Below are 70,610 nucleotides of genomic sequence, written 5' to 3'. Positions count from 1 at the left end.
TGATGAACCCATTTGATTAGAAGAAAATTCAATGACAGTGCCCTGCATAAATTACCAGGCTGTATCCCCTGATACAAAGCTTATTAAAGTCAATGGAGGTCGGGTTTTTTTGTGTTTGTGGGTTTTTTTCTCTTCAGTGATTTCTAGTTGAATTAGAAATGTCTTGGAGGGAGAAGAAAGGAAGGAAGGAAAGAAGGAAGGAAGGAAAGAAGGAAGGAAGAAAGAAGGAAGGAAGGAAAGAAGGAAGGAAGGAAAGACGGAAGGAAGGAAAGAAGGAAGGAAGGAAAGAAGGAAGGAAGGAAAGAAGGAAGGAAGGAAAGAAGGAGGGAAAGAAAGAAGGAGGGAAAGAAGGAAGGAGGGAAAGAAGGAAGGAAAGAAAGAAAGAGAGAAAGGAAAAAAATGAAAGAAAGAAAGAAAAAGAGAGAAAGAAAGAGAAAGAGAAAGGAAAGAGAAAGAGAGAAAAGAGAGAGAGAAAAGGGAGAGAAAAGAGAAAGAGAGGGAGAAAAGAGAAAAGAGAAAAGACAAAGAAAGAGGGAGAAGAAAGACAGAAAAGAGAAAGAGAAAGAGAGAAGAGAAAAAGAAAGAAGAGAGAGAAAAGAGAGAGAAGAGAAAAAGAAAGAAGAGAGAGAAAAGAGAGAGAAGAGAAAAAGAAAGAAGAGAGAGAAAAGAGAAAGAGAGAAGAGAAAAAGAAAGAGAGAAAAGAGAAAGAGAAAGAGAGAAGAGAAAAAGAAAGAAGAGAGAGAAAAGATAAAGAGAAAGAGAAAAGAGAAAAAGAAAGAAGAGAGAGAAAAGAAAGAGAAAAAGAAAGAAGAGAGAGAAAAGAGAGAGAAGAGAAAAAGAAAGAAGAGAGAGAAAAGAGAAAGAGAGAGAAGAGAAAAAGAAAGAAGAGAGAAGAGAAAGAGAGAGAAGAGAAAAAGAAAGGAGAGAAAAGAGAAAGAGAGCAAAGAGAGAAAAGAGAGAGACAAAAGAGAGAGAAAAAGAAAAAGGGAAAAAGAAAGAGAAAAGAGAAAAGAGAGAAAGAGAAAGAAATAAAGAGAGAAAGAAGGAAAGAAAGGAGAAAAGAGAAGACTTTAACAACAACAACTTTTGCCAATTCTGTCTAACAATAGATGACACAAAGGATTATTTGCAGAGACTGTGACAGGAGGCTCAGGCATAGCTTCATTTATCTATCCTTTTGGTTTGCCTTTTTATTTGCAGTTTTCTTTGTGGGGGGAAAAAAAGGCTACCAGCTTCAATAGCGGCTCGGGGCAATTAAGAATTTAGAATCAGGAGGGTTTGGGTTTTGTGCTTTGCTTTGCTTTGCTTTTTTTGCCCTTTTTTTTTTTTTGCTTTGCTTCACTTTTTTTGCTTTGCTTTGGGTTTTTTTGGGGGGTTATTTTTTGTTGGGTTTGCTTTGCTTTGCTTTGTTGTTTTTATGTGAGGTTTTGGTGGTGGTGGTTTGTTTTTTATGTTGTTTGGGGGGTTTTTTTTGAGGGGCGATTTTTGCTGTTTGTTTTTTTTTTTGTGGGGAGGTTTTCCTCGGGTTTTTGTTTAGTGTGGGTTGTTTGGTTTGGTTTGGGGATTTTATGTGGGTTTTGGGGGGGGGGGGTTTGTGTGTAGTTGGGGGGGGGGGAGGGTTGTGGGGTTTTTTTGTGGTGGGTTTTTGTTTGCTTGCATTCCCCCTCCCCCTCCTCCCACCCCCATCCTTTTACTTCAAATGTTTTCAGCTCAAAGAGGAGCTGATTCTCTCATTAAGCTTTTTGCACGCTGCTACCTTCTAGTAATGCCAGAGTCAGAAGGCAGCAAATTCACTAAATCCTCCAGTTAGGTTATTCTTCCCTCCCCCCCCCCCCCCCCCCCCCCCCCCCCCCCCCCCCATCTGCTCCTCTTTGCTAGGATCACTTTTGAAATCTCCCTCTCAGATTCCCACCGAGCAGGCTGAAGGATTTTCATTGCCTCTGAGTTACATATTTCGTTTGTGAAGAGCTGATGAATCCTTGCACGATTCTATTTCACACAGGGCTTGGCTCTTGGTTGTTTTGGTGGTGGTGGGGTTTTTTCCCTTCATAAGAATATGGAATTTCCTTAGAAACCAGGATCCCTTCTTAGTTTAGATCTTTTCTTGAGCTTTGGATGATGCAAGGCATAGGCATAAACAGCCACACAAAGGAAACTGGGATTTTATTGTGCATTCCTGGTGCCCCTTGAAGAGCTTATTTTTGTGGACAATGGTTTTCCTTCGTGTCACCACCCTTTTGATTTCCCAGTGGTCACAGGGTTCCAGGGTCGTGAAAAGTGCATCCTTTTGTTCCTCCCAGCCTAAAATTCCATATAAAAAGGCACTCAAAGGGCCCTAAAGTTGGTTAAGGCAGGGAGAGGATTTTGTGCAGCAGCACTTCAGCTGAATACTTTGTTCAACTGCAGTTAAAATTGCAGCTCAAGAGGGAAGATAAAATTAAACCAAGGGCTAAACCACAGTTGAAACAGCAGCTCGAGAGAGAGCATGAAACACTTGGTCAGAATATCCAACTGTTCATAAATATCCATTCATAAACTCACTGAATTAATCCTCAGCATTCAAGCAATGATCACCAAAACAACCAAACTCCAACAGTGTTTTTAAATGTCTGGCTGTAATTAGAATTGCTTTCATTTCTTTGCTGGTGTCTTTTCAAAAGGGCTTTGCTCTGCACCTGGGGTTTTGTTGAGAAGCTCTAACAAATTCTACTCTACTAACTCTAAGCAACTAACTATCAACTCCTCTGGCAACGCCAGCAACTCAAATCAGTTAAATCATGGTTCTGAAGGACCCTCCTTTTAAAAGATTAAGGAAACCTGAGCCTGTGTCAGGAGATTTAACTGCTGCTCTCTGAAAACTTCCAAGAAAGCAGCACATTTCTCAAAGGTGTGTGCTCCACTCCTAAAGCAAAATTACTAGTTCTCAATAAATGTTATCTCCAACAGTAGAGCTCTTCAATCCCCCCCCCCCCCCCCCCCCCCCCCCCCCCCCCCAGCTGCAGTTTTTACACCATGCTTCTAAAACAAGACAGTTCTTTCAGCAGAGATGTAGCCCAGCACCCAGTTGATGGAATCTGAGGCTTGACAGTGTCATGCCCTGGATAAAGTCAGTGCTGTGAAAGAAGGTGGCTGCCAGTGGCTCTCCCCTCCTACATGCACATTTAAGTAGTCTAAAGCAGTGTTCAAAGCCCTAGCAAGAGCAATAGCAGCTACTGGGTAGAGAACAGTGGAATCATAGAATTGTTAGGGTTGGAAGGGACCTCAAGGCTCAGCCAGTTCCAACCCCCCTGCCATGGGCAGGGACACCTCACACTACAGCAGGTTGCTCACAGCCACATCCAGCCTGGCTGCAAAAACCTCCAGGCAGGAGGCTTCCACCACCTCCCTGTGCCAGTGTCTCACCACCCCCATGGGGAACAACTTCTTCCTAACAGGAAGCTTGAGAAGTGCTGGAGTAGGGCTGTAAAGGCTGAAGAAGGAACACATGGTTGCATCCTGGGTGGGGAGAAGGGCTGGGAAAGAGAAGAGTTACTGATGCTGGAGGCTGAGATAAGGCACCCGATTTATTGATTGATGCTCTGGGCTGGAGCCTGCACTGTCAGACTCCCCTCTGCTTTCAGAGTTAGGCTGAGCACATCCTTCAGAGATGGAAAATCAGTTCATTCCCAAAGTAAAATGTTCCATGGAAACTGTTTGATCTCTGAGGAAGTGTTGCCCTCTTTAGTTTCATCATGAAAGAAGAAAATTATAGGTGTGACAGCTGAAATAGTCCAATTTAGAGCACTTGTGAGTTGACTGCTGAATGTTCTCATCTTTCAGCCAAATTCCTGGGAGGCAGGCAGAGGTTTCTGGGATCCATTCTTTTCTTTCTCTATTTTATTCTTTTTTAACTTCCCTTCTGGAGGAGACTCAGTCAAGATAAAGATATTTTGCTTACAAGAGAGAGCAGGATGCGTTTCCCAACACAAACACTGCAGTTTGTAAATGAATGGGGTCTGTACTGAAATGGATCTCAAAGCCATCGCAATTTGCCCTGAAAAAACAAGATAAGACTCTTTGGAAAGGTATTTTATGGCTCCCTTATACTCTTCACCCACACTCACACCCCCCCTTCCCTCCTCCCCTTCCAAACAATTCAATCCTGTACTCTCAAGATGCAGTGCTGACTTTTCTAAGGGCAAAAGGAGAGCACCTGGAAGTACAAAGAGCAAAGTCTAGGAAGCATTCCATGTCCAGAAGACATTTTCCTTCTTATTGTTCAGGTATCTTGTTATCCTGGAAATGGAAGGTGTTTCTAATTTACCAATTTATCTATTGGGCATTGGGAATGCCCAAATATAGGCTAGACCTAGTGCCAGCCTGGTGAGCGCTGGTAAATGAGCAGACCAGATTCACTGATCCTTAATACCAGGTGTATTTTCTCTGCTTCAATATATGGAGCACACTCCTTTATCATAGAATCATAGAATTGCCAGGCTTGGAAAGGACCTCAAGGATCAGCCAGTTCCAACCCCCCTGCCATGGCCAGGGACACCTCACACTACAGCAGGTTGCTCACAGCCACATCCAGCCTGGCTGCAAACACCTCCAGGCAGGAGGCTTCCACCACCTCCCTGGGCAACCTGTGCCAGGCTCTCACCACCCTCATGGGGAACAACTTCTTCCTCACATCCAATCTCAATCTACCCATTTCTAGTTTTGTTCCATTCCCCTCAGTCCTATCACTCCCTGACACCCTCAAAAGTCCCTCCCCAGCTTTCTTGGAGCCCCCTGCAGATCCTGGAAGGCCACAAGAAGGTCTCCTGGGAGCCTTCTCTTCTCCAGACTGAACAGCCCCAACTCCCTCAGTCTGTCCTCATAGCAGAGCAGCTCCAGCCCTCTGCTCATCCTCGTGGCCCTTCTCTGGACACCTTCCAGCACCTCCAGATCCTTCCTGGCACAGAGGCTCCAGAACTGGCCCCAGAGCTGCAGCTGTGGTCTCAGCAGAGTGGAGCAGAGGGGGAGAATCACCCCCCTCACCCTGCTGGCTCTGCTTCTCTTGCTGCAGCCCAGGCTGTGGTTGGCTCTCTGGGCTGCAAGTGCTCCCTGCTGGCTCCTGTTGAGCTTCTCCTACCCCAGCACCCCCAAGTCCTTTTCTTCAGGGCTGCTCTCAAGCCAGTCCCTGCCCAGCCTGTATCAGTGCTTGGGATTGCTCCAACCCAGATGCAGGACCTTGCATGCTGTGACAAGATCATTTGCAGTTGGTGGCTGTGACATTTAGTGAGCAAAGCAGTAGTTAATGGCTGCTACCAAACTTCCCTGTCTTGTGACACCACTTGTTTTTCCTAAACTCATCTTGCCATTTCCATCTGCATGTCTCAGCACAGAATCTCCAGCAGCCTGAAGGATAATTTAAGGTAGGTAGAATAACAGAGTGGTAGAAGTTGGAAGAGACCTCTGGAGATTGAGTCCAACCCCCTTGCCAAAGCAGGATCACCTAGGGCAGGTCACACAGGAATGAAGCTAGATGGGTCTTGAATGACTACTGTGAAGGAGACTCCACAACCTCTCTGGACAGCCTACTCCAGGGCTCCAGCACCCTCACAGCAAAGAAGTTTTTCCTCATGCTGAGGTAGACCTCCCTGGGTTGCCCTTTGCACCCCTTGCCCCTTGTCCCATCACAGGGCACCACTGAAAGGAGCCTGGCCCCTTCTTCCTGACACCCACCTTGTGGATATTTGTAAACATTGATCAGATCCCCTCTCAGGCTTTTCTTCTGCAGGCTAAACAGCCCCAGGTCTCTTAGCCTTTCTTCATCAGGGAGATGTTCCAGTCTCTTCATCGTCCTCACAGCCTCCCTTGGACTCTCTCTGGGATACCCCTGTCTGTGATCTCATAAACCAGACAAGAACAGAACAAAAAGTAGATCTGGGGGCTAAGAATGGACAATTCCTGGCTTGTTCATTTAATGCAAGGGAATAAGCTGGTAGAATGGAGAGGGAAGGATTATTCCATAAATGTTTGGAGGCTTGGCCCTTTTTCAACACAGACCAATCACCATTGGATAGACATTAGAGGTGCTTTATGCTATCAAGGTGTTAACTGTCATAGAATCATAGGATGGGTTGGGTTGGAAGGGACCTTCAAGATCATTCAGTTTCAATTCCCCCTGCCATGGGCAGGGACACCTCCCACTAGCCCAGGTTACTCAAGGTCTCATCCTACCTGGCCTTGAATACCTCCAGGGAGGGAACATCCACAGCCTCCCTGGGCAACCTGTGCCAGTGTCTCCCCACCCTCACTCTAAAGAATTCCTTCCTAATCTCCAGTCTCGATCTTCCTTCTTCCAGCTCAAAGCCATTATCCCTTGTCCTGTCACTCCCAGCCCTCATCAAAAGTCCCTCCCCAGGTCTCCTGGAGCCCCCTTCAGGTAGTGGAAGGCTGCTTTAAGGTCTTCCTAGAGCCTTCTCTTCTCCAGGCTGAACAACCTCCAACCCTTTTAGCCTTTCCCCATAGGAGAGGTTCTTCATCCCTCTGATCATCTTCATGGGTTTCTCTGGACCCTCTTCAACAATTCCATGTCCTTCTTGTGCTGGGGGCTCCAGAACTGGACACAGTACTGCAGGTGGGGTCTCACTAGAGCAGAGGGGCAGAATCCCCTTCCTGTCCTGCAGGTCATGTAGTGGCAGTTTGCTCAATGTGCACCTTTCTCTCCAGCAGAACAAGCTTCTGACCTGCTCTGTTTTCAGACCATGAAACCATCAGGCTGGGTATTGCCTGATTCTTTCTGACTGGAGGAATGAGAACCAAGCTCCTTCTGCAGGAGCTGGTGGCTTGATTCTCTAAGGTCAGTTAGGCTGGCTGACCTCATTGCCATCTTTTACCAGGTCACTTGGAAACGGAGCTGTTACCCTCCTTAAATTGTAACAGGAGATATTTCTTTTCACTGGGTGTGTAGAAATCTTGGGCTGGTACAAATACTCCCTTCCCACATCCAGTAAGGGCAGCAAAGTTGCTGCAGGCTCCAGCTTGTCACCTCAGTCCTCTGCCAAAGATTACTGACCCTGGCCCATCTAAGGACAGACTCATGTTGTACACTCTCCAGTTCTCATTAAGAGTCATAGAATCATAGAATGCACTGGGTTGGAAGGGACATTTAAAGGTCATCCAGTCCAACCCCAGTGCAGTCAGCAGGGACATCCCCAGCTACATCAGATCGCTCAGAGCCCCATCGAGCCTGACATTGCACCTCCTGCGCTCCACCTTGTACCTGATGTTCTTTGTCTTACCACTGGGCACCACCAGAAAGAGCCTGGCACCTTCCTCTTGACACCCACCCCTCAGATATTTGTAGACCTTCATAAGATCTCCTCTCAGGATTATTCTGTACAAGGTCTGACTGTGGATGCAGCACGTTGTGGTAAAGCGATGATGGTCCTGATAGCATACATGGAAATACCACTACAGAGCAGTGGCAGAGCTGCTGGCTTCTGATTCTTTTGGGCAGGGCTGGTGATGTTCCTTCCAGCCTTGTTCAGCACCTCCCTTTGCTTGTTCCTGCCCAGCTTTTGCCTTCTCTAAACAGAATCATACAATGGTAGGGGTCGGAAGAGACTTTTAGAGATCATCTAGTCCAGCCCCACTGTCCAAGCAGGATCACCCAGGGCAGGTCACACAGGAACACATCCAGATGGGATTTGAATGTCTCCAGAGAAGGAGACTCCACAACCTCCCCGGGCAGCCTGCTCCAGGGCTCCAGCACCCTCACAGCAAAGGAGTTTTTCCTCATGTTGAAATGGAAATAGACCTTTCTTGAAGTAAATATCCATCTGCCTTGTATGGCTCCCCTACCCAAGCTGCAGGAAACTGGAACTTCCTCTGAGATCCTGCTGCAGCAGGAAATCTGATGAATTTCTCCTTCCCTCCTCTCCTGTGCCCCTTAGCTACCAGCTTAGCTCAGCACCATGGCACGTATCATGGAAGAAAGCCCATCTTTAGGCCAAGCCTGAGGGGACAGGCTGCCACCCCAGAGACTAAGTTTGTGACCAAAAATTGTTGCAATTAAGAGCATCATCAAGCTGTTGCAGAGTTGCTGCTCTCAGTGTGAGCAGTTCCCAAGGTAAGTTACAACTCCGTCTGGTTGCTTACAACTCATAGCATTAATCTCTCCAGTAGCTAAGCTGCACCAAGTACCTGTACCCCTCTAAAACAAGGCTGTGGATAGCTCTTTTTTATAGTTGTTTTGTCTGGAAAAGGCCTCTAAGAGCATTGAAGCCACCCCATCATCCTAACACCACCATGGCCACTAAACCATGTCCCCAAGTGCCATGGCCACAGGTTGGTTGAATACCTCCAGGGATGGGGACTCCACCACCTCCCTGGGCAGCCTGTGCCAATCCCTCACCACTCTTTTTTCCATATTTTTCCTAATATTCAACTTAAACCTCCCCTGGTGCAGCTTGAGGCCATTTCCTCTTGTTCTATCACTTGTTAGTAGGGAGAAGAGCCCAACCCCCACCTCACTGCAACCTCCTCTCAGGGAGCTGTAGAGAGCAATGAGGTCTCCCCTCAGCCTCCTCTTCACCACACTCAACACCCCCAGCTCCCTCAGCTGCTCCTCCCCAGCCCTGTTCTCCAGACCCTTCCCCAGCTTCATTGCCCTTCTCTGGACCTGCTCCAGCACCTCAATGTCCTTCTTGAAGTGGGGGGGCCCAAAACTGAACCCATACCCACAGTGTGACCTCAGCAGTGCTGAGTACAGGGGGACAATCCCTTCCCTGGTCCTGCTGGCCACACTATTGCTCATCCAGGCCAGGATGCTGGTGGCCTTCTTGGTCAACTGAATACTCTGCTGGGTCATGTTCAGATGGCTGTCAAAGAGTACCACCAGGTCCTTTTCTGCCAGGCAACTTTCCAGCTGTTTTTGTAACTAATTAACAAAGTAATGATACTGGCACAAAACATTGTTGTAGATGATGCTGTACACTCTTGACTCACATATACATAGGCATAAGAATGATTTATGTGACAGGTAGCCAAAGGTCTGAGGACCAGGTTGCTGAAGACCCTATCCAGCCTGGCCTTGAACACCTCCAGGGAGGGAGCATCCACAATCTCCTTGGGCAACCTATGCCAGTGTCTCACCACCCTCACTCTCAAGAATTTCTTCCTCATCTCCAGTCTCAGTTTCCTCTCTTCCAGCTCAAAGCCATTGTCACTCCCAGCTCTCCTGTACCCCCTTCAGATACTGGAAGGCTGCTCTAAGGTCTCCCTGGAGTCTTCTCTTCTGCAGGCTGAACAGCCCCAACTCTTTCAGCCTATGCCCATAAGGAGGTGCTCCAGCCTCCTTCATGGCTTCCTCTGGACCCTTTCCAACAGTTCCTTCTTGTGTTGAGGGCCCCAGAACTGGACACCAGACCCTCCAGGTGGGGTCTCACGAGAGCAGAGTAGATTTTCTTTTTCTTTCTTCCTTCCTTGCCTGCTTCCTCTTCTGTCTTTTCTCTTTTTTTTTTTTGCCTTCTTTCCCCTTGTCCTGTTTCTTCTCTTCCCACTCTTGCAAACTGCCTTACAGGAGCCCTGATCTCTTATTAATGTCTATAAATATCTGAGGGGTGGACACCAAGAAGCACAGCCCTGTGAGGAGAGGCTGAGGGAGCTGGGGTTGTTAGCCTGGAGAAGAGGAGGCTCAGGGGAGACCTCATTGCTCTCTACAACTCCCTGAAGGGAGGTTGTAGCCAGGTGGGGGTTGAGAGTTGTTAGCCATTGGAATGTGCTGCCCAGGGAGGTGGTGCAGTCCCCATCCCTGGAGGTGTTCAAGAGGGGATTGGATGTGGCACTTGGAGCCATGGTTTAGTAGTCATGAGGTGTTGGGTGACAGGTTGGACTTGATGATCTTTAAGGTCTTTTCCAACTCTGTTGATTCTGTGATTCTATTCTATGAGACAGAAAACCAGGACTTCAAACTGCCTTCAATTTATACTGACCCTCCTGTAATATGAAGGAGGTCTTTACATGAGCTCCCTGTGAGGAGAGGCTGAGGGAGCTGGTGTTGCTTAGCCTGGAGAAGAGGAGGCTCAGGGGAGACCTTCTTGCTCTCTACAGCTACCTGAAGGGAGGTTGTAGGCAGGTGGGGGTTGGTCTCTTCTCCCAGGCAACCAGCACCAGAACAAGAGTACACAGTCTCAAGCTGTGCCAGGGGAGGTTTGGGCTGGATGTTGGGAAGAAATTCTTCCCAGCAAGAGAGATTGGCCACTGGAATGTGCTGCCCAGGGAGGTGGTGGAGTCTCCATCAGTGGAATTGTTTAAAAAGAGCCTGGCTGAGGCACTTGGTGCCATGGTTTAGCTGATCAGATGGTGTTGGGTGATAGGTTGGACTCAATGATTTCAAAGGTCTTTTCCAGCCTGGTTAATTCTGCATTCTGTATTCTGTGTATGGAACCCAAAGTAGGAGAAATCATTTCTGCAGCATTTCTGTTTCAATTTATTCATCCTCAGACCACACAGGAGTGCCCTGACATAAAATAAAGCATCTCTGAACTTACTGCTGTCCAAGTGTTTGATTTAGGTTAAGTGAAATATTGCTGCTGCTCTTTGGTTATGACCTTCCCTTAGCCACAGCCCCTACCAGAAACCTTGCTCACATCTATGTTCTGCTGCTTCTGCTGCTCATGCAGATCACCCAAGTCTGAGAAGAGGCAAACACTTACCACCACCTTTTGTCAGTATATTTCACCTCATGCAGTTGTTCTTAGGGGATTTTAGTGGAAACCCAGACCAAACTTGCTACTCTTGCCAGCAAGTTAAACTGCTGTTTCATCTCCTCTCTTCAGCAATTACCATGCAATGAGACATACCTGAATAAAGAACTCTGAGTAAACAAGACCATAATGTACTCCACAGTTTTAATGTTTTATATTTGAAATGATTGTTTTCACTCTGGAGGTTTTGATTCACCTCCTGAGCTAGTTTTAAATTCTATGGCATTGGAGCTAGCCTTGAAGTTCCCACAGCAGCCTCTTTGCCTAGCAAAAACTTCTGTCATTCCTGCATAATCCTGGCTCTGCTAGGTTTGTATGCAAAGAATGGACTATGACTGGAATATCAGGAATCTTGTAGGTCAGGATTAAAGGGCAATTGTCAAGGTTACCAGAGGCAGCATACACTGCCTGTCTCTACCATGTATAGCTTTCTAGTGATTCAGCATAATCAGGTCTGACACCTCCACAGCTCTTAAATAGCACTTTGAGCCTGGATCCCAGCAGCCTTTCATATATTCAGGGCCCAATGCAAAGGGTAAAACAAAATAACTGCCTGTGAAGTGCTCTGAGTGGTGCTGCAATCAAATGAAGAAGGGAGGTTCCCAACAAATATGGTTTGCAAGTGAAGGTTTCAAGCACAGGTTCTATAAAACTTGCTTTATTTCAAACGTGAAGTGCACCAACTACACACATTTGAGCTGGTTGAGTAAAAAGGGCAGCTCTGAAATCTTTCCTCCAACAAATACCACACCAACAGCTTACCCATCACGCCAGCAGCTAGCTCAGTGCTGTGATGTGGCTAAGATCATTACATGGAATAAAACCACCTCAGTCTGCAAGTTTCTCACCACAGCCTCACATCAGAACTACTTATGGAATCATAGAATTGTCAGGGTTGGAAGGGACCTCAAGGCTCAGCCAGTTCCAACTCCTCTGCCATGGGCAGGGACACCTCACACTACAGCAGACTGCTCACAGCCACATCCAGCCTGGATGCAAACACCTCCAGGCATGAGGCTTCCACCACCTCCCTGGGCAACCTGTGCCAGTCTCTCACTGCCCTCATGGGGAACAATTTCTTCCTAACATCCAATCTGAATCTACCCTCCTCTAACTTGGATCCATTCCCCCCAGTCTTATCACTCCCTGACACCCTCAAAACTCCCTCCCCAGCTTTCTTGGAGCCCCTTTCAGATACTGGAAGGCTACAATTAGGTCTCCTCAGAGCCTTCTCCAGCCTGCACAACCCCAACTCCCTCAGTCTGTCCTCAGAGCAGAGCAGCTCCAGCCCTCTGCTCATCCTCATGGCCCTTCTGTGGACACCTTCCAGCACCTCCAGATCCTTCCTGGCACAGAGGCTCCAGAACTGGACCCAGAGCTCCAGCTGTGGTCTCAGCAGAGTGGAGTAGAGGGGGAGAATCATCTCCCTCGACCTGCTGGCTGTGCTTCTCTTGATCTTCCAGATCCTGCTTTATTTCAAACATGAAGTGCACCAACTATGCACATTTGAGTTGGTTGAGTAAAAGGGTAGCTCTGAAATGTTTCCTCCAACCAACTAACATCACACCAACAGCTTTCCTGTCACGCCAGCAGCTAAAATCCAGCTGAGCTCCTCTCTAGCTCAGTGCTGTGACGCTGCCAAGACCCTCACATGGAATAAAACCACCGTGGTGTGCAAGTTTCTCACCACAGCTTTACATCAGAACTCCTGCAGAAAGGTGTTCAAAGTTTTTAACCTTTCCACAAGATTCATCATCATCAAAGTGCAGTTATATTGTTCTGACTTTTGGGGTTTGTTTTTTCCCCCTTCCCTCTGTGTGGTGGGAAGCAAACCTAGAGAGAAAACACTGGGAGGAGCTATTTTCTCTTCATTTCAGCACAGAGGACCTTTTAAGTCAAGCCAGTCACTCTGAATCACTGATGTTTGACAAAAATGGCTTTAGAGGGAGCAGAGGGAGTGAAAAAAGTCCTCTACAATACAGCAATTGCAAAAATTGTAGATGAAAAAGGGTTGAAAAGGAAAAAGAATGGGTCCCCAAAACACCTTGTTCAAGCACATGAACTTAAAGAGAGTAGGGGCAAAGACTAATATTGCCAGGGAGGAAACAGGAGGGGATTCTGCCTGCTGTGGGGCTGCTGATTTAGAGCTGAAGAAAGCTTAGGGGGAACAGAGGGGCATTGTGCCTGGAATGCAGAGGCATTCCCAGCTTCTGGTGGAAACCCAGGCAGGTGGGAGATCTGGGCAGGAATGGTGAACTGCAGAAGGGAAAAGCAGAGCCACCAGGTCTGGTACAAACCCCTCTGGTGCAGCAGTTGGGGAAGATCTGGAAGCTGGTGGTTTAAAACCAGGCTTAGGGTGAAAAGCCAGCAAACTGGAGATTAAATGAAGAGTTGCTCCAGGCAGGAGAAGCAGCTTGGAACTCACATTGAAACAGCAAGGATTTACTGTGAGTGGAGTGTAAGAAGTGGCTGAGGCTTGGGAAGCAGGGAGGATGCAGCAGCACTTGGGAAAACCAGGAGTGAATTGGAAGCTGTGAAAAGTGAAGTCCATGTTGAAAACCTCTGGTTTGCCTGGAATGTCAAAGCTTTAGAAACACCTAACCCCATGCTTGGGCCCAACCATGAAGCAATGAACTTGGTGACTGCAGGGTAAATATTTTCTAACACACCCAAGAGAAGAAATCCCTGTTAGCTGCTGGGGGAGGGAAAGAGGGAGAAAGAAGAAAATCCATCACCATGCCTGCTGCTGGGCTTCGTTTTGTACATCCAGGAACCCTTCAGCTCTGACCCGGGCATGGTGGTGTTGGGTGAAAGAGGTCCTGGATGCTGCCTGTAGTGACCTGTGCTGGGCTTGGGGCTGAGGAACTGACTCAGTATATAGAATCAAGAGAATCATAGAATCTATAAGGTTGGAAAAGACCTCAAAGATCATCAAGTCCAACCTGTCACCCAAGACCTCATGACTACTAAACCACAGCTCCAAGTGCCACATCCAATCACCTCTTGAACACCTCCAGGGATGGTGACTCCACCACCTCCCTGGGCAGCACATTCCAATGGCCAACAACTCTCTCTGTGAAGAACTTTCTCCTCACCTCCAGCCTAAACTTCCCCTGGTGCAGTTTGAGACTGTGTTCCCTTGTTCTGCTCATCAGTTTTTGCAAAGGGTTTGTGGAAATGTTTTAAAACCAGAAGAAAAGTCATGGCTGAGGACAACGTGGTGCCTGTCAAAGGCAGGTGGCTCTCACACCCAGTTTGCTCTTCCTGCTGGAGAAGAAACATCCTGGGCAGGAGCTCTGGGCTCATCTGTGCTTGGGGCAACAGCTTAGCTTCTCCCTGGAGGTGTTCCAGGCCAGGTTGGATGAGTCCTTGAGCAAGCTGGTCTAGTGGGAGGTGTCCCTGCCCATGGCAGAGTGGTTGGAACTGGATGATCTTTAATGTCCCTTCTACCCTAAACCTTTTTATGAACCTATGAGAGAGAGAAGTGATGATCTCCAGAGGTCCCTTCCAACCCCTACCATTCAGTGACTCTATGATTCCATGATTTTATGATTCTAGTATTATATAGAGGTGAGGTGTCCAGAGCTCCTGGGGACCTTCTCTGGCCCAGGCAGTGGCTTGCCACAGGTTTCTGCCCAGTGTCTCCCCACAGGTGTGCAGGGAGATAGGTGTCTCAGCTGTCAGAGCTGCTCCCCTGGACAGCTCTGTGGAGTTAGCCATAGCAGGACAGACCTGGCAGCAGATGGCTTTGGGGTTAATTCACCTCACTGCCCCAAGAGTGGCCATCAAGGAGTCATGTGCCTGACTTTGCTTCCCCTCCTCCCTGCACTCTGTGGCTTAAAGTCTGCCGGGGCGCTCCAAGCCTCAGCAATTCATATTTACACGGGGGGGGGGGGGGAGGGAGGGAAAAGAGGGGTGGGATGCATTTAAAAATGACCCAGTTCAAAGGTGGTGGCTGGTCTGTGCCTGTCTGTCAGATCTAAGAGGAGTGAGTGGATTTTCATGGAGGAATTTCATGGACATTAAATCTCTACTGGAGCGATCCATTCAGCTCCTAAAGCTTCAGCCCAGTTTTGTATCCAGGATGAATGCCCTGCTGAATAGCTTGGTGGGGATTCAAGAAAGCCACCTTAAACTAGGGATTTTTTTTCTGCTAAATTGACTTCAAAGTAGTAATTAAACAATAGCTAGCTTTAAAAGAAAAAAATCAGGTTATAAGAAGCTACAGGACCAAACTACCCTGTTAGCAGAGGCTGAGTTTTACAGAAGGGAGGAGGCCGAGTTTTACAGAAGGGAGGGCAGGGGATGGGATGTTCAAAACTGGCAAAGAAAGTGGGAAGAGGCAAATTGGAAGAACCAAAAGCAGACACAAGAAATTAGAGCTAATTGCAAAGATCTAAACGTGTTTTCTTTTGTTTTGTCACAGCTGTGCTGGAGTCAAGGCTGGAGCTGGGGTAGTGGAGGAGGCAGCAGCAGAGGCTGCTGAATTGTTTGGGATATTTTAAGCAGAAGCATCCAGTTCAGAGGCTGAAGCAGCTTTCTTTGGCCTTTGTCCTTGTCCTGCGTTTGAGGCTTGTCTTCTCCGGGCTGCTCCGCACAGAGCCGAGCTCCGCGCAGCTCAGTATTCATCTCTTCTTTTGTCAAGCAAAACTGTGGTCGTGGCCGAGGGCATCCTTGCTGCCAATCTTCTCCCTCGTCCTCTGCCTCCCAAACCCACAGCCACGACTGCATTCCTGTCTCTCTCTCTCGATGATGCAGAAGCAGGTTTGACTTGAAGCTAAAACAGATGAAAACTTCTCCTGCCCGACGGTGGCAGTGACCACTGCCGAATTCTCCCCTCCCCTGCACTCTTCTCACTTGCCATTTGCTGATTGCAGTCCTTGGGGTCCTCGTGCAGATGTTTCACGGTGTTAAACCTTCTCCTATCACTTCTGGAAGGAGAAACCTACAGTTCATAGCCCACTTTCATTCAGAACCCCTTTGGAGTGATCTCTCTGCGGGCTTTCCTGGGCTGTTTAGATGTTTTCTGTGACTTCATTCCATTCTGCTGTGCAGAGGATGTCACTTGATTAGCTTACAGGGTTAAAAAAGAAAGCAAGCTGAGATACTGGCAGACAATTTTGGCACTGGCACAGCTGCTAGATTTTTACAGTGCTGAAGGTAAAGCTTACTATTTTAAACTGAGAAGTCCAGCACTGCATTTAATCTGATTAACACATGACTCTTTTTTTCCCCTACTCAAAGGGTTATTTATGACAATTCCTGCTCAGGTTCAGGCCAGGGAAGCACAGCAGTGTACACTGGCAGAGAATCTGGTCCACAGGCCTATAAAATGCTGCCCATCTCAGACTTGTGTCAAGTGAAACCACCTTAAATGGCTCTCAAGGCAATGATTTTGATAGTCTTATTAAAGCTTACTGCAGTCCTCAGGCTAGGTTATCAAGCTTAAACATTCCCAGCGTCCCAAATGTCCTATTGCTGGTGTGGTAGTTACTGCTGGAGGAAAAGCTCAATAAAATAGCATTGGCAGTTGCTGTGCTGCTTTTCAAAGGTACCTCCCCCTTTGTTTGTAACCAGAACCGCTTTGCATTTGTTAAACCTGAACCCAGTCGAGTTTAATGGATCGATAGCTTGCCGCTACCTACAGCGCAGCCTTGCCACGAAGGGATAAGCTAAAAGCTGGCAAGAACTGCTTGATGCCAACTGTAAAACCCTGGTGAGTTTTAGCCCACACGCAGATCCCTCTGATTATTCCCAGCCTTTGCTGTACCTCTTGTCAGAGGGCTGGTTTCCTGCCAGGCAGGAGTGCATGTGATAACTAAATTTCATCCTCTCCACGATGACACGGGAGTGTGGAGGGAGGCAGCCCCACGGCACCCTTTGACAACTCTTCAGCGGCACTGAGAAACCAACGAACCCCGAGCAAACGAAACAAAAGCACTTTGTACCGCCCTCAGACGCTTCTGTGCTGCTGGCCAGGCAGCTACCAGCAAGCCCCGAGGGCCGTGCAGCGGTGCTAGGGTAATTTGCTGGAAGGTCCACAACGTGGGTTCAGCAAAACCATGGCTCTTGCCACCGGGCACAAAGGCAGAGCACGTGCTCTGTGCGCAGCTTGGCTGCCGCCTGTTACACACCATTCACCCAGGCAATGTGGCTGGGGTGTAAAGGAGTTGAGAGCCGCGCAGGGTGATTCATAGCAGCCAAGCCTGAAGCCAGCAGCTTCTGGGACGAGGTCTGGCAGCGGGTCGGTCCGCGTCCCGCTGTTGTGGGAGAGGTAGCGGCGTGCTGAGCGCTGAGAGTGGGCTCCCCGGTTCAAGAGGGACAGGGAGCTGCTGGAGAGAGGCCAGCAGAGAGTTGTGGGCATGATTAAGGGACTTGAACATCTCTTTTATGAAGAAAGGCTGAGAGACCTGGGGCTGCTTAGTCAGGAGAAGGCTGAGAGGGGATCTGATCCATGCCTAGCAATATCTGAGAGGTGGGTGTCAGGATGAAGGTGCCAGGCTCTTTATGGTGGTATCCAGTGGTAGGACAAGGGGCAATGGATACAGGCTGGAACCCAGGATGTTCCGCCTCAACATGAGGAGGAACTTCTTTGCTGTGAGGTTGCTGGAGCCCTGGAGCAGGCTGCCCAGAGAGATTGTGGAGCCTCCTTCTCTGGAGACTTTCAAAACTCACCTGGACATACTCCTGTGTGACCTGCCCTAGATGACCCTGCTTTGGCAAGGGGTTGCACTTGATGATCTCTAGAGGTCCCTTCCAACCCCTACTTTCTGAATAATCAGGCATCTCACCTTTCTCAAGGCTCTCAGAAAGCTACCTTGTGTGGCCAGGTGAGTTCCCAAGCCACAGACTGTCCTTGGGCCATAAACCAAGATTGTCCTATTGTACTTTAAAAAATAGCCTGACAAATTGCCTGCCTGCCCACCCTTGTGTCAGTCCCAGCTGGGGCTGTGTTGCTGGTGAAAGAGACTTCCCTCTCTAACCACTCATTTGTCACTCCCTGGCTCAGGCAGTGGTGCTGGCCTGAAATCGGTCACCTAAGGCTGCTGATCTGATTGCAAACTAAAAGCTCTCCCCCACCCCCTGCCCTCCCAGTCACTAATGAAATTAATAAAGATGACACAGCTGCACCTCCTCTTGGAGTCAGAAGGATCTAAATTCTTGGTGGTAAAGGGAAGTGAAAGTGGCCCTTGTCTTCAGCACTGGTGAGACTGCAGCTTGAATCCTGGGTTCGGTTTTGGGGCCCTCGCTCCAAGAAGGACACTGAGCTGCTGCAGCATGTCCAGAGGAGGGCAAGAAAGCTGGGGAAGGGTCTGGAGAGCAGGGCTGGGGAGGAGCGGCTGAGGGAGCTGGGGGTGTTTGGTGTGGAGAAGAGGAGGCTGAGGGGAGACCTCATTGCTCTCTCCAGCTCCCTGAGAGGAGGTTGAAGTGAGGTGGGGGTTGGTCTCTTCTCCCTACTAACAAGTGATAGAACAAGAAGAAATGGCCTCAAGTTGCACCAGGGGAGGTTTAGGTTGAATATTAGGAAAAATATGGAAAAAAGAGTGGTGAGGGATTGGCTCAGGCTGCCCAGGGAGGTGGTTCAGTCACCATCCTTGGAGGTCTTCAAAGAGCACGTGGCCATGGCACTTTGGGACATAGTTTAAAGGCCGTGGTGGTGTTGGGTCGATGGTTGGACTTAAGGATCTTAAAGGTCTTTTCCAACCAAAACAATTCTATGATTCTGTGATCCACATGCAAGAGCCATGTCTCATATCCTATACAGAGAGTATCTGCCTCTTTTGAGAGAGCTTGGCCAGAAGTGTGGATTGTTCTCTGAATGGCTTAAACTCTGATTGTCATAAAGTCCTAGAATGGCACCTCCAAAGGTCATCCAGTCTAACCCCCTCTGCAGTCAGCAGGGACATCCCCAACTAGATCAGGCTGCCCAGAGCCCTGTCAAGCCTCACCTTGAATATCTCCAGGGATGGGGCCTCAAGCACCTCCCTGAGCAACCTGTTCCAGTGTTCCACCACCCTCATTGTAAAGAACCTGTCCCTAACATCCAATCTAAATCTGCTCTGCTGTAGTTCGAAGCCACTGCCCCTCATCCTGTCACTGCAGGCCTTTGCAAACAGTCTCTCTCCATCCTTCTTGGATGTCATTCTGACACCCACATTTTACATCAGTTTTACTCACCTAGTGCAGATATTCCCTAAGGACAGTCTACAAGGCCATTGCTGGTACTCACAAACCAGGGTTTCCCGTTACACTTGGCAGTGATTCTTAGCATGAGAAGAGACAAATACAGTGTTAGCTCATTCAGAAACTTCAGAAAGCTCATTCAGAAAGTTCATTCAGCACTGCTGCTCTAAGACATCTTTAGTGTCTGACTGTAAAGAACCTACTCTGGATATTTCTAGCACTTAAAAAAACCCCAGCCCACAAGGGTGTATTGAATCCATAGCTGTGGGGGAACACTGAGGTCTACAATCTGAGACTTGTTTGCTTATTTTTAAGGAAGTGCTGATGGGTTTTAACAATATATTGAATACAAATGAGGAGAAGATCTTTTCCATAAGCCACAGATGGCTTGAAACAATAGCTGTGACAATGGCTCCAAGAACCAGGCCGTGCTTTTGACTGCTTGAATTCAGAGGCTTAAAGGTGCTTATTTAAATAACAGTAGCATTAGCTATTGTATGTCAGGGTGCTTTTTAGCAGAGGGGAAAAAAAACCCTCTTGTTAAAATATTAGAACTTAAATGATTCTGATGTCCCTCACTGCTCTTCACATTGATCTTACCTCTAGCCTCAGCAGCTTGCATGTTCTGGTTACTGACTAGCCACAAACATCTGCTGCGTGTTTAAAAGAAGAGTGCAGCCTGAATGAGCTGCAGCAGAAACCAAACCCACTACCACTTGTGTTAAATCCCCCTTCAGATTCCTTTGCAATGGTTCTGTTCTGGTTTGGGAATAAAAAAGCCTACAAACCCCATTGATGCCAGGGGTGAAGTCCACCTGGTTAAGCCACACGTGGAGCGTTCGTGTTTCATGCAGTCCCTCTCAGACAGAGGCTTTGTTTTACACAGACAGAATCAACCAGGTTGGAAGAGACCTCCAAGATCACCAAGTCCAACTGATCACCCAACCCTATCTAATCAACCAGACCATGGCACCAAGTGCCTCATCCAGGCTCTTCTTGAACACCTCCAGGGATGTCAACCCCACCACCTCCCTGGGCAGCACATCCCAATGGCCAGTATCTCTTTCCAGGAAGAATTTCTTTCTAAGATCAAGCCTAAACCTCCCCTGGCACAGCTTGAGACTGTGTCCTCTTGTTCTGGTGCTGGTTGCCTGGGAGAAGAGAGCAAAGCCCACCTGGCTACAACCTCCATTCAGGTTGTAGACAGCAATGAAGTCTGCCCTGAGCCTCCTCTTCTCCAGGCTAAATACCCCCAGCTCCCTCAGCCTCTCCTCCCAGGGCTGTGCTCCAGACCCCTCCCCAGCTTTGTTGCCCTTCTCTGGACACCTTCCAGCAACTCACCATCTTTTTTGAGCTGAAGGGCCCAGACTGGACACAGAAGAAGCTGAGCAATGATTTATCTTTTTCACACCTCATAAATGGTGCAAAACTCTGACTTCTTGCTGGCACTTTATCTAGATTCAGTGACCCACCGCCCTCATAGGAAAGAACTTGTTTTCTGTGATAGCTCTTTTTCATATGAAGTATCTGACATGCCTACTACCTAGTGTAAGTACATCAACTTACTTCTTAACTTCTTAACTTCTTAACTTCTTTATGCTTTGACTGGAATTTGAGTCAGCTCCTGGTGCAGGTGAACTTAAATCTGTGCAGATGCTGTGGGTGAGTCTCATAATGGACACATTAGCTTATCTTGCCCTGACAACAGAACCACCCACTGAAGCTCTCCTGTTGAGAAAGCCTCACTCATGGTTACAAAGATGTGCAGGGTGAGTGCCCAGAGGATGGAGCCAGGCTCTGCTGGGTGATGTCCAATGACAGCACAAGGGGCAGTGGTGGAAGTTGAAGCATGGAAAGTTCGATGGAAACAGGAGGAGATTTGTTTTCAGGGTGAGGGAACATTGGAACAGGCTGCCCAGGGGGGCTGTGGAGTCTCCCTCTCTGGAGATACTCAAACCCCACCTGGATGTGTTCCTGTGTGATCTTCTGTAAGTGACTCTGCTCTGGCAGGGGGGATTGGACTGGATGAGCTTTTGAGGTCCCTTCCAGCCCCTGGGATTCTGGGATGCTGGGACCTTTGCAATCATAGCATAACTGATTTGTAATACCTACCTGTGAATTCTGCAGGAGCAGGACCAGCTTAGTCCTTTGTCAAATCCTTATTTCCACACCATAATACAGGGAAGAAATCCAGTAACTGAAACCCAGATTTCTGTCCATGCATCTAAAACAATCTCTATCCTAAGTGTCTGTACAACATAGCAGCCAGAGGCCCTGGATGCTGTTACACCAGGATGCTGTTATGCTAGATGCTGCATGAGCCTGTAGAAAGAAACAGCTCCTGCTTGCAAGCCTTTGCCTCTGGAGGAGGCAGAGCAATGAACAGCAGTGAGATGAAGTGATGTTCTCCTCAAAGTGACTTGGAGCATGACATCTTTATGAGGGGCACAACTCACATCATGTGAAAACTCAAGACACAGCATATTTCTTTTGTCACCACAGAAAGATAAACCTGGATTTAGGTCACAGAACCACAGAGATATAGAATCACTAAGGTTGGAAAAGACCTCTAAGGTCATTGAGTCAACCCAGCACATCCATGGCCTCTAAACCATGTCCCCACGTGCCACGGCCACACAGTTTCTGAACACCTCCAGGGATGGGGACTCCACCACCTCCCTGGGCAGCCTGTGCCAATCCCTGATCACTCTTACAGCAAAGACATTTTTTCTAATCTCCAACCTGAACCTCCTCTGGTGCAACTTGAGTCTATTTCCTCTTGTTCTATCACTTGATACTAGGGAGAAGAGAGCAACCTCCACTTCACTGCAGCCTCCTTTCACAGAGTTGTAGAGAGTGAGAAGATCTCCTCTCAGCCTCCTTTTCTCCAGAACACCCCCAGCTCCCTCAGCTGCTCCTCACCAGCCCATGTTCTCCAGACCCTTCCCCAGCTTCATTGCCCTTCCCTGGACATGCTGCAGGGAGAGCTCCTGTCTGTGTGTTAATGGAGCCATGGTGTTGTCCCAGAAGAGAGCAGTACAAATGTGGCACCAAGAAAAACCATACCTTGAGGGGACTGTACACCTCAGTAGTGTTGTTATGGATACACACTGGAACATCTCACAGACCTAACACACTGCTCTGCTGGAGCATTGTCTAAAGCAGCTTGCTGCTAACCCAAGTGACGTGAACAAAGTGCAAAAGGAACCTCTGTGTTGTGCAGTCCTGGAAGATGAAAGAGCTAATTCAAGGCTGTGAACACTGTACCCTATACATATCTTTATGCTAAAATAATCAGTGCTAAACAATTAAGGCTTCAGTCACCATTGGCAACATTTGTGCTTTTGGAGGGGGTTTATGGGGCCTTCTTTTGTTTCTCTTTAGGTTTGAAGCTCAGACCTTTATGTAGGTGTTTTGAGAATGAAAGAACTTGAGGTGAACAGTTTTGCCAAAAGCAAGCAAATGCAACTAATGAGCTAAAACATACCAGGCAAGAATTATTCCAGAGCTTAAACCTGAGCTGCTGTTGTACAGCAAAAGCAGAGACTTGTCTGCCTGTGGTGTTCTAGGCTAGAGCTCAAAGCTTGTTGGACACAAGTTCCCCTGGTAGAGGCCTTTGATGTCCATATTTGACTACCAACCAGGACACATTCCTCATTGTCATTTTCATATTACATTTGAATAGACATTAATACAATTATGAGATATTATTTTTTCCCCCTCTTGATAAGCTAAAAATGAGAGGACCTGCAGGATGTCTAAGCAATTCAGTAGTCTCTTTCCCCAGGACATATTCCATTCCTTTTCAGGCTTCTTGCTTTACTTCTATTTCAGGCATTGGAGCAGGCTGCCCAGGGAAGTGTTGGAGTCCCCATCCCTGGAGGTGTTCAAGGAATGTGTGGACATGGCACTTTGGGGCATGGTTTGATGGCCATGGTGGTGTTAGGTGGACAGTTGGACTGATGGTCTCAGAGGTCTTTTCCAACCAAAATGATTCTTCCAGTATCTGAAGGGGGCTACAAGAAAGCTGGGGAGGGACTTTTGAGGGTGTCAGGGAGTGATAGGACTGGGGGGGAATGGAAAACAACTAGAAATGGGTAGATTGAGATTGGATGTTAGGAAGAAGTTGTTCCCCAGGAGGGTGGTGAGAGCCTGGCACAGGTTGCCCAGGGAGGTGGTGGAAGCCTCCTGCCTGGAGGTTTTTGCATCCAGGCTGGATGTGGCTGTGAGCAACCTGCTGTAGTGTGAGGTGTCCCTGCCCATGGCAGGGGGGTTGGAATTGGCTGATCCTTGAGGTCCTTTCCAACCCAGACAATTCTAGGGTTCTATGACTTCACTTGTTTGCATTGTACTTAAATCATGTTTACAGAAATACAGCAGCTAAGGAGTTGGTTTGGTTTGGTTTTGTTTTCAGAGGATTCAACCCGTTTGTAAAACGCCTTTTCTCAAACAGCTCCCCCCCCCACCCCCCAGTACATTCTGACAGACCTTACAGAATGTTTGGGTTCTGTTTTAACCGGGGCCCTGCTTCGTGGGAAATAAGTGAGGGCTTATTTCCCATCTTTTTGACTCAAAACCCAACCCTGAATTAGCTGCAGACACTGAATTCACTGTAAAATGTACTCCACTACAGCTGGGCTATAGAAAAATCCAAACCAACCTGATCATGTCTTTGATGAAAGATGAATGGTTTCTATGCAAGCCTGAGGTTTAGAAAGCAACTGGGTTAATGCTGTGTCTGTGAACACATGACAGGCTCTGTTTTGTCATTTCAGTCTGTTTAGGTTCCTGATTGTGATAGTTCTTCTCCTCTTGAAAAGGCAGAAAGTAAATGATTGAGTTTGTGGGGGATGAGCTTGCCAAGCACAAGGCACTGAGAAGTTCTGTAAGCTCCTGTAGTGGTTAATGCCTGCTGGGCTCCTTGCCCAACACAGTGAAAATATTGCAGCATGAAGTCAGAACCTCCCTGCGTTGTCATTTGCCCATTGCAAGCAATTGGCTAGCCACAGCCTGGGAGTTGGAAGTACAACCAGATCTGTCATCATGCTGCAAGGGATCATTATTCATGGGCTCCAGTTTTGGGTTCCACCGTTTAAGAGAGACAGGGATCTGCTGGAGAGAGTCCAACAGAGAGCCACAAGGATTGTTAGGGGACTTGAGCATCTCCCCTGTGAAGAGAGGCTGAGAGCCCTGGGGCTGTTTAGTCTGGAGAAGGCTGAGCGGGGATCTGATCAATGTCTATCAATACCTGAGGGCTGGGTGTCAAGTGGAGGGGGCCAAGCTCTTTTTGGTGGTGCACAGGAACAAGCCAAGGAACAATGGATACAAACTTGAACACAGAAGATTTCACCTCAACCTGAGGAGAAACTTCTTTACAGTGAGGGTCCCAGAGCCCTGGAGCAGGCTGCCCAGAGAGGTTGTGGAGTCTCCTTCTCTGGAGACTTTCAAACCCTACCTGGATGCATTCCTGTGCAGACTACCCAGAGTGACCCTGCTTTGGCAGGGGGGTTGGACCTGAAGATCTCTGGAGCTCCCTTCCAACCTCTAATGTACTGTGGGACTGTGAATACATTGTGATGATAACACATGAAGTCAGTTGGATGTGCCATTTGTACAACTGACTAATTCCTTTGCCTTGCTGAGGCTCTCAGTGAAACGAAGCACAGAGGAATTCAGTATTCATGTGAGGTACAGCTTCCCTAGAGTGCCCTTAAATGCTGTGCCCTAAGACAATAAAGCCACTGGCTACCTCAAGTTGCCTGTAAAAGAAAGGAGAATACTCTTGTGCTTGGAAAAGCAGAACTAGGACCAAATGTCACTATCTGATAATGCACAAAAAATAACTTAGGGGATTATTGATTAGGGGACTGGAACATCTCTCCTATGAAGAAAGGCTGAGGGACTTGGAGCTTTTCAGCCTGGAGAAGGGCAGACTGGGGGGGGGATCTGATCAATGCTTATCAACACTTCAAGGTTGGGTAGTCAGGAGGCTGGGGCCAGTCTTTCTTCAGTGGTGCCCAGTGACAGGCCAGAGGTAACAGGCACAAACCTGAACACAAAAAGTTCTATTTAAACGTGAGGAGGAACTTTTTGAATTTAAGGGTGGTGGAGCACTGGAAGAGGCTGCTCAGAGAGATGGTGGAGTGTCCATCTCTGGAGCCATTCAAAAGCACGCTGGACACTGTCCTGTGCAGGGGTGCTCTGGGTGAGCCTGCTCCACCAGGGGGATTGGACTTGATGATCTCCAGAGGTCCCTTCCAACACCTACCATTCTGTGATGCTGTGAAATGTTGGCTCCACTCCCATCACACACTCCACACCTTTGGTTCTCAAGGGAGACCATATTGCTGTCTACAACTCCCTGAAGGGAGGTTGTAGACAGGTGTGGGCTGGTCTCTTCTCCCAGGCAACCAGCACCAGAACAAGAGGACACAGTCTCAAGCTGTGCCAGGGGAAGTTTAGGTTGGATGTTAGGAAGAAATTCTTCATAGAGAGATTTGTCATTGGGATGTGCTGCCCAGGGAGGTGGTGGAGTCACATCACTGGAGCTGTTTAGGAGGAGACTTGATGGGATGCTTGGTGCCATGGTTCAGTTGATTAGATGGTGTTGGATGATAGGTTGGACTTGATGATCTTGAAGGACTCTTCCAACATGGTTTGCTCTGTTCTATTCCATTCTCAGCCTTTTGCTGGAGCACGAAATCAGTAGGGTCCCCCACAGCAAGCCTTTGCTGCCACAGCACATACTTCAACAGGAGGCACAGCAAACTGCAATCACAATTATCTTTACTGGTGTGTGTATTTTTTAATGTTACCCTCCAAAGCTCCTTGTGCCTAAGGAAGACCAAAAAAAAAAATATTGCCAGAGGGAAACAAGAATAATTGCCTTGGGAAGGAAGCACAATCACTAGAAGAGATTTTTTTCCAAGCCAAAAACAAAACAAACCCAAACCAACAATAAAGCAATTGTCTTTTGTTTTGTTTTCTTCTCCCAATAGCTGATATTCAATTAACATTCCCTGAAAAGTAAAAATCAAAGCACACCAAAGAGAAAGAAGAAGGTTCCCTCAAGACATGCAGTGCTTTCAGGGAGTAAATGAAGGAACAACTTTTTATTAATGAAGTTTAGGAAGGATATTGAGTTGCTGGAGCGTGTCCAGAGAAGGGCAACAAAGTTGTTGAGGGGCTTGGAACACAGCCCTGTGAGGAGAGGCTGAGGGAGCTGGGGTTGCTTAGCCTGGAGAAGAGGAGGCTCAGGGGTGACCTTACTGCTCTCTACAACTCCCTGAAAGGAGGTTGTAGACAGGCAGAGGTTGGTCTCTTCTCCCAAGCAATCAGCACCAGAACAAGAGGACACAGTCTCAAGCTGCACCAGGGGAGGTTTAGGCTGGAGGTTAGGAGGAAGTTTTACACAGAGAGAGTGACTGCCCATTGGAATGGGCTGCCTGGGGAGGTGGTGGAGTCACCATCACTGGAGGTGTTCAGGAGGAGACTTGATGGGGTGCTTGGTGCCATGGTTTAGTTGATTAGGTGGTGCTGGATGATAGGTTGGACACGATGATCTTGAAGGTCTCTTCCAATCTGGTTTATTCTATTCAATTCTAGTGCAAAAGAACAGCATAGCAAGGCAGAAAGAAAAAGAACACCACAGCAAGAAGCCAGAGCAAGTTCTGTAGGGACAGGAGTGTAAATGTATTGTGGTGTGCAAGTGGAGGCCAGCAACAAGTGGAGTCCCTCAAGGATCAGTCCTGGGACCAGTCCTGTTTAACATCTTTGTGGGCGCCAGGGACAGTGGCATTCAGTGCACCCTCAGCACCAAGCTGTATGGTGCAGCAGACATGATGGAGGGAAGGGATCCATCCAGAGGGACCCTGACAGGCTGCACAGCTGGGCCCATGACAACCTCATGAGGTTCAACAAGACCAAATGCAAGGGCCTGCAGCTGGGCTGGGGCAATCCCAAGCACCAATATAGGCTGGGCAGGGACTGGCTTGGGAGCAGCCCTGAAAAAAAAGCCTTAGGAGGTGCTGGGGGAGGAGAAGCTCAAGAGGAGCTAGCAGTGAGCACTTGCAGCCCGGAGAGCCAAGCAGAGCCAGCAGGGCCAGGGAGGGGATTCTGCCCCTCTGCTCCACTCTGCTGAGACCACAGCTGCAGCTCTGGGTCCAGTTCTGGAGCCTCTGTGCCAGGAAGGATCTGGAGGTGCTGGAAGGTGTCCAGAGAAGGGTCATGAGGATGAGCAGAGGGCTGGAGCTGCTCTGCTGTGAGGACAGACTGAGACAGTTGGGGTTTAAGCCTGGAGAAGGCTCCGAGACCTTCTTGTGACCTTCCAGTATCTGAAGGGGGCTCCAAGAAAGCTGGGGAGGGACTATTTAAGGTGTCAGGGAGTGATAGGACTGTGGGAAATGGATCCAAGTTAGAGGAGGGTAGATTGAGATTGGCTGTGAGGAAGAAGTTGTTCCCCAGGAGGGTGGTGAGAGCCTGGCACAGGTTGCCCAGGGAGGTGGTGGAAACCTCCTACCTGGAGATGTTTGCAGCCAGGCTGGATGTGGCTGTGAGCAACCTGCTGTAGTGTGAGGTGTCCCTGGCCATGGCAGGGGCGTTGGGACTGGCTGAGCCTTGAGGTCCCTTCTAACCCTGACAAGTCTAGGATTCTGTGTTACCTCAAAGGGAGAACTGATTTTCTGTAAGCATTCTGAAGTATGTGCTAAGGTGCTTACAAAAAATACCCCAACTTAAAAAATGTACATTGATAGTTCCTCAGACTGCAAATGGACAGATGTACCCACAAAACTCTTTCAGTCCCTCCTTCCTAAGGATCCTCTGGGAGCAAGACCTTTGTAGACACAAACTCAGCTAGAGAAAGTTGTATCAAACCTGTGGCCAGCAGGAGCAGGGAAGTGATTGTGCCCCTATTCTGAGAATGGTGAGTCTGCACCTTGAGTACTGCGTCCAGTTTTGGGCCCCCAACTCCAAGAAGGACACTGAGGTGCTGGAGCAGGTCCAGAGAAGGGCAACAAAGCTGAGGAAGCATCTGGGGAATAGTGTTGGGGAGGAGCAGCTGAGGGGATGGGGCTCAACACGAAAAAGGAGGCTGAGAGGAGACCTTCTCGCTCTCTACAGCTACCTGGAAGGAGACTGTAGTGATGCTGGTGTTGGCCTCTTCTGCCAGGGAACTAATGATGGGACAAGAGGAAATGGCCTTAGGCTGCACCAAGGGAGGTTTAGGTTGGAGATTAGGAACAATGTATTTCCTGCAAGAGTGGTCAGGCATTGGAACAAGCTGCCCAGGGAGGTGGTGGAGCCACCAGCCCTGCAGGTGTTCAGGAACCCTGTGGCCACGGCTTAGTTGCCATGCTGGGTTGAAAGATGGACTTGATGATCTTGGAGGTCTTTTCCAACCTTAATGATTCAGTGATTCCACGACAATGATACCTCCTCTTACTTCTGCCATTCATTATTAGTGAAAGGTAGGAAGAAAGCTTAAGATCAGAGGCAGTGTGGAAACCACCAGTGCAGTGGCAATGTGCCATGCAATGGCAATTCTGCCTTTCAGCTGAGGTTGTGCTGTCATCAGATGGTATCCAGCAGGGGTTTGTACTGATCAGTGTGGGCTCTAGCAGCTTCTTGTCCTTATCACCTCTTTACTTTAGCTTCTTCCCACATTTGCCTCTCTTACTGCCTGTTGCCTTGCTCAGCTCACTTCAGTTCAGTTCTACTTAACACAGCTGCCACTCCCCTACAAATACCTGGGACATGAATACCTGGGAAGACTCCTTGGTTGTGGCTATCTTCTATGGCTTATACCTTTTTCCTCCTCATCACTCCATAATCCCTCTGGATGAGGTCTTGTTCTGCTGTCTCAGCACATTCAGCACAACAGGACCTTATTTTGGTGGTCCACTGTGGTTAGATCCCTGGTTTCTCTTCCCCTCACAATGCAAGCCTGAGGACAGTGTAGGTCCCAGCTGAGCAGATGAGGGAACCATGACTCCTCCAGTTTCATCCCCATAGACAGCTTGACACACAGCCATATGTCACTGCCAGACAGCACAGCCCTTGCTGGCTATCTTCACACTGCTCAGCCCTATAGTGATGCAGGGCCTTAAGCTATGCCATGCTTTCAGTGACTGGATGAGGTAAAGCAACCTCCTGCCACACTGTTCCTCACTACTGCCAGCTGCTGTACCAGCATCAGCTATGTGTGTGCTGGCTGAGACAGCAGAGGTGTCCTGCTCACCACTGCTGGCATGCCTCAGGCTGGATGCAACACAGGAGAGACATGGATCTGCTCAGGTGGATCCAGGGGAGGCTGGACAAAAATGATCTGAGGGCTGGAACACCTCTCCTATGGTAAGAGAGTTGGTGTTTTGGAGCCAGGAAAAGGCTTTAGGAAGACCTTACTGTGGCCTTTCAGTGCTTGAAGGGGCAATGCTTTGAAGCCAGAAACAGGTAGATCTAGCTTGGATATTAGGAGGAAATTCTTTACAATGAGGGTGATGAAATACTGGAACAGGTTGCCCAGAATGCACTGGAGGCCCCATCCCTGGAGACATCCAACAGCAAACCTGATGGACCCCTGAGCAACCTGATCTAGTTGTGTCCCATCACTAGAAACATGTGGAAGAGATATAAGGAAGTTGTCAGGGAGTGCAGTGAAACACTCTTGGGTGGAAGAGGCTGGTCAGAGACCCGGCAGAAGTGGCATCCCTGGAAGCATTCAAGGTTGGACACAGCTCACTGCAGGCAGATCACAGAATCACAGAATGTTAGGGGCTGGAAGGGACCTTGAAAGCTCATCCAGTCCAACCCCACTGCCAGAGCAGGATCACCTACCGCAGATCAGACAGGAACACATCCAGGAGGGGTTTGAATATCTCCAGAGATCCACAGAATCATTTTGGTTGGAAAAGACTTTTAAGATCAAGTCCAGCCATGAACCCACCACCACCACACCCACTAAACCACCTCCCTCAGCACCACATCTCCGCCTCTCTGAAACACCTCCGGGGATGGGGATTCAAGCACCTCCCTGGGCAGCCTGTGCCAGGCTTGGAGAACCCTTTCAGCGAAGAACTTTTCCTCCAACAACCGACCTAAACCTCCCCTGGTGCCCACTTCAGGCCATTTCCTCTCATCACTTGCTGCTAGCAGGCTGGACCGGATGACCTGTAGGGGTCCCTTCCAACCCCAGCCACACGACTCTCGCTAAGGGGATCCAAGCCGCAGCCCGCCCCCCTCCCCCCTCCCCCCCGCCCCCAGCCCGCTCTGCCGCACGCACCCGCCGGCCCCTCGCGCGGCGCCACCGCCGCCTCCCCCGCCCCGCGGCCCACTGCGCACGCGCACACAGTTGCCGCGCGCCTACGGAGCACCGCGCCTGCGCGGCCCCGGCAGCCAGCACCGCCCCCGCGGTCTCCCCCCCTCCCCGCCCCCCGACGTCCAACGGCTGCGGGTGCGCAGTGCGCATGCGCGCAGCCCCCGCCCGCTCCGCCCCCTCCCGTTTCCCGGCTTCTCTCGCCCCCGCGGGCCTGGCGGAGAAACCGGCGGCGCGCGTGCGCGCAGGAGGCGGCCAGGGCCCGGCTCGCTCCCGTCGCGTCGCGTCGCCTCGCGCGCCAATCGAGCGCCGCCCCGCAGCGTGCCCCCGCAGCGTCGCGCTGCTGCGGCCCGAGCGCGCCGTGCGTGCGTCCGCCCGCTCTTGCGTGCGTACGTACGTACGTGCGTGCGTGCGTGCTTGCGCTCGGCGGCGGTGGCGGCGGCAGCGCAGCGTCCCCTGCCCCGAATGAAAGGGACGGTCCCGGCGAGAGAGAGAGCGGCCGTGAGCGACCGGCAGTGACGGGGGGGGTGGGGGTGTGCCCGAATTGCTCCTCTCCCCGGCGCCCCACCCGCCACACGGGTGAGTGACTGAGTGACCAACCGAGTGCCCAGCCGCCTCGTTGCCCACCCAACCGCCTCTTTGCCGCGCTCCCGGGGCAGGCACGGCATCCCTCCATCCCGCCTGCCCTCAGTTCCCCGCCCCGGGGATCCCGCCTTGCCCTCCTGCCGCCCGCCACCGGCCGCCGGCTGTCCCTGGGCCTCAGCGAGTCGCCCACCCCCCGGGAGGGTCCCGGCACCCATCGCTGCCTGTTCAGGGGGCGCCCCCCCCCCCCCCCCCCGGTGCCGTTACCCGCCCCCCCCTTCCCTTCGCCGAGCCGACGGCAGCCTTTCGCTCCGCCCGCCTCGGCCCGCTCCCTCCTTCCCTTGAGGATCCGCCCCCCCTTGTCTCTGAGTCCCATTTCCCCCAAAATTTGGGGTGGAACAGAGGGACGGATCGCTCTTTCCGAGACCCCGCGTCCTACCGAGCACTCTCTCAGTAGGCCCTCCGTCGTAGAGGGCTCAGGCCCCGCCGGTGCTTGTGGCCGGGCCCTTGCGGGAACAGTCGCGGCAGTCCAAGCCCAGAGGGGTGCCGTAGCCTCAGAGATTCTCCTCGGGGAAGCGAGCAGCGGAGGTGCCGCTATCAGCCCCTCTCCCGCTCCCCGGGGGAGGATGTAAACTTTCCTGCAGACCGGTCTGTGCTGCGTGCCAGCCCTGTCTTACCGCAGGCTCTTTCTGTGGGGTTTTTAGCTACCTACTCCGTTCTTTTTGTTTAGGGGTTCGAGGTTTGGGCCTTTCCTGCCCTTGCCTTTGCCTCTACTATGTTTTTTTATTATTCTTTTAAAAAGAAGTTGTATGGATAAGTTCTTACCCTACTTCTAACAGTGGCTGTAGGATGCTCTGTTAACATGACTCTCGGATAAAGATTTCTGTGGGGCTTGTGACTTTGGATGCTCAACTACACACCCAGCAGGATACCTCCTCTCTCCCCAGCTTCACTCCTCACCCCCCCTTCTCCAAAATAATGCCCCCAGTAATGGATGATTCACCCTAGAAACTAGAAAGCACTTGAAGAATTTCCTGAGGAGAGAATCTGGTCCCTCTAGTCAGCATCTTGAAAACCAACTTAAGGCAGAGATTTTCTGCAGCCTTCCTTCCCTGAGAGCCCAGACCACTCCAGCACCTGTAGTGAAACTCTACAAAGCTTGTGTGTTTCTTGTGTAGGTTTTCCTTGAGCATCTCAAATTTACTTTATGGGTAAAGATAAATCATAATTGAAGAAGGAAATAGTGATTTTGTGTTCGTACAAACACAGCCAAACAAACTTTACTTGAGAAGGTCCAGCACATACATAGGTCACCATCCCTTTGTTGGATGTACAAGTGAGGTCTTAACTCCTCTAAACAGGCTCTTGAAAGATAGCTCAGGCAATAAATAGGAATGAAACCCCAGGTTACTTTCCATTCTTTGGTGCTGAACAATGTCTCGTGCACCGAGAGCATCCTCCTTTGCCTGAGAGTCACTGAACTTGGCGCTTTTCTTCTGCAGTCCAGAAATGTGTTGCCTGCAACTCAGCAGGGCAGGGTATGAGCTGTGTGAGTTTGCCAAGGTGTGCTATTTTAAAGATTAAAAAAATCAAGCTGCTGTTAGGGGCAGCACCATAGTGAAGAACTTTAGTGGATGTAAGTGAGGAGCTTTAGTGGATGTTAGTGAGGAACTTTAGTGGGCATTAATGAGGAACTTTAGTGGCCGTTAAGGAAGAACTTTAGTGGACAGTAAGAAACGTGAACGCAGCTGAGCCCAGATTTTTGACTGGAGAATCACTGAAGGAGTTTCTTCCTCTGTGGTTTTAGGGCAGATGTAACTTTTTCATTTTTTTTTTTTCCAGGCCAAGCCTGTGGAGAACATTTCTGTGTGTAGTAATCAGTGTGTTGTGGAACACGTGTTCCATTTTGGTACAGCTACTGCATCATCTCCTACTCAGTGATTCCACCACTTTCTCTGATCCAGTCTCTGCCTTTCTCTGACAAAGCTGGCACTTTGAACACTTAATTTTTTAAGTCTTGCTCAGTTGTTAGCTCCTCAAATGTGGAAAACAGAACTACTGAGCTGGCTTTGAGTTGCATTATTTCTCTTCTTCCGCTGAAACGTAGCTTTGCTCCTTGGCAGACGGCGTTCGCTGCTTTTGGGTGATTTAACTTGAACCAAGAATTTTGACTGCATTGAGAATTCTGGGGCCGTGCTACAGCTGTGTGCCTTGGATCATCTCTTCCAGGAAGTGGATTTTGTTAAATGGACAGGGTGAGAAGTGCATTTTGGCACAAAGAAAAGCGATCCCTGCCTTGTGTTTTCTCACGTTTACGAGAAAGCAAACATCGTTCAGGGAGAGGTTTTGTAGATCAAACGCTCCTGAAATATTTCTCATGCTCAGGTGTTGTTTTTTTTTTTAATGCAGTCTTTAGAAATGTATAAATAGTGTTAATGCCTAGTGACACAGGAAGCACAAATGCAGAGGGTGGTGGAGTAGAAAGAAGACTTTTTAGATGTGTTTAGGAAGTGCTTTCAGAGTCATTTAATCTGCTGGTGAAAGAAAACTTCTAGATAGGTTTAGGAAATGCTTTCAGAGTCATTTAATCTGATGGTGAAAAGACTCTGAGTTTTCTCTCTGCTACTTTTCAGCTTGTTTGCATTTCAAATATATATTTTTTTTCCCAAGTGTTAAATTATTTACAATTAAGTATTCTGAAACACAGTATTTGCTCTTCTAGCTTTATTTAATAACTTCAGCGTCTGTGCATCGCCAGGTAAATGTTTGCATTATTTTTAACTCGCTTCACTCTCAGCCTTGAAAGATTGAATTCTGCAAGAGAGCTTAAGAAGTTAGGGTATGTCAGGTTCTCCTGTTGCTGTAGTGATGCAGCTTCTCCTGTCTGTTGTTAGTGCACCAGAAGGCATAAAGCTTTGAGGAGGGTTCTTTATAATCTTGCTTCTTGGAAGGTACTTCTGAAGGAAAGGCGAGGAGAGCCACTTAATAAATGTTGATGTGTCCTATAAATTGTTTGCATTTTCTAAACCAGGCATTTGCTTGTGAAATTGAAGGGTGGCTGGGGCCCAGAGCAGCACTTCTTATGCCTTTAAGTCGCCACAACCTGCCCATGTGTTTTGAAGGGAATTCCTGAGCTTCCTTTTCAGAGCTGCTCTAATTGCTGCCAATATATTGCTAATGTAATCCAAATACACAACGAAACAGGTAGACCCAAAGGAGTCTGTGTGTGTATATCCATACCAAAACAGATTGGGGTTTTTTTTTTTGCATGTTAAATCATTTTCTTAATACATTTCTAACCCATCACTGTGTCATTTATGTTGAGCTATTGAGTATGACCTGATAGCAAGCAAGCTTTGTGGTATTATTTCCTACTTATCTTTGGTATTATTTTTCCCTGTCTCCAAATAGTTGTGGGGGGGGTTTTGAGTTAAAAACCCCACTAATTTAACACCCACCCACACACATTTGAAAATCCATGTACCTATCCTTCAGGATCCATTCCTTCTTTCTACTCAGGAGGGGTGACAGAATGGTCTTGTTTTGTTTTCTTTGGAAGAATACAGTATAGTAGTTCTTTTGTGCTTAACACTTAAAGACTCTCTATTGCCACTGCAAGAGGGTGTGACTAGTTTATCCAGATTGGCACATTTTTTTGTGCAAATCAGCAAGATCTGAAATCTATGCATTCTTCTTATGAGTCTGCAGTCACAGGCTGCTAAACTGCTTCCCGGCTCTGAAAGAAAGCAAATGAAGCTGTTGCTGAAGCAAAGGCCACGGATCCAGGACAGGACACCTTTTGATGCAGGAGTTTTGTGAACATCAGAGGACAAACAGTTAAACCCTCAGCCTGTGACCAATCTGTTGAAACAGTGGGACTGTAACAGGGTTGCCTTTCAACAGTATATACCGACAGAAACTTGGTAACATTCCTCTGCTTTCAGTTGGAGAAATAGGAGTGGTATTAGTGTTAGGACAGCGCTGGAAGCAGACAGGTTTCCCTATGCAAATGTCAGCAGTCAGTCATGTGTCTTCATGCAGTTCACTGTGGTTGCATGGTCCAGATGTGTTGCAGCTCTGCTGTTCTTACAGCTGGGTGTTATTTATTCTCTTTTTTTATGGTCTTTTTTTCTTTCCCCTTCAGAAATATGAAACTGTGTGGGGACTTACTTAGTTCAGTCTGATGTAGACAGGGGCCGAGGAGGATGCTTTTATTGCAGTTGTGGCCCATTCTGACAGTAAGGCTCATATCTCCAAAGCACAAAGCTGTGAGTCTGTTGGAAGAGGGCAATATTTTCTTGCTTGCTTGAGAAGCAGATGAGCACAAACTGCTTCATTCTGGGCCAAGGCTCGTTAGGTGTTTTCACTTTTGAACTTGCAGTGTCTGCTGTTGCCTGGTTAGGGGATTGGGACCTCGAGTCAAGTTTGTGGTTCACATCGAATTGAAGTTACTTTCCTTAGATGAGAACAGCAGCTCACATGTGCTTACTGAAAATGATTATGCTTGGTACTGCTAAGTGAACTGTGGCTCTTGATAAGGTTTCCGTGGCAGGGTGTTGCTCCTAGATGGGGTTGAAATTTTGTTCCTAGTGCTGCTTGCCTTAGCCGCAGAGCCTCTGTGAGGTGCCTAAAATGGTAACATTTTATCTTCTCATCTCTACCCTCATCCGAGGCTAGTTCTCTGCTGTGATACTCTCTGAGCTTTTTTCTAAAGCTCAAAACCTCTTCTGGATGCTGTGCTGGACTCTTGAGGGGCTTCTTGCTTGGCTTTTGAAGAAGTTCAGTAGCATGAATTATATTGCATGCACCGGTGGTGCCCTTCCTACAAATCCTTTTGCACTGATAAGTGATTATCAGGATGGGACAAAACACCTGCAGTACCTTTCCCCTAATGATGGCTGCACTTGCATTCTCAGCTTATTCCTACTTTTCCACTTAAGCTTTATTTAGTATCCAAAGTTTTGAGGTGGTATCCAAAGTTTTGTGGTGGTATCCAAAGCTTTACATTGGTATCCAAAGCTTTACATTGGTATCCAAAGCTTTACATTAAGGCTCAAACATTTTTGCCTAAAGAGCTGACTCTGCTTGGCAATACAATTTCATCAAAAGCTGCCAAAGAGCTGCCTCTGCTGGGTGCATGTTTGTTTGGCTGCACTGAAGTAGCATAAAAGAATAAAGAGGGACAAGGCACTTTCAGGCAGCCAAAGGTATGTTTATAAAAGTGTAAGTTAAATTGCCTTTTTGTTGCTGTTAACATGCTGATCACACCTTTTTTTTCTGTAGCATTGAGAGGATTGAAGTGGCATTCTAAGGCCATTTAAAATCATGACAAGCTCAGTTGGACAGAAAAAAGTCTCTTCAAGACAAAGGAAGTGTGGTTTTTGTAGATCTAATAAAGATAATGAATGTGGACAATTATTGATGTCAGAAAACCAGAAGGTGGCAGCACATCACAAATGTATGGTAAGTAACCCACAGGAAAACACACCAAAAAAAAAAAAAAGCAAGGAAGGTCGTGGGCTAGTCAAAAAAACTGCAAACAAATGGAAAAAACCCATAAATCACCCAGCTGTGGCATTGGCACAAGCGATGAGTGGCTGTAATTTGACATCTTTGTGGGTTTCATGTTGTCTTGAGTGTTCTGTATCACTTGTGCCTTTAAAACTTGTAAAAAAAAAATAAAGCAAAAAGTTTTGTCTTTGTGATTCTAGCTGTTCTCATCTGCACTGGTATCTTCACACACTGATAATGAGAGTCTTGGTGGATTCTCAATTGAAGATATTCAGAAAGAAATCAAGAGAGGCACAAAGCTGGTAAGTTCATTGGGTTTTTTTTGGTGGCTCTTGAAAATAGAAGGCAAGGGGTTTGGTTTTTTTTTTTCTACCCTTCTGGAAAGCTTCCCATGAAATTGTTCAGGGACTCGATGATCCTCGGGGTCTCTTCCAACCTTGGTGATACTGTAAGAGGGGATTGGATGTGGCACTTGGTGCCATGGTCTAGTTGTGAGGTCTGTGGAGACAGGCTGGACTCGATGGTCCTCGAGGTCTCTTCCAACCTTGGTGATACTGTGATCTGTTGGGTTTGTTTAAAGTGTGTGAGCAATGAGGTAATGGATGACTTAGAGAAGGTTATTGAAGTAAAACACTGGAATAGGTTGGCCAGGGAGGTCTGGAGGTCATAGAATCAGTCAGGGTTGGAAGGGACCACAAGGATCATCTAGTTCCAACCCCTCTGCCATGGGCAGGGACACCTCACACTAGATCAGGCTGGCCAGAGCCTCATCCAGCCTGGTCTTAAACACCTCCAGGGATGGGGCCTCAACCACCTCCCAGGACAACCCATTCCAGGTGTTCAAAGCCAGGTTGGATGAGGCCTTGAGCAACCTGGGCTAGTGAAAGGTGTCCCTACCCATGGCAGGGGTGTTGGAACTAGATGATCTTTGAGATCCCTTCCAACCCAAAACCATTCTAGGAATCTGAATCTGTGAATAAATTGGTTTCAGATTTACAAACAGTTAAGTTCAGTGGCCATGATTATACTTCTGCTGAAGTGTAATTTACATGTCAGTTAACCAACCCTTGAAGTGCCTTTAGGAAAGGATAAAAAGTAGTTTGTTTATTTCAGTAGTTTCTTTCAGTCAAGTTCTGCTCTCATGTAAACATGCTGTTTGAAGAACTTAATCATGGAATTAGTAGAAAATAAATTCAGAATTAGGATTTCTGCAGTCTTTGGGTTTTTTTTTCCCCCCTCACTGGCAAATGTAGATGGCTATAGCAGATAGGTATTTTTTTCTCCAAGCAAATCTGCAAACTGATTGATAGAACATGCCCTTCCCCCCACCCCCTTTTTTTTGTTCTGATGGGCTGCACCTAAACACCACCATGTCCCAAATTGTCTATTTCTAATCCAGTGGTTGCTATTTAACATCTTCTGGTAGATTTCAGAAAGAAACCCACAATCCAGGGACCTCATGAGGGTATTGCTGTACCTTTACCAGTATTGGGTTTTGCTGCCAAAACCTGGTTGTAGCTACCAAAGGTCATTTTATTGCTTCCTTTCATATTGCCTTAATGGATGATTCCATGAATATAGATGTCTGGGAGGTATGTGGGTACAACAGTGATCACAGCTCTGCCAAAGTCATCAGAATTGAGCAGCCATGAGTTTTTATTGTTTTAAAATTCCCAAGAAGGTGATTCATTCATTTTGGTTTTGTTTCATTCCATTCAGAACTGCTTGTTTTTCATTTGGGGGAAAGGAGGGAGGCTTTGAAGTCTACTTCAAGCAAATCATCAGTTCACTCTAGTACATGAAAAGCTTATTGGAAGCTGTCTTATGTATCTACCAGTTCTTGGACTACTAAGAGTAATTCAAATCATTATTGTAGAAGTGCAAGTATTTAATAATGATTTAATATTCCCCTCCCCCCAGTGTTTAATTTGAATCTTTTCCAACACAGGGCACTTTGTTTGCTGCTCTCATTAGCTGAAGCACAAGTCATTCACATTGTGATTAAGAATTTCCAAAGAACATGGTAGAGCTGCAGATCATAAAAAAAAACCCCACCCAAACTTTCAGATTCTTGAGTGTCTAAAATCTTTTTCTGAGGGTTGTTTCTTTTTTTGTGTCATTGATGCCTTCTGTTTTTCTGCTTCTGAAATTTCTGATGCTCCAGCTGGGTATATTCCTGGAGCTCACTGGGTGCATGGAGCAGGCACTTTGTTCAGCTTTTTGCAGAAAACCTGGGTCTGGTTAATCTGGTAGACTCACAGGCCTGAAGTGTTTCCCATTTGGAGAGAGAATTTACAAGACAATGTTAGATCTTCACTTAGATCCCTTATCTCTGTAGCTGTCAGAAAACAACAGCTCTGGATCGCTGTCTGGATGAATCTGCCTTCCTACATTGACTTTTATAGGAAGCTTAAAGCTAAATATTTATAGTTAGCCCAGATACCCTCTCAGAGGTCTGCTTTCTGTTCTAGCCTGTTCTTTTATGTGGGAACGCACTGAGCAAAAAATATCTCAGCGTGGTGCACTGGGCTAAGTAATTACATTGATGGCTTGGACTAAATTTGGCTGCAGGCAGATTTTACATAGTTGCCTTCCTTCAGGAGGTGCTGCTGCTGACCAGACACACGCTGAAAACTGAGACTTGTTCATTACTGCAGTGATAGTGACTGACACATGGAGCCTTGCTGAGGGTGGTATATTTATCTGAGAAGTTGGTAGGCTCAAACCTTAACAGGCCAGTCATGAAAACTTCTGAAGTCTGAATATCTGGGAGTACAAAGCAGTGATGTCGTTAGATATGTGCATGGGAGGGGGTTTTGTTGTTGTTTCTTAAGAGCTTACCTATTTTGGAGCTTGGCAAACTTCACATATGCATGGTACACACAGAATGTTGGGGGTTGGAAAGGACCTCAAAAGATCATTTACTCTGCCCGCCCTGCCAGAGCAGGGTCACCCAGGGCAGGTCACACAGGAACACATCCATGTGGGTTTTGAAAGCCTCCAGAGAAAGAGACTCCACAACCTCTCTGGGCAGCCTGCTCCAGGGCTCTGTCACCCTCACAGTGAAAAAGTTTTTCCTTGTGTTCATGTGAAACCTACTCTGCTCCAGCTTTCCCCCAGTGCCCCTTGTCCTGTCATTGGACATCACTGAGCAGAGCCTGGCCCTGTCCTCCTGACACTACCCTTCACATTGTTATCTGCAGGAATAGGGGCACCCCTCAGGCTCCTCCAAGCTAAAGAGCCCCAGCTCCCTCAGCTTTGCCTCATATGGCACTGCCTTGAGCATCTTTGTGGCTCTGCATTGGACTCTTTTAAGCAGTTCCATGAGGTTCTTCTTGAACCAAGGGGCCCAGAACTGGACACCATAGTCCAGATTAGGCCTCACCAGGGCAGAGTAGAGGGGTAGAAGAACCTCTCTTGACCTACTAACCACACTCCTCCTAATCCACCCCAGGGTGCCGTTGGCCTTCTTGGCCACAAGGGCACACACCTTGGGAATTAATCTGTTGACAGTGACTTTCTGGACAGTAGGACTTGTACCAATGGAATAAGTACTTTATTACTGTCAGGAAATACAGGTCAATAAATCACTCTAAAAATTCCTGTAGCATGTTTTGTTCATACATCATGGTGTTGTTAAAGTTTGCTTTTAGTCATTTCTGGCTTTCAAAATACTGAAGTCCTGACTGAAATTGTTTGGATATAACTTCAGTTTAGGCTTTCATGGAGAACTTTGATCCACCATTCCTATACATTAGCCATAAGGTATAACAAATTGATGAGCTAAATGCCCATACAGTTTAGGTAACAACTAGGGAACAGTCTCTAACTCTGGTGCCATTTCAGAGCTTGCAGAGGAGTAAATGGAGATGATCCAAAGCTTTGACATTTTTACTGTTAACTTTGTTAAAATTGAAAGCCAGGATGGTGATACATCACTCTGGTATATTTATTTGTCATATTTGAGGCTAACAAGAAAGTGTGTTCCACACAGATCCTACACTGCACACTTCAGGGTTTGGAATTGGTTATGCTGTTTTAGGAGGGACACAGACAACAAGCAGGATGAAAACAAAAAGCTCCAGTTGTCTCGAGAGGGAAGTTTAATGGGAAATTGTGAGATTTTGGGGGCAATGTTATGTAAGTAAAAAAGAATAGAGAGAAAAGTGTTGTGATAGAAGTTCTTCCCCATGAAGGTGCTGAGATGCTGGCACAGGTTGCCTGGGGAGGTGGTGGAAGCCTCATCCGTGGAGATTTTGAAGGCCAGGCTGGATGTGGCTGTGAGCAACCTGTTGTAGTGTGAGGTGTCCCTGCCCATGGTAGGGTGGTTGGAACTGGATGATCCTTGAGGTGCCTTCCAGCCCTAACAATTCTATGATTCTGTAATCCTTCCTAACACAATGTAAGATGGACAGTGAACAATTTAAAAGCATGATGGTATAGCCTAAGCAATGATGAGTCTGATATGAAAAGAATTAATTAGTTGGAAATGGATGTCAAGATGAAGGTGATGCTCTCTTTTCTGTGATGCTCAGTGCTAGGACAAGGACCAGTCAATACAAACTGGAACACAGGGAGTTCCACCTCAACATGAGGAAAAACTTCTTTACTGTGAAGGTGACAGAGCCCTGGAGCAGGCTGCCCAGAGAGGTTGTGGAGTCTCTTCTGGACCCTTTCAAAACCTGTCTTGATTCATTCCTGTGTGACTTGCCCTAGGTGCTTTGACAGGGAGGTTGGTCTCAATGATCTCCAAACTTCCAACCCCTAGCATTCTGTGATTCTCCAGCAGGCTTCCATTTGACCTTTTGCACCATATAAGTGTGAAGAAGAAAATTTAGTCTAATAGAAATAAATTCATTGTATTTACCAAATGTTTCACTACATTCAGTCTTTTGGAAATGCCTTAAAGAAATAACCAGCTAGGAAAAAGAAAGAGATCAAGGTAGCTGCTGAGGCTAAGGTAAATCTGGAGGTCATTAGTATTTTTGACTGCAAGGTTCATTGCCAAATGAGTGGTTTGGGCTTCTTTACATGATGTCACTCTGAATTAAACAGGTACAGTTTGTGATTTTAATAGTTCTGAAATGGTTGGTACAAGCAGCCCATCCTTTGGGAGTGGGATATTCAGGTGAATAGCTGTCTCAGTTCCATCAGCCACGTGAAGTGAATGACTCTCTTCACTGAACTGGTGACCAGCACATGATGGTTGTTGGGACTGTGGCATAACACTTTCTCCTTGGCTTCAAAATAAATTCTGCAAAGCACCTGAGAGCAGAAAAGAGTCGTGCTAATTGTGTGTCTCCACTTCTTTTGTCACAAGGGGTGCTAACTGTGTTTTGAAACTCCTGTCGTGTTGAACTCTTATGCTTTTGAAGCTCAGAAATGCTAAGCCAACAGTGACAGCAGCTGTGCTTTCTTTTGTCGTTGTTTTTCCTTTCCAGATGTGCTCTTTATGCCATTGCCCTGGAGCAACCATTGGCTGTGATGTGAAAACATGCCACAAGACATATCACTACTACTGTGCTTTGCATGATAAAGCTCAGATAAGAGAGAAACCCTCACAAGGCATTTACATGTAACTATTCCTTATTTTCCTATGCTTATGCTTTTGTGTGTTTGTATTTCACATGGTTTAAAAAAAAAAAAAGAAAAAAAACCCCAAAATAAACAAAATTCCCCCAACAACAACAACAAAGCCAAACAAAATAAACCCCCCCCCAAGCCCTCTCCCCCAACTTTGGAATCTCACCAGAACTATTAAGCGAAAGCGTTGCTTAACGATGTGCTAGGGGGAAAAAAAGGCACGTTGTCACTGGAAGATTCGGATCTCAGTGAGTCCTGCAAGTGGGAGAAAAAGCCAAAAAAACCCCCAAATAATCAAGAGATAAAAATGTGCTGGCATTTAAAATTGCAAAGATGAGTAAATAACCTGTGAATCGTGACTGACTTGACAGTTTTCAACTACTTTGTTTATAGGATTTTATGTCGAAAACACAAGAAAACCACGCATAACTCTGAAGGTAAAAAAAAATCATTCCATATAAGTTTTTTTTTTTTCCCCCCCATTGTAGCAAGATACTTGGTTACATTGAATTACTCTGGAGGGTAGAAATGTTTTCAGTGAAAAATTAGAACCTTTTTATTATTGTTGTTATCTCTGTTCTCTGAGGAGCAGTTTGGAAGCGCTTCCGGTTTCTGTGTTTTCCTCTCAGCATTCTTGGGTTTGGTGGAGGAAAACCTACAAGAGAAATTGTAGGTTCTTGGAAAGGTTTGATACATGAGATGAGGAGGAAATTCTTGACAGTGAGGGTGGTGAGGCACTGGAACAGGTTGTCGGTGCCCCCCTCTCTGCAGGTACACAAGGCCAGGCTGGATGAGGCCTTGAGCAACCTGGGCTCAACACCAGGGAAGGTGTCCCTGCCCGTGGAAGGTGTCCCTGCCCATGGCAGGGGGGTTGGAACTAGATGATCATTAAGGTCCCTTCCAACTCAAACCATTCTGTGGTTCTATGAAACAAAATTTGGGTAAAAAGAATGCATTCCCTTCTGGGAAGAAGCTGGCTTGTGTTTGTATTTAAATGTTCACAGTCTTAACATCTGAAATATTTTGTCAGTGGGCAGCTGATTTTTTGCTTATGTTCCTGAAATATTCCCTGTCTTTTTGGAACTATTGGAAGGGTTTAACACTTCAGATAAGAAGGACCCAATAGTAAATGAAAAAGCTTTGTGATGAGATGCCTTACAGAGCTGTTTCTGAGTCATTTTGATAAACAACAACAACCCCCATATGGTTATATCCATAAAAGCTGTGCATCTTTGCAGGGCAGAGTTGTGAAATGCATGAGGAGGGATGCTATGCCACAAATGTACCCAAGAGGTGGTTAAAATTCCAAGCTAGTTGTGCTGTTGTGTATTTATGCAGGTGCTTTTCCTTTTTCCTACTGTAGCTGAGTTTGGGTAAGCAAACAGTTGCCAGCTGATGCTTTGCATTACTTTGAACTGAAATGTCATCACATTTGTCTGACCAGGAGTATGTGACCCTTTACTGAAGATGTTCTTAAATTTCATCAGTTGCTAAAGGCTCTTTAGGGTAAATGCACTGCTTTTTATGCTGCAGGTAGTAGATATTAGTGGTGCAGTTCAGATGTTACTGCAGCATTTGGAAAGATAACTGAAGGCAGTTAAAAAATGCCAAAGGAAAACTGATTCTTTTCTTTAAAGTTAGCTTTGGAGCCTTCAATGCAGGAAGGATGTGGACCTGATGCAGTGGTCCAGAGGAGGGCCATGAAGATGATCAGGGGGCTGGAACACCTCTGCTATGAGGACAGGCTGAGGGAGCTGGGGGTGCTCAGCCTAGAGAAGAGAAAGCTCCAGGGAGACTTCAGAGCAGCCTTCCAGTAGCTGAAGGGGGCTACAAGAAGGCTGCAAAGGGACTGTTTCTAAAAGCCTGCAGTGATAGGACAAGGGGCAATGGTTTGACATTAGAGAAGAGGAGATTTAGATTGGATGTTAGGAACAAGTTCTTTACCAGGAGGGTGGTGGAACACTGAAACAGGTTGCCCAGGTAGCTGAGGCCCCATCCCTGGAGATGCTCAAGGTGAGGCTCAATAAGGCTCTGAGCAACCTGATCTAGTGGAGGATGTCCCTGCTGACTGCAGGGGATTGGACTGGAAGACCTTTGGAAGTCCCTTCCAACCCAAACCATTCTAGGATTCTAAATAATTATTGCTGTATGCTTTGTATAAAAAAGTCTCTGCTTCTGCTGGTACTAGATTGGAACAAGAAAAGCAGTATCCATGTTCCATTAACTCTCCACAGAGTCAGGGCTGCATTGTCTTGTAGTTTGGCACGTTATTCCTGTGCTTTGGGGTTTGTTTTGCACCTAGGCACAAAGTGATTATGAAAGATATTTCAGTTCAGAGAGAGATATGGATCTTTTTCATTGATATTTAAGCATAAGCTTTTACTCAGTGTTTGGCATCTATTGAAAAATGCCTCCAATTCCACATGCAGCCCAATGCCAATGGATTACCTTTTCTCTGCTTGGAATTCCTAGCAGGATCTGAAATGGTGTTTCTCTTCTAAGAGCTTCCAGAAACCATTAGCTCCAATTCTACAACAGCAAATGCTGGTAGATTTTATCAGGCTATATTTGAATGAGAACACAGGGCAAAAAATTAGTGGCAGAGTGGCTTTTTGTTTCTTAAGTGTTGAGAATGGCAGTTTATGGAAACACTAAATGAGACTCATCCAAAGAGCCTTTTAGATCTGAGGGTAAAGAGGAATAAAGAGCATCAGTCAGGAAAACCTGACTTCAAAGAATCCAATAGTATCTTGCTTAACATTTAAGTTTGGAGCCTTTAGGTTAAAATATGTAGTGATGCTTTAACCTTGTAGAAATATGTGTAGCTATGCTTCACATTTTTGTTTTCTGGGGTTTGTTTGTTTAATACTTCACTAAAATTTTACCCAGTGCTCATTCCTAAAGAATATGTTCTCTACTAGCCCAAAGAATTTGTTCTAGCTTGGGTCCATACAGTTTAGGGAACTGTACCCATAGAATATTCTGTGCAGTTATGGATTTGATATTGCCAGGATCTGGGGCACTATTTTTTTGGGTGATAGACCTCCTTTAAATGAAAGATATTAAATATATATATATATATTGCATCTGTCTCATGGAAGTTGTACAACTGCTATGTTATAGGCCATTATACAGAGCAGAATATTGAATCTTACAGAGTTTCTGTATTGTGGGATATTATATAGGCTATAGAATATTATAGAATTGGTGTATTATAGGCTATTATATAGTTAAAGGATATAGAATATTACAGAATTGGTGTATTATAGGCTATTATATAGATATAGAATATAGACCATTATAGAACTGGTGTATTACAACAACCCCATGCAGTGCTACAGGCTGGGGACAGAGTGGCTGGAAAGCAGCCAGGCAGAGAAGGACCTGGGGGTATGGGTTGACAGCAGCTGAACATGAGCCAGCAGTGTGCCCAGGTGGCCAAGAAGGCAAATGGCATCCTGGCCTGCATCAGGAATAGTGTGGCCAGCAGGAGCAGGGAGGTCATTCTGCCCTGTGCTCAGCACTGGTTAGGCCACACCTCAAGTCCTGTGTCCAATTCTGGGCCCCTCAGTTTAAGAAAGATGTTGGGGTGCTGGAAGGTGTCCAGAGAAGGGCAACAAAGCTGGGGAGGGGTCTGGAGCACAGCCCTGTGAGGAGAGGGTGAGGGAGCTGGGGTTGCTTAGCCTGGAGAAGAGGAGGCTCAGGGGAGACCTTCTTGCTCTCTACAACTCCTCGAAGGGAGGTTGTAGCCAGGTGGGGGTTGGTCTCTTCTCCCAGGCAAGCAGCACCAGAACAAGAGGACACAGTCTCAAGCTGCACCAGGGGAGGTTTAGACTGGATGTTAGGAAGAAATTCTTCATAGGGAGAGAGCTTGCCCATTGGAATGTGCTGCCTGGGGAGGTGGTGGAGTCGCCATCTTTGGGGGTGTTTAGAAGGAGACTTGACGGGGTGCTTGGTGCCATGGTTTAGTTGATTAGATGGTGTTGGATGATAGGTTGGACTTGATGATCTTGAAGGTCTCTTCCAACCTGGTTGATTCTACTCTAGTCCATTCCCTTCTACTCTAGTCCATTCCCTTCTACTCTAGTCCATTCCCTTCTACTCTAGTCCATTCCCTTCTACTCTAGTCCATTCCCTTCTACTCTAGTCCATTCCCTTCTACTCTAGTCCATTCCCTTCTACTCTAGTCCATTCCCTTCTACTCTAGTCCATTCCCTTCTACTCTAGTCCCTTCCCTTCTACTCTAGTCCCTTCCCTTCTACTCCACATAGCAGTCCTTTTGAATGGAAACTTAGTGCTCCTACTCTGGGATGCTGGTGATGTATTTTTCTTTCTTGGTCAGTGTAGAACATCTGGCATTTTATCCTTTCTTTGTATCCACTTTTAGTTGTTGCAGTCCAAATATTTGTATTCTGTCACTTCTGTTGATGGATGCTGGGAGAGTTTTGGGGAGTGTTTGGTTTGGTGCAGTCCAGAGCAGTTTATTTTTTTGTAGGCAATCCTGAGTGAGACTCGTGGGGTTTTTTTTCTTCCTTCACTATAAAATCAGTGCTTTTGTGGGGTCATACCTGTTCAAGTCTGAGGTCTGGCTAATGTTAGAAGTTTAAAAGGGGTATCTGTTAACTTTTATAGTAACAGTTTAAGGAACAGTTTTTGAGGCCACATGGAAATGCGGTTGAAGGACCTATGCTGGAAATAAAGTTACCCAATTAAAACCTCTTACATATTGCTCTCATCAAGTTCAAGTGGTGCAAGAATTCATCAGACTAAGTATCTCTCTGCTCATCAAGACCAAATTAATGGGTGATGGGAGTTAATTTTCCTTTAACTGACAGGAGTTGCTGAACTAGCTGCTGCTTTCTTTGCATATAAAAAGACAAAACGCGGCAGCAAAATCTCCTGCCCTTACATCGATTATTTTGTGGGGCTGTATGGCCTAGCCTTTGGGGTGGCATAGAGCAGGAGAAATATGTTCCTCCTGTGTTTCCTTGGTGTATGTTTATTTCTAGAGTGATTCTGCTGTGCTGTGTTCACACGTAGCTGGAAAAGGCACAGTAAAAGCGAGGTGCTCTCACACTCACCCTGTGGCTGTAGGGCCAGCAGACTGGAAGACACCTGCTCAGTCCAAGCTACTGAAAGCTTCCTGCCTCAATCTTTGTCTTGCTGTTACAAATCTTCACAGAATGATCTGACCTGAACTTCAAGTAGTAATTTAATTTGTAGTTTGGGCAAGTCTGTTTTCAGTGCCTCATAGGTTACAGGAATTGCTGCCAGAGCTTTCCAACTGTCATAGCTAACTAATGGCTGAATTCCTGTTCGGTTTGATACAATTTGCATTTATTCTTTTTGAAGAATGGAGTATTGTTGAACTAAGGCTTTGGAACTGCTTGTTGGAATTTATTCCAATGTACCAGAAATAATTGTGGAGAGGAGAAAAAAAAATAAAGAAAGAAAGAAATCTGGTATCTTTCAGTTCCCTGCAGGTGGAGCTGCCCTGGCCCCCTGTGTTTGAATTTCAAACAAATTCAGCTGATCAGGAATTGTTTAATAGCAGCTAAGATAAGAATGTAATTTCATTCTCCTGTGCTGCATAGTAGTAAAACAAAGAATAATGAAGACAGCCATGTGACTCTCTATTGTGAATGTTTAAAACAGATGCTTGGGAACTGTGGGGTCAGAAAATAAAGTGTCGATAATTCCTATTGTAGCTCTACTCAAAGCCTCGGGGAATTATGTTTCCACAATGGAAATAAGGGACATTCCCTGTCTCAGCATCCTTTTCATGGTATTCTAAAGATCAAACATGAAATCTCTGCTTCTCATACTGCTCAGTATATTGAGTCAGGGTAATATTTCTCTGTGAAATCTATTTAGAGATGCTGCAATCTACAGCAGACCGAGGACTTTTTCCAAGCGCTGTGTAAGCCAGGGGCTGGCAGGAGAATCATCAGAACTTTTTGGCATTCTAGTTAGGTGACATCCTGATTCATCTTTGGATTCTTTAAGATATTAGAGAATTAAATATTAATTAATCCTTGGTTTCTTTAATTTGTTCATAGTTGCTTTTTCTGTAGTGCTGTTGACATCAGAATCTTGCCTAATGCTGTGCAGATGAATGCAGCCAGAAAGAAAAGCTGCTGTAACCTTGCAGTTGGGAGTCATTTCAGTTCTGCTGGTGGATGGCAGCAAATTCTCCCTAGGCCCTGCTAACTCAGCCTTCTTGTTTGTCTGCTGGAAAATGCTGCTCTGAACGTGGCACCAAATCTATACACAGTGTTAGACTGAGGAGGTGTTTTGCAGGAGCATCACAATGGTGTTTCCTAAGGAAAAAGCACACAGCTCACTGAAAAGGAAGAAAGTGCTGAATGGTTTGTCCTAGCTGAGGAGCTGCCCCGTGTTTGTTTACATGGTAATTTTCCTTCCTATCTAGGCAAGACATAACACAAATAGAAACTTGGTCAGCTAACTCATACTTAAAAGGTTTATCCATGCCACTTAATCACACCCTTTCTGATTATGCAGATAACCTGAGAGTATTGTCTGCCTTCAGGCTCTGCCAGTGCATCGTTTGTGTGAAGAAAGCATTTGGGTTGCGTGGTTAATAAGGACCATTTGATTCCTTTTCTACATGAAGTATACTTCATTAAAGAAAGAATCTCAAATACTTCATGGCATAGATACTATGCAGTCAAAACCAGCTTTTGGGCAAGAGTCATCAGTTCCTTGATTTGGTACTTTGGGAACACCTATCTGTGGTGGGACCTAAAGGGGCATTTCATTTTTTCCCCTTCTTGACTCTTCCTTTCTCCAGTTTGGCTGTGTTTCATCTAATTAACCTTCTCTCCATTAAAAAATTCTGTTCATCATTTTGATGGGTGGTTTCAGAGAATTTGCTGAGAGAAGCTACTCTTCTTTCCTGATCACTTTACCTGATGCAATATTTGCTTGCAGGATTTAGTATTTTTATGTGTGGTTTGATTTTTTTTTTCCCCCCATGCAAACCTCTGCTTCTTTTTAATGCTTATAGATGCAGTCAGATTGTTATGATTGACAGCTGGGATAATGAGGTTTTCTGGTTGGTTTGTATTTCTTTTCAACTTAAAAATAATGATCTTGCCACATGGCTTAGTTGGTTTCAGCCAGATTTTAAAGACTTCTTTCTTTCATGTGCTGAAGTGCTTATTTCCCCCCCAACCCCTCTCTGTGATACTCTGTTTCCCATAAACCCAGGAAAGTGAATTTTGATCTTTGTCATTTTTAGTGCTTCTCTTTTATCCCAAATGCAGTGGAGAGCTTGCAATACCTCTGTGTGATTGCAGATTTACATCACAGCGTGGCAAAGCCATTTCTACATTATACATTTTGGCTTCCTTTTAATGTACAGTCCTGCTTGCAAATGGATTTTTTTTTTTTGCCAGTCAGTTTGGTTTATTAGTTTCCTTACACAGACTTTGCCCCTTTTTGCTTCTGGCTCAGCCTGTTGTTCAAGGTAATGTAAAAGCTGGATCCAGAGAGAAGTCTTGGCTTTTGTTGTACACATCCTCTTTTTATTTGTTCTTTCCCAACCTTTAAATCACTTAATTCTCTTATTACTTTGCTTTACCCTAGCTTTTGGAAAAGGGTGATTCCATGTGTGTTTCCAGCTGGCACAATGTAGACTGGATCAGTGATATCTCAATCTCTTTCTCTGCCAAGCCTTCTTTTAAACAGCAAAACATTTTGATCCTTTTTCCTTCTCATCATGATCAAAGGAGAATTTTTAGGTTTCTCTCTGAAGCTGAGTCTCCCCTGCTAACAGTTTATGTGATGCAGCATTTTGCTAGTCTTTTTGTGGTGCTTTGTACTGCTTATGGGTTTCTAAAATGCAAATTTGGGGCTTGTTGCTGCTCATCTTTTAGCTCATCAGAATTTACAATCTTGTGTTCTCAGATGCTTTTCAAAATGTAGAGTGCTTTCCTCTTGATTTCTTACCCCTCCCCTCCTGCTCAGACCCTGTTGCATACTAAGTTTGTGTTTTCAGATGCAGCATTTAGGGACTTCTGACACCTTCTTGCAAGACTTAATTACAGTGGTGTTGAGACTATTGTGGTGATTTAAAAAACAAGGCAATGCAGTAATGAGCTATGGGCTGGGGGGCAGCTGAAGAATACCTAGGGAATCTCAGGGGATTCAGAGTGTGAGTGATACCCATGATAAAACTTCCACCTGGTCAGGGAGGAGTTGAACAACTTTTTGTGTTTTCCTTAGTTCAAGCTGACATGAGAAGTTGGAAACACCCAACCATCAGATGCCAGGGAAACAGGGTAAGCTGGCAGTGGGCTTGAGGGGAGGGATAGGGCACAAACCAAAGTGTCTGTTAAGCAATAAAGACCATCCGAGGCAGGAGTACTTTAAAGCTGGTTACAACGTCTTTCTTCCTGTGCTGTTTGTGCTGTTAAAAAGGAGAGCAACTTTAATGTTTGGAAGTACCAGTCTTGCAGTTAGATGTGGTAGAGCAGATCCTCACTTCCCAGTGGTGTTAATATGTGGTCCATGTCACTTGTCTAGGAGACCTAAATCTGCAAGGAACTTTGTTTAGTGAAGGGGTCACGTAGCACCTAAAGTTCAATGAACTGAACTCCTTTGGAAGTACTAGTTTGGAGCGCAGAAAAGGGCCTCTCCTGTGGGGAAACCTGTGCAATCTTGATGTTTTATCTGACACTTGACTCCCATCTTTTCCAAACCCAGCATTTTTTGACTTTTCTAATCTTAAATATTCAAATAACTGTGGACTAAAAGAAAAATAATAGCAGTTAAGAACTTGTTCTGTAAGGAGGCTGTGGTGGTTCTTACAAAAAGAAATGTGTGCCTGGGTTTTAAGCAGTTATGATTCACTTCCACTTTTGCAAGTGTGACTGGAGAGAATTCAGGATGTGCTTTAATGTTGTTCAGAGCATACAGGTGGACTAAGAGGGGGAAAGCAGCAAAGAATGGAGAAGCAGCATCAGACAGAATAAGGAGTGTGAGTGAGTGAAGTGCATTTTGCTTCATCAAATACAGTAGGGTGGAATTCTTTTGGAAGGAATATTTTTACCTCCTTGGTGATGTTATTTAAAGGCTCATGAATTCAAAACTCACATTTTGGTAAGACTTCTTTTTTTTTCCCCTTCTCCAGAATAACCATCTACTAGGTCTTTAAATTTTCTGAGGTGCAAGGTTCTGCACCTGGGTCAGGGCAATAGTAAGGTGTCAGTCCAGGCTGAGGGATGATGAAATTGAGAGCAGCCCTGCAGAAAGGGACTCGGGGGTGCTGGTGGGGGAGAAGCTAGGCAGGAGCCTGCAGTGGTTCAGGAGACCAATGGCAGCCTGGGCTGCAGCAAAAGCAGTGTGGCCAGAGATGGAGAGAGGGGATTTTGGCTCTCTGCTCTGCTGAGACCTCACTTTGGGTACTGTGTACTGTGTCCAGCTCTGGATCCTGGACATGGACCTGATGGAGTGGGTCCAGAGGTGGGCCATGAAGATCATCAGGGGGCTGGAACACCTCTGCTATGAGGACAGGCTGAGGGAACTGGAGAAGAGGAGACTCTGGGGAGACCTAATAGCAGCCTTCCAGTACCTGAAGGGGGCTACAAGAAGGATGGAGAGGGACTGTTTCCAAAGGCTTGCAGTGACAGGAAAAGGGACAATGGTTTGAAACTGGAGAAGATAGATATAGATTGGATGTGAGGGACAAGTTCTGCACCTGGAGGGTGGTGGAACTCTGCAACAGGTTGCCCAGGGAGGCAGTTGAGCCTCACTTTGAACATCTCCAGGGATGGGGCCTCAACAAGCCTCTGAGTAACTCTGAGGATGTCCCTGCTGACTGCAGGTGGGCTGGACTAGATGACTTTTGAAGATCATTTCCCACTGAAACCACTCTACAAATGCAGAAGTAGAGGCAACAATTCACAGGTTTCTTTTAATACATTGGTGGAGAGTTCAAGTGATGAGGGACAAGATCGAAGAGAATTCTTTTCTTTGGAGTTGGGGTTTTGAGATTGCAATAAAATTTGCTCTCTGCAGTCTGAGAGGTGCAGTGTCTAAAGTGCATAATCTTGCTTGGAGAGTGATAAATGAAAATGATGTGAGGTGTGAAGTGTATTATTTCACTGGATCATCATGGGTTTTATTTATTCAGAGTAAAGTAAGTGGTGCTTTTGTCATCTAATGAGGAAAGAAGAGCATCTATATTAAAGCTTAGGAGTGTTGTAGCAGATAGATGGATGTAATTTAGCAGCAGTCTGTGTGCAGCTGGACAAGGCATCGGTTTGAGCCAAAATAATTTGCAGATCTGTATTCATTTAGCTTTTTTTGGCCTCTTTCTAGCCACACAACAGAGTAAAGCTTTGGGGGAATTACGTTTCAGTGTCACCTGTTGTGATGCCTGTGGATCAGTTTTCTGCCCTTCATGAGTAAATGTGCAAGAAGCTGTAGCTTTCTGAGGGATTAGTGACAGACATGACGGAGCAAAAGCTTAATAAGATGTACTTGTGTGCAAGGCCTGGGGCCAGCAGTTCAGTTATCTGCTGCTCCAAGCTGGTGGCTGTTCAAGTGTCTGACTTCAAACTTCAGTGCAGTTGGGTTGCTGTTATTCACAAGACAGAGATGTGATTTGATTTTTATGTGATAACAGACCCAAAAAAAGGACATCTAAATAAGATGTCTTTGTGGTCCCGAATTAAGACCTCCTGCCTGGATACAGAGAGCATGATGCTGAGTGTCACAGCAATGATTAAGTCATACTAATAATACCACCACAACAGACAAGTGGCTCATTAATGTAGAAAGTAGCTCTTCTGAACCTTCTGCTGAGGGTTTCCTTCCGTTCTGGGGCTCATGCTGATGGCTGTGGTTTGGACACAAGCGGTGCGTGCGGATGTTCCTTCAAACAAGTCTGCTGAAATAACCTTTGCAGTTTGGGCAGAGGTGGGTCTCACACATGAAAAGATGCTCCTGGGAGCAGCTGGTCATCAGTTGTTAGCAACTGACTGGAGCTGGTTGTTCAATGTCAGCTGTAACCTAGCTACGTCGTATTGGAAGTCTTCTTCAGTTTGCAGAGTTGATCTGTGTTAACTGTAGGGCTTTGAGGAGTCAAAGACAGTCTGCCAGATACTGGGCTGCAGTTCTATGTAGTGATCAGCAGCTGAGCTGACATTTCCAAAGGAACTTGCAAGAAACTCTTTGGCATGTCTGGTGAGACCTCACCTGCAGTACTGTGTCCAGCTCTGGGGGCCCCAACACAGGAGAGACGCCCCTGCTGCAGTGGGATGATCAGAGAGCTGGAGCACCTCCCCTTGGGTGACAGGCTGCAAGAATTGGGACTGTTCAGTCTGGAAAAGAGAAGGCTCCAGGGAGTCCTTAGAACTGCATTTCAGTATCTGAAGGGGACCTGCAGGATGGCTGAGGAGGGGCTGTTTAGACGGGCCTGTGGCAATAGGACAAAGGACAGTGGTTTGAAACTGGAGCAGGGGAGATTTAGGTTGGACATCAGGAGGAAGTTCTTCACAGTGGGGGTGGTGAAATACTGGAACAGGTTGCCCAGGGATGTGGTTGGGTCCCCATCCCTGGTGACATTCAAGATCAGATTCTTATGTGGCCCTGGGCAGCCTGATCTAGTTGAAGGTGTCCCCGCTGACTGCAGCGGGATTGGACAAGATGACCTTTGAGGGTCCCTTGCAACCCGGTGCAATCTGTGTGGTAAAAATAGGCATTCTGAGCCTCTTAATGGTCTGTAAATCCTTTATTTGGGGTATTGTCAGTGGGGATGATTTTCTGTTCAACTGGTGGCTGCTTTTAGCTGTAGATGTGAAAAACATCCTGTAACTACAGTGCAATTCTAGATTTGTTTCATGGAGGCAAAATACATTTCTGTTTTGAAACCTAGCATTTTAGCCAAAAAAGGGGCAAATTTCTTTCTTAAGTCCTTTGAGTCACTTCATAAGGCATCAATTAATAAAGTAAGGAGAGAGATGTTATTCAGAAATGCTGGCATAATATCAAGGCTAACTGACACTGGAGTTACGCTGCTTCGATTAGAAGCTTTTTCTTTCCATGCTTGGAAAAGAACTTCTGGCTTCAGTGTAGTTTCAGTGAGTTCTTCTCAGGGCCTGAGGACACCTCCTGGGTCTGAAAGCTGTGAAGAAATGCTAAACCTTCTTCCTATGTTCTGTTACAAAGATGCAAAGCTGTATGATGTGGATCAAGTAAAGGCTGTTTTCAGAACCTGCAGTTGCATGGCCATAAGCAAATCCAGGTTGTGTTTTCTCTCGTCTGGGTTGTTGGGTTTTTTTGAGGTGTTGGTCTGAGGCTTTTTGTTTCTTTGTTTGTTTGACTTTGGGAGAATGTTATTTGATGATGTTTTCTAACTTCTAAAGCAGATTTAGAAGAAAGTATCAATGAACATGAGCTGGAGCCTTCACCTCCCAAAGGCAAAAGGAGGGGTCGGAAGGGAAAGCCGAGAAAAACAAATGCAAAAGGGCAATCAGAAGACACTAGATCTACGTCCTCACATGGCACAGATGACATAGAAAGCAGTTCCTATGTAAGCAGTAAATATGCTAAACTTCTTAGAAGCCAGAATTGCACTATTTTCTTCTCTGCAAATATGACTTTGATGAATGCTTGCATTTGTCTGAGCCTCCAGCTGGTGGCCACAGGCTTTTTTTTTTTTGGTTTCTTTTCTTTTAATTGACAACCTGATTTGTAACCCAGCAGTATATTTTAGTAAAATGTTTTTCTTTCAGAGAGACAGGTCTCCCCACAGAAGCAGCCCCAGTGATACAAAACCTAAATGTGGATTCTGTCATGCAGGTGAAGAAGAAAATGAAGCTAGAGGAAAGCTTCATATATTTAATGCCAAAAAGGCTGCAGCACACTATAAGTGCATGGTGAGTAACAGCACTGTTGTCAACCAGTCTAATTATGTGAGTTTTGTCTGAATTGCTATTTTAGACTTTAGTACAGTGCTCTCACATGTAATTATGCAGGAGTATTGTCTGTGTGCTGATGATCTCTTGAAGCACTGAAGTGTTGCAAAGTGAGCAATTCATTTATTTTCACTGCAGGCAATGTGGATAAAAGTTGGCTACGTGGTAAGAGATGGAATGAGCTCAGGGAGACTCTTCAGCTCGTTAAAAAAGCTTCCTGGTGTCTAAATGCACAACCAATATTTAGAAAGGGAAGAGAAAACCGTTTTAGCTACAACAATCCACTCCAAAAGTAAAATACATTCACTCCTCAGGCACTCAGATAAACACCTGGGAAGAATCCCTGAGCTTGATTCATTTTCTGACCAGTGGATTCAGGCTGTGTGACTCAAGTGGAATGGGACATGGCAGTTCTAGAAAACCCTTGCCTTGAGGTGGTCACATTGATAGACCTGCCAGCCTGAAAAGTATCTGCTCATTTCAGTGAACAGGAGCAGACAGTGCTGCCTTCAGAGAACTCCTTCTGTGAATGAGGGAGGGCTTAGAGTAACAAACCTCAGTGGTTCCTGTTGTACCTCAAAATGAATCAGGAGTCCAGGTAATCTGTGGAGTGTGAACTGTCTTCCTCTGCTTATCCTCACTGAACAGAGAGCAGGTGTGTGCCAGCAGCCTTGAGTCTCAGAGGGTTCTTCACTACTTTGGTGGACCTGAGCTTCAGTTTTCAGACAGTTTAAGCTGCACATATAGCAGGATGATGACAGTAGGGTTGGTAATTGCGTGCTCTGTGGTCATCCCTCTTGGCTTTTCAGGTGTGTTGCCATGGAGCTGAGTTATGTCGATGTCCCAGGGAAGGAAAGGGAATGTTCCTTAAAAAGGATCATTTTGGGTTGTTTCCATCAGGTCATTATTTCTTGTCCACTCCTTTACCTTCTCTAAATACATTTCTCCATGGCAACAAATGTCATTAAAGCAGTCAGCTGGCTATCTGAAGAAATATTCAGACTAATTACTCAGCAAGCAGTGGGTTTTTTTCCCTAGTTTGTTGGTGAATGCAGGCTGCCTGAGATCACAGGAAGGGGATGGTCAATACTCAGTTACTCCTGCACATTAAAAATGTCTGATGCTGCTGGTGACCTGAAATTCTTTTGCCTTGCTTGTTTGACAGTTGTTCTCTTCTGGCACTGTCCAGCTAACAACAACTTCAAGGGCAGAGTTTGGTGATTTTGATATTAAAACTGTACTTCAGGAAATCAAGAGAGGAAAAAGAATGGTATGTATCTGCTTCTGCTAAGGAGTGTATATGGCTCTAGAACAATCTTTCTATGGAACAATCTTTCCCATCTGTTTCTAAACACAAAATGCAAATATATGGGGGCTCTTGGGAGCAGGTAGCTATACAGCAGTCACCTTAAGAGTAAGTAATGTTTGGGCATATTTGGGGTATGAGGTAAATTTTTATGTACATAGTATGGCAATGTGCATAGTAAATTTGGGACAGAGTGGCTGGAGATCAGCCAGGCAGACCTGGGAGTAGTGCTTGACAGCAGCTGAACGTGAGCCAGGAGTGTGCCCAGGGGGCCAAGAAGGCCAATGGCATCCTGCCCTGCATCAGGAACAGTGTGGCCAGCAGGAGCAGGGAAGTCATTCTGCCCTGTGCTCAGCACTGGTTAGGCCACACCTCAAGTCCTGTGTCCAATTCTGGGCCCCTCAGTTTAAGAAAGATGTTGGGGTGCTGGAAGGTGTCCAGAGAAGGGCAACAAAGCTGGGGAGGGGGTCTGGAGCACAGCCCTGTGAGGAGAGGCTGAGGGAGCTGGGGTTGCTTAGCCTGCAGAAGAGGAGGCTCAGGGGAGACCTTCTTGCTCTCTACAACTCCCTGAAGGGAGGTTGTAGCCAGGTAGGGGTTGGTCTCTTCTCCCAGGCAACCAGCACCAGAACAAGACGACATAGTCTCAAGCTGCACCAGGGGAGGTTTAGGCTGGAAGTGAGGAGAAAGTTCTTCCCAGAAAGAGTAATTTGCCATTGGAATGTGCTGCCCAGGGAGGTGGTGGAGTCCCCATCCCTGGAGGTGTTCAAGAAAGGCTTGGCTGTGGCACTTGGAGCCATGGTTTAGTTGTCAGGAGGTGTTAGGTATTAGGTAATAGGTTGGACTTGATCTCTGAGGCCTTTTCCAACCTGGTTGATTCTATGTTAGCCTTCCTGTAGCTGGAAGAGAGTAACAGCTTTGAATCCTGTGTTGCTAAAAGCACACTTGTGTGAAACTATAAAAAACCTTTGAAGGTGTTCCTGCAGTGAAGTGTTTCAGATTGGTTTGGTGCTTCAGGATGAAAATGTCTTAAGGCTTCAGGGATGGGGATTCACAGACTGCACTGGGTTGGAAGAGACCCTCAAAGGTCATCTTGTCCAACCCTGCTGCAGCCAGCAGGGACACCTCCAACTAGATCAGGCTGCCCTGGGCTAGCTAAGTCTAACCTTGAATGTTTTCAGGGCCAGGGCTGTAACCACCTCCCTGGGCAATCTGCTCCAGAATGTCACTATTCACACTGTGAAAAACTTCCTAGTGTCCAACCTGAATCTCCCCTGCTCCAGTTTCAAAACATTGCCCCTTATCCTATCACTACAAGCTCTTCTAAACAGTCCCTACCCAGCTTTGCTGTAGATGTCCTTCAGACATTGAAATGCAGCTATAAGGTCTCCCTGGAGCCTTTTCTTATCCAGGCTAAACAGCCCTAACTTTCTCAGCCTGTTGCCCTAAGAAAGCTGCTCCAGCTCTCTGATCATCTTGCTCCAGCAGGTCTATGATTGTCTTGTGTTGGGGTTCTCATAGCTGAGATGTTGGTAAAATGTCAGATTGTATTTTTGTTACAATTCAGGATGATTTTAAAGCACAAGAGAAGGCAGGAACAAAACAAACAACTTCTAACTCTATTGTTCCTTAAAAAACCAAACAAACCAATCCTGAGAGACCTGGGACTGTTTAGTCTGGAAAAGAGAAGGCTAAGAGGAGATCTTATTGATGTCTGTAAATATCTGAGGGTTGGGTGTCAAGAGGAAGGTGCCAGGCTCTTTTCAGTGACACTCAGTAATAGGAGAAGAAATAATGGATATAAGCTAGAACACAGGAAGTTTCACCTCAGTGTGAGGGTGGCAGAGCCCTGGAGCAGGCTGCCCAGAGAGTTTGTGGAGTCTCCTTCTCTGGAGACTTTCAAAGCCAACCTGGATGTGTTCCTGTGTTACCTGCCCTAGGTTGACCCTGCTTTGACAGGGTGGTTGGATTGGATGATCTCTGGAGGTGCCTACCAGCCCCTACCATTCTGTGTTTGAAGATTCTTCACACATTAACACACTAACTTCAGTGGCAATATAATGATCTTGGAAATGCAATGATAGGTAGAATCATTTAGCCATTTTCAATCCAGTGGCCAGGCTGAGGGAGTTGGGGCTGTTCAGTCTGGAGAAGGCTCCTGGAGACCTTCTTATGGCCTTCCAGTATCTGAAGGGGGGTACAAGAAAGCTGGGCAGGGACTTCTTAGGGTGTCAGGGAGTGATAGGAGTGGGGGCAATGGATCCAAGCTAGAGGAGGGGATATTTAGATTGGATGTTACAAAGATGTTGTTTCCCAGGAGGGTGGTGAGAGACTGGCACAGGTTGCCCAGGGAGGTGGTGGAAGCCTCATCCCTGGAGATTTTTAAGGCCAGGCTGGATGTGGCTATGAGCAACCTGCTGTAGTGTGAGGCATCCCTGCCTTATGGCAGGGGAATTGTAACTAGATCATCCTTGGGGTCCCTTCCAACCCTGACAATTCTGTGATTCTGTAAATCCCAGAGTTCACATTTCAATAGGTTAGGATTGTACAGATCCTGCTTTACAATGATCTTTGAGTAACTCTTCACTGGAAAGATGATCTGCCAGAGAGAACGTACTCTGCTCCAGAATGGTAGCCATAAACATGATGAACACTAACCCCGGTACTAAGAGCCTGAAGAGCTGAACAGTGCCATTCTCTTCTTTCTCCTGCACAGAAATGCACACTTTGCAGCCAGCCTGGTGCTACTATTGGATGTGAAATTAAAGCCTGCATAAAAACATACCATTACCACTGTGGAGTAGAAGACAAAGCTAAATACATTGAGAATATGTCACGAGGAATTTATAAGTAAGGACCTACCTAATTCTTGACTCTCTTAACAAAAGTGAAGGCATTTCATGGCACTTTTTCTGCCTAACTTGGCCAGTCAAGTATGTTATTAAAAAGGAGAATGTTATTTCTTTTTAAAATGGAGGTGGTCAGTAATTGTTGGTTTTGCAAAGCAATTCAGTTGCTCTGCTGGCTTAAAGTCATTGTAGTATGAGAAAGGAGAAAATTCATTAACTTAAATATTTCCTCCTCAGCTAATTTGTCTTGAGGAAACCCTGGCTATTCTGTGTCATGATTCTTCCATATTCATATGTTTTGTAGCTCTCCTGGGTGGTTTTTTTGTTGTTTGGAGCCCAGAACTTTGGGTACTGGCTGAACTGTGTAAGGTGTTAGGGACTGGGCTGCAGTTGAGTTGCCAGCGTGGTTGTGCCCACAAGAGGGCATTCTCTGAGCAGCAGAGTAGCAGCTCATGAAAACCAGAGCTGATCGGTTTGGTTGGCTGGTCTTCGAGCTTGTTCTCTTTCTCAGTGTAACTGCTGCTTGCCTGTGAGCCAGGAATGAGTTAGAAGAGTTTACAATCGACTTGTAGCACATCTCCAAACTAAAGGGAGAGGAAAGTCTCGTTTTGATAGAGGACATCAGTAAAACTCCTCCCTGTTTTCTCCTGTTGTGCTAGGCTCTATTGTAAAAACCATAGTGGAAATGATGAAAGAGATGAAGAGGATGAAGAAAGAGAGAGTAAAAGCCGTGGCAAATCAGGCACTGACCATAATGACATTCCTCAGCAGCAGCTCAATGGAAACTAGGTACGGAAGTATACCCCTGACAGCTGTTGCCCAGCCTGAAACGCGATATACCTTTCATGTAGTTGATTGCAGTGAAGTATTTAAATCTAGTGTCTGCAGACAAATACTGCTTGATTGGCATACTGTAGGGGGGAAAAAATGGGGAGGATGTGTTGGTTTTGAGTTTGTTGGGGTTTTTTTAAACCCAGCTGATTTTGTCACAGCCTAAGAAAGGGAGGCCCTCATTTCTGTGGCTAAATGTAGACGTAATGCCAGAGCTGCTGAATGCTTTTCTGTCTGATCTTCCATTTACTGTTGTTTCCATCATTTTTTGTTTTTGAACAGGTTCAAGGGACAGAGTTATAGAACTGGGAATGGCTAAGACATCATAACTACTAATTCTTTTAAACTGTTTTCTAAACTCAGAACAGGGCCAGTAAACTTCTTACTGCCCAGCTCTGTTAGAAATTTTCATTGAACTGCCTGAAACGTTCATGTGTGTGAGCCTTCAGTAAGTGGCAGAGTTTTTACATGTCAATATTATGTAGTTTGTAGTCTGCAGTGTCTGGAAACAAAAAAAAAAACAAAACAACAACAATAAAAGAAACAAAAAAGGAAACAAACAAACAAAAAAAAAGAAACAAAAAAAAGAGGAAAGAAACAAAAAAAGAGGAAAGAAACAAAAAAGGAAAACAAACAAAAAAAGGAAAGAAACAAAAAAGGAAAGAAACAAAAAAGGAAACAAACAAAAAAGGAAACAAACAAAAAAGGAAACCAAACAAAAAAAGGACACAAAAATGAAACAAAAAAAGGACACAAAAATGAAACAAAAAAAGGAAACCAACTAAAAGAAACAAAAAAGAGAAACACTATATAAATGATATGTAATATGTACAGTGTCAAAAGTTAAGGCAGACATTGAAATGAAGTGAGATCTGTATTCCTGGACTGAATAAATAAAAAAGCAAGCAAACAAACAAACAAACAACAAAAAAACCTTAAGATTTGGAATGTGTTAAGTGGTTTAGTGGATTCATGCAACGAGGGAAGGTCTTAGCTAGTTGAATTCCCAACGTGGACAAGTTTGTGGTGGCACCAAGCTGGTACTTTTGTGAGTTTTTGGCATTTTCTTCATCCCCAAGTGTTTGGAGGCTGTAAGGTGGGGGAGCAGCTGCCTGGTTTTGCTTGGGAAGCACACGGTAGGAAAAGGACTCGGTGTGCAGCGAGGCACCGCTTGAACATTTCAGGTTGTTCCTGTTGGGATTGCTCCCTCCGCCCAGCATTGTTCGCGGCGGAGTCACTCGAGCAGCTGTTGGTTCTGAGCTGTGGGGGCTTTAGAACTCATGCCAAAGGGCTGTAGTTCGTTCTTTCCCTCCCCAACCCACCTCTTTCTGTGTCCCTCATTTGCAAAGAACCCTTCACTGAGTGTGATTTAAACCATTTTGGACTCTGCAGCCCAGTCTCTTTGACTTCAGAGAGTAACAGCTCTCAACTCGCTACGGAGCTTAGCCACCATAGCTGACGTCCGTACCTCAAGTGTTCTGTGTTGGCTGGAACACTTCATGTTTTGTCCAGAATATGCATAAAAGGTCCCCATATTCTGTCAGAAGAATGAGGAAACAACCTTTTTTTTTTCTTTTTCTTTTTTGGGCTGGATTGGTATTTATTTTTTTCATCTTATGACCACTCTATGAGAAACCTTCCTTACCATCCTTTATTGCTTTAGTGATTCGTGGTTTGGGTTTTTATTCTTAGACCTGTCCAGTCAACAGCCACCCCCTGGGATTCTACTTGCTAGAGTTTGATGTTCCTTTAGGGAATGATCAGATCTAGGCTATACCAAACCACAGTCCTCCTGACTGCTTTCAGAACACCTTGTCAGTTCTAATGGCTACTGAGCTTCTTCAGTTGGTCTGTTAAAGCACATCCTCAGACTGAAATAAAACCAAAAAGAAAAAGCTGAACCTAGTCCACACTTTTCATCTGTCGCAACCACATTCACCTTATCCTTTGTTTAGGGGTTTTGACTTGTTTCACTCTGAACTCCCAACAAAACCTCCTGGATCTGAAGGAAGGAGACAAGCAAAATACACTTGATTATCTTTTTTTTTGACTAGAAACGGCTACAGCTCTTCTGTGATCGGTAATTGCAAAACCAGTTCATTTGTAACCTGAGTTTCTGTAGCATTGTTTTTTTGTTGGTTGGTTTGGGGTTTGTTGTTTGGTTTTTGTTTTTTTTCCTTACCTGTATTTTTAAAACAAAAGCTTTTACTTGTTGTCATTTGTCTTCTTATGCATTCCCTTAATGTCTTGAGGGGACTCAATTACTGTATATCGGAGTTTCTAACGTTTTGCCTGTTAGAATTCAATCAACCCTTGTTTGCTTTCCTGGAGAACAGTGCTGGTTTTGGAAAGAAATATTGCTGTGTACAGAAAATAACTTCAGTTACCTGCTCTCAACCATGATGCCATGGATGGTTTTTTTTTTTCTTTTGTACTTGTAACTTGGAAAAATTAAAAGCGTGACTTGAATTGCAACGCCAGATCCATTGTTGAAATTGTCTTACCCAAGGGGTTTTTGCTCCTCCTAGGAGATGAGCACTTCCATATTTATTTATTTTTTTTTGGCAGCCCCTCTGAACAGGTTTAAGAGTGCAAAATAACATCCTCCAATGATTAAATTGCTTCTAGGTTCCGGTGCCTCAGAGGTGGCCCTCCCATGGAAATCGACACAACAAAACAAAACAAAAGGCACTTTGTTTGCAGCTACTGTGTTTTAACTGAGGTTGCAGGGGGTAGATCTGCCAGCATACTGATTGTGCTTCGAGACTGAGCTCTTAATTCCTAGCGTGTCAGTTGCTTAGTGTGGTATCCAGGCCAATAACTCACCTGTTTATGACATCAATTACCCCATTTCCATGCCTTGGAAGAACCAGCCCAGCGCTTTTCCCTTCAGGTAGCGGAGAAGTGGAGTGGCTGGTTGACCTGTTACCTCTTTGTGCTGAGATGGGCTGACTAGAAATCTGTCATTCATTCATTCAGTCATTCCTGGAAGCAAAGTCAAAAAAAAAAAGAAGAAATCTTTTCTTTCTTTCTTTCTTTCCCCCCCCCCCTTCCTTTAAACAAGCCTCAAAAATCTGTCAGAACTGACTTCAACTCCTGTATGCTGGGTAAAAGTGCCTTACAATGTAAAAAAAAAATAATTGTATTTATATGTTCCCAAGTAGCATCACCTGCTGGGGAGTTAATTCTGTCGTGGTGTTAATATTTAGAAGCAATGTTACCTCAGCAGTGTATTTACTGTACATCTTCTCTGACATCCCCAATTGTAGTTTGAAAGGAAAGCATGACGATGTATGATAGTGTACCACATTTACATCCTTTTTTAAAAGACAAAAATACTGCCATTTTACTGTCTTTTGATGTGTGTTTTAGCTTGGAATTTCAGATTTCAGTCTGATTTTTATTATTACTATTTTTATTTTGATTTTCTTTTCCCCCCCCTTTTTTTTTTGGGGTTGTTTTATTGGTTTTGGGTGTTTGTTTTTTTTTTTTTTAATTGGGTAAAGCAATGTAACCTTTGCAAGCATATGCTGAAGATTATTCTGGAGCATCTACTGCCTTCCCAGAAATGTTAGAGGTAATGAAAAGTGCTCTCTAGGTGAAATAGGTTATGTTTCAATTAGCTAGTTAAATTAATGCAGCCTATTTGTTACTGAGACCTTTTTGGTTGGAATAGGCACTTTCTGCTTTCATCTCACAATCAGAGAACTCATGAATTTAACAAAACTTGTCTTAGGAAACTGGGTTTACTCCAAATTTTTTTTTTTGGGGGGAGGGGGGGAGAGGGGGTTTCTTTGACCTTTGGGCACTTCTTTTGCTCACAAGGGTAGTCTGTGCTGTTTGAGACTCCCGGAGCCCTCCGAGAAGGGAGGTTTCTCCCCAGCTGGCTGTATCTCTATATGACCAGATCTCCCCAGCTCACTGTGTCTCTGTATTAACAGATCTGCTACACCAAGAAAGGACTGTGTGCAGCAAGGAAGGAAGGCCAGGATCAGAAGGGTATTGTTCACCTAACTTGAGGATACAGCTGGTGTAGTGCCAGAGTCTCAGGGTGTGGTCGAACACTCTAGCGGTGAGCTGTGCTCTCACTCCAGTTCAAGGAGGAGCGAAAGGCTGGTTTGATATCAGTGTCAGCACAGGTAGCTAGGGTAAAACAGATCAGGTGTTCAAAAGATCTACTCATTCAGCAGGTCTTGATCCACAGGAGGTTCTGTGCTAAGGCTCTAGGAGGAGTTAACAAAGTCAGAGTGTTAGGTAGAAGCTGAGCTGTGCTGATCCAGAGTGGGGTGACTGCACTCGCTCGTGATAGAAGGGAAGAGCTCTTGCTTCTTACTGCTGCCCACGTGAAAAAGAATAACTTCATGCTAAACCAGAGTGAAAGATGAAGGGGTGATCATCTCTTTGAAATATTAGACTTATCTGGCAGGTGATAATCAGTGCATTCCAAAAATATTAATATGCTGAATCAGATTGACAAGAAAATGAATCCTCATTAGGTGAAATTAATCTGAAGAGAACTGAAAGTACTTTCTGGCAAATTGTAACTCTTCTCCCATCTCACCAGAAACAGATTCCACTCCCTTAGTGATGGAGGGTACAAAGCAGAGCACAGCTCTTGATTTCTAGACTTGTTGAAGCAGTTTCTGTATCTGCATCTGTATGCACATTCATGAGTCGGCAGTGACATCTCAACCCTTAAAGGATCCTGGAGAACCATTGCTTGTCAAAAAGCACTCAGGTTAGGCTAACATGTGCAGCTTTTGCTCTAGCTTAACATTGACATTAGGTGTAAAGACAGGGAATGTATGAAAGAGGGTAAATGCATTCCTATCGACAATGTTCTGTATATTTTGTTCCTGTTATTATTGGCTTTACTTCCAAAGTTGTAGTTTGCAGTATTAGTTTCTTTTTATTGGTATCCTTGCATATATATATATATATATATATATATTCAATAAATGAGTTATGAATTTCATCTTTGCATATCTGTCCTTTTTCTGTTAAGCATGACTTGGCCAAACTCCTTGTAATTCAGAAATGCAGGATGCCCTTTAGAGGTTGCAGGCCCGTGAACATTTTGCCAGGAGAGAGGAGAGAATGCCTGCTGACAGCATGCCACTTACTCTGTGCTAACTCTGCACACTTGTGTATCCTGCTTAACTTGCTGCAGTGGGTAAGTTGCTTTGTATTTACCACTAGTTAATAATGTGAAGTGACTGGCTCACTCAAGTGTCCCATGGTCAGCTTTCAAGAACTTTTCCCCCTCTTTTATTTTTTCCCCTCTTTTGAATAGTGAATTAATTTAGACTTAAGATACCATGAATTAGTTTAGATTTCAGGTGCCATGAATGAATTTAGGCTTAAGATGCCATGAATTAGTTTAGACTTAAGATACCATGAATTAGTTTAGATTTAAGATGCCATGAATGAATTTAGACTCAAGATGCCATGAATTTAGACTTAAGATGCCATGAATTAGTTTAGACTTAAGATGCCAGGAATTAGTTTAAAGATGCCATGACTTAATTTGGGCCTAAGATGCCATGACTTAATTTGGGCCTAAGATGCCATGACTTAATTTGGGCCTAAGATGCCATGACTTAATTTGGGCCTAAGATGCCATGACTTAATTTAGGCAGAAGAAATGCAGAGTGTAATCTAGCTACACTGCAGAAGAGCAGCTCCATCCAGGATGCCCTTTAGAATGGTGTAAATGTGATGTAAGAGATGAAGAGAAGAAAAGACCTCTTGGGAAAATGTTGCATTTGTCCACATACCTTTTTCAGTGTTCATAAAGAATCCAGAAAGGTGATGGGAAAACTCCACAGGAGGCAGGATGCTATTGGCCTTATTGATGAAGATGTTATTTGCTAAAAACATCTATGCCATCCCCTTAAACCAGGATTTGATTTAGTAAGCAGAGCAGATATTTACTATGACCTGAGAAAAAGCTCAGCACAGACTTTTCTGGCAGGAAAAAAACCCCAACCAACTTGTCATGCATCAGCTTTAAAGAAGAGCTGCCAAATGATCAGGTCTTGTCAATGAGGTGGAATTATTGATGCTGTGGTTCCACCTCCACCTTTGCAAAGGTTTCCTGAAGAGGTTAATGTGAGACTTCTGTTATCAAAGTCAGTGTTGGGAGTTGTTTCACAGCATAGCTTTTGGTGGCCTGGAAATAACGACAGGATGCCTGTTTTATTTGCTGGATGGCTTTGTGTGTTTTAATTCAGTCAGCTGGAATCTTTGGAGGGAGTGCAGGATATTGGGGAGGAGCCTGCTCTGTTTGGTGGATGAGACTGCACTGGGAGGGCTGGTCACCAAAATCTTGAAACAATGGAGGAAGGCCCCAGCGACACAGAAGCAAAAGACTTCAGTTGTCCTCATGTTGTGTGATATTAGAGCAGAGTCCTAATGGACTCAAGGGCTCTCATGTCCTCTCTTAGACAAGCTCTGCTTATTCTGCCATATGTCAGAGATTGCAGCACAAGCACAGCTTGTCTTCCTTCCTAGATCAGATAGCCTCTGTAGTGAACTAGTTTCAGGCATTACAGAAAAGGACTTGTGGTTGTTGGTGGGAGAGAAGCTGAACATGAGCCAGCAATGGGCACTTGCAGCCCAGAAGGCCAGTGGCAGCCTGGGCTGCATCCAAAGCAGCATGGCCAGCAGATAGAGGAGATTCTGCCTCTCTGTTCTGGTGAGACCTTACCTGGGGTACTGTGTCCAGTTCTGGAGCCCTCAACACAGGAAGGACATGGACCTGATGGAATGGGTCCAGAGGAGGGACATGAAGGTGATCAGGGAGTTGGAGCACCTCTGCTATGAGGACAGGCTGAGGGAGCTGGGGGTGTTCAACCTGGAGGAGAAAAGGCTCCAGGGAGACCTAATAGCAGCCTGCCAGTACCTGAAGGGGGCTAGAAGGTGGCTGCAGAGGGACTGTTTCTAAAGGCCTGCAGTGATAGGACAAGGGGCAATGGTTTGACCTCAGAGAAGAGCAGATTTAGATTGGATGTTAGGAACAAGTTCTGCACCATGAGGGTGGTGGAACACTGGAACAGGTTGTCCAGGGAGGTAATTGAGGCCCTGCCCCTGGAGATATTCAGATACTCTTAAGTAACCTGATCTAGTGGAGGATGTCCCTGCTGACCTCAAGGGAGTTGGACTAGATGACCTTTGGAGGCCCCTTCCAACCCAAAGCATTCTAGGATTCAGTGATGCAATTGATTAGAGACAAAGGGGGATGCAGTAGCTGAAGGCTCAGCTTGTCTCCTGTCTTCCACCTGTCTGTTTAGAACTTGGGATTAATAGTTTAAACTGGAAAATGAATGGAAAAGGGAATTTGTCAGCTTCTAAAAGCAAGATCAGTGTCAGAGTAATGTTTCCTCTTCTGTATCAACGTGAGAAGCTTCTTGAGCAGAGGAAAAGCAGTGTGCACAGCTTAAGTGTCTCTTAATGACTTGCCATAAGGAAGTAGGAGCATGTGGTGTGACAGCCAATTTCAAGGGAGGTTATAAAGCCTGTTTGGAAACCCCTAGTCAGAGTAATGATTAATTATTAATCATTTGAGTCATGATTAATTATTAATCATGTGCAGTTAGATGACTGACAAGGCTGTATTGAGTGGTATCCTCCACAGCTCTGCTCTGATTTGATGTTGTGTGGTGTTTTCATTAACAGTTTAGGTTACATATGCTGAATACATTTGTAGGGAGCACCAGGAGGGAGCTACCTCCTGACCTTGCAGAAGACAGTTGTGATTCAAAAGGCACTTGGTAAATTCAGGAGAGTTAGAATGTGATTCACTGAATCCAGATTCACTGAATCTGGCAAGTCCAGATGGCTTTGACAAATGCATATTTGTACACTTCAGCAGAAGCAACCATCAGCTGAACAAATACAGGATGGGACAGGACAGGCTGCTAGGGTTGCAGTTGCACAGGAAAGCTCTCTTGGGGTTACAGCCAGTCACCAGCTGAATGTGATTCAACAGCATCCTGTTCCTGAACACACTGAACAAAAGCCACCTTGGGGAATGTATGAACAGTTTGCAAGATGCATGATACAGAAATACAGAATTAACCAGGCTGGAAAAGGCCTTTGAGATCATCAAGTCCAACCTATCACCCAACACCATCTGATCAACTAAACCATGGCACCAAGTGCCTCAGCCAGGCTCTTTTTAAACTCTTTCACTGATGGAGACTCCACCACCTCCCTGGGCAGCACATTCCAATGGCCAATCTCTCTTGCTGGGAAGAATTTCTTCCTAACATCCAGCCCAAACCTCCCCTGGCACAGCTTGAGACTGTGTCCTCTTGTTCTGGTGCTGGCTGCCTGGCAGAAGAGACCAACCCCCTCCTGGCTACAACCTCCCTTCAGGTAGTTGTGGATGGCAATAAGGCTTCACACTAAGGCCTCTGCAAGGGAGTTGGAGAACTGCCTGTTCTGGAGAGAAACATTGCACTAGCAGAGCTGCTGACCTGCTGCACCTCAAGGCTCACAGCCATGCCTTTCCTTTTGCATCTTCTCCTTAAAACTACCACTTGTGGTGATAATAACATCTGTGGGGACACTGGCACGCTCCCATGGAGGGCCCCATGCCCACATAGTTGGCACCAGCTTTCTGACACTGCCCAGCATGAGGCACTCCACTTTCAGCACTCCCAGCTTTTTGGGTGATGATGTCCCACACCTTGCATGTCCATTTCTGTGGTGTAAGAATAAGCAAAGTGGCAGCAGTCATTTCCAGGCCAGGCTGGATGAGGCCTTGAGCAACCTGGGCTCTAGTGGGAGGTGTCTCTGCCCCTGGCAGTGGGGTTGAAGCTAAATGATCTCTGAGGTGATTCTGTGATTTATACAGACATAGGGGTGGGATTTGCTCCTTGATGCTTCTAAATTGTGTGCATGCTTGCTGGGATGATGATGCAGGGTTTGGAGTGACTGATCTCTTACCCAGTTACTGTGGCAGGAATCTGCAGCTTTTGTCTGAATTGTTGCCAGAAATGTTCTCTTTGTTTAAAGAGAGTTCTCTGCTTTTATTTTCCCTAAAACAACATTCCAGCTGAGCAGGCAACAGGCAGGGCTGGGTGCTGCCCTGCTTTTTATTCCCTGGATGGATGTGCAGGATGCTTGGCACACATAAAACACCCCAGTGCACACTGCTGGCCAAAAAAAAGGGAAAAGGGGGGAAAAAACAAACCCAAACCCAACCAAAGCATCCATGTTAGAATCATAGAGTGGTTTGGGTTGGAAGGGACCTCAAAGGTTGTCTAGTTCTAACCTCCCTGCCATGGGAGGGACACCTCCCACCAGCCCAGGCTGCTCAGAACCTCCTCCAACCTGGTCTTGAACACTCTCCAGGGAGAATAGAATAGAATAGAATAGAATAGAATAGAATAGAATAGAATAGAATAGAATAGAATAGACCAGACCAGGTTGGAAGAGACCTTCAAGATCATCATGTCCAACCTACCATCCAACACCACCTAATCAACTAAACCATGGCACCAAGCACCCCATCAAGTCTCCTCCTGAACACCTCCAATGATGGTGACTCCACCACCTCCCCAGGCAGCCCATTCCAATGGGCAATCTCTCTCTCTGTGTAGAACTTCTTCCTAACCTCCAGCCTAAACCTCCCCTGGTACAGCCTGAGACTGTGTCCTCTTGTTCTGGTGCTGGGTGCCTGGGAGAAGAGACCAACCCCCACCTGGCTACAACCTCCATTAAGGTAGTTGTAGAGAGCAATAAGGTCTCCCCTGAGTCTCCTTTTCTCCAGGCTAAGCAACCCCAGCTCCCTCAGCCTCTCCTCACAGGGCTGTGTTCCAAACCCCTCACCAACTTTGTTGCCCTTCTCTGGACACGCTCCAGTAAGTCAACCTCCTTCCTAAATGGAGGGAGCATCATCCACAGCCCCCTTGGGCAGCCTGTGCCAGTGTCTCCCCACCCTCACTCTAAAGAATTTCTTCCTCATCTCCAGTCTCAATCTCCCCTCTTGCAGCTCCAAGCCATTGGCCAAGACCTTATAAACAGTCCCTCCCCAGCTTTCCCATGGCCCCCTTCAGGTACTGTAAGGCCAGATGTGCAAGGACTCTCCCATCGAGCTCCTGCCTGCCAGTGGAGGGCATTGCAAAGGCTTGGGGCAGGGGGAGGGAAAAAACACCCTCCTTAACTGCATGCTAAAAATAGGCTGCTGCTGTGCAAACAGCTTTGCTGTGAACTTCCTTCTGGCAGGCAGCCATGCAGCTGCCTTCTCGTTTTGAGCCCAGATACCTCTCCAAAACAAGAAGCCACCGAAGTTCCACACACTCAGCACCACTTTTATTCTCATTACTCCCTGCTTCTTCCAGAGTGCAGGTAGCTTTCTTGGGGAAACAAGTTCTACTTCTTGTTCTCCACTTCAAACCACAGTGAAGACTGGTGCTGGCAACCCCTGACGTCTGGAAAGTTCAAAGCAGGGAGCAGGCCTTTAATCTAAACCTGAAGTACTCAGGTGGCACATCCATAAAGTGCTTTGCTGCAGAGTGAGAACTGCAGTAGCAGTGCTGGGGAAAAAAGAAGAAGAAGAAAAAGGGAGTTTTAAACTCTCCAGATTGCTGCTGACATCCTTGGACCCTGATGGGATAATACAACATTGGAAAGTCAGTGCCTTCAGTGAGACTGGTTTGGGAGAAACAAGCACAAGACTTAGGGTAGCTGTGTTGAGTGACACAAGTGATTCTTTCAGACCTTGAGGCCTGTGAGTGACTTGGTTTTGCCAGACTTGCCAAAGTCTGC

The 70,610-nt window shown here is 46.1% G+C and overlaps 1 protein-coding gene across 2 annotated transcripts; it reads left to right on the top strand.

The window, feature by feature from the left end:
* Window positions 1-30,623: 30,623 nt before the first annotated feature.
* Window positions 30,624-60,383, top strand: PHF6 (PHD finger protein 6). Of its 2 annotated transcripts, none has more exons than XM_054169682.1 (11): window positions 30,624-30,810; window positions 36,097-36,276; window positions 36,525-36,626; window positions 41,766-41,899; window positions 42,301-42,344; window positions 54,300-54,466; window positions 54,669-54,812; window positions 56,017-56,121; window positions 58,871-59,004; window positions 59,663-59,792; window positions 60,117-60,383. In XM_054169682.1, exons 2-10 carry the CDS (start codon window positions 36,139-36,141, stop codon window positions 59,790-59,792), a joined length of 1,098 nt encoding a protein of 365 aa, XP_054025657.1. In that variant the 5' UTR covers window positions 30,624-30,810; window positions 36,097-36,138; the 3' UTR covers window positions 60,117-60,383. The 2 variants fall into 2 exon arrangements, with proteins under 2 accessions (XP_054025657.1, XP_054025658.1); XM_054169683.1 differs by having other exon boundaries at window positions 30,625-30,810; window positions 54,303-54,466.
* The last annotated feature ends 10,227 nt before the right edge of the window (window positions 60,384-70,610 follow it).

This window comes from Dryobates pubescens, chromosome 18 (genome assembly GCF_014839835.1).
Source record: "Dryobates pubescens isolate bDryPub1 chromosome 18, bDryPub1.pri, whole genome shotgun sequence".
Lineage (NCBI taxonomy): Eukaryota > Metazoa > Chordata > Aves > Piciformes > Picidae > Dryobates > Dryobates pubescens.
Note: the sequence above shows the minus strand (reverse complement) of the source record. Positions and strands in the feature narration are given on the sequence as shown.

What these genes read in the sequence shown, in the direction of transcription:
- PHF6 (XM_054169682.1), top strand. Translation starts at nt 36,139, where the DNA reads ATGACAAGCTCAGTTGGACAGAAAAAAGTCTCTTCAAGACAAAGGAAG. An exon ending in ACATAGAAAGCAGTTCCTAT is followed by an intron (nt 54,467 to 54,668) that starts GTAAGCAGTAAA and finishes TTTTTCTTTCAG; the next exon opens with AGAGACAGGTCTCCCCACAG. An exon ending in ATGTCACGAGGAATTTATAA is followed by an intron (nt 59,005 to 59,662) that starts GTAAGGACCTAC and finishes CTGTTGTGCTAG; the next exon opens with GCTCTATTGTAAAAACCATA.